Source organism: Quercus lobata, chromosome 3, assembly GCF_001633185.2.
Source record: "Quercus lobata isolate SW786 chromosome 3, ValleyOak3.0 Primary Assembly, whole genome shotgun sequence".
In the NCBI taxonomy this organism is placed as follows: Eukaryota; Viridiplantae; Streptophyta; class Magnoliopsida; order Fagales; family Fagaceae; genus Quercus; species Quercus lobata.
Window position 1 is genome coordinate 58,984,733 of NC_044906.1, and position 72,089 is coordinate 59,056,821.

At 34.3% G+C, this 72,089-nt stretch overlaps 4 protein-coding genes and 1 pseudogene across 6 annotated transcripts in view; all 5 read right to left on the bottom strand.

Moving 5' to 3' along the window:
- Positions 1-2,760, bottom strand: part of LOC115982512 (cysteine-rich receptor-like protein kinase 2) — a 3,638-nt gene extending 878 nt beyond the window's left edge. The window contains exons 1-6 of one of the 2 annotated variants that reach the window (XM_031105131.1): positions 1,802-2,760; positions 1,424-1,537; positions 1,013-1,152; positions 712-922; positions 362-596; positions 1-63 (exon numbers count right to left, since the gene is read on the bottom strand). The exon at positions 1-63 is cut by the window's left edge and continues 37 nt beyond it. In XM_031105131.1, the coding sequence (XP_030960991.1) occupies positions 1-63; positions 362-596; positions 712-922; positions 1,013-1,152; positions 1,424-1,537; positions 1,802-2,567 (1,529 nt within the window). In that variant the 5' untranslated portion in view covers positions 2,568-2,760. Of the gene's footprint in view, positions 127-361; positions 597-711; positions 923-1,012; positions 1,153-1,423; positions 1,538-1,801 lie in introns of both variants that reach the window. The other variant, XM_031105130.1, reaches the window with a different exon arrangement.
- A 3,455-nt stretch (positions 2,761-6,215) lies between these two features.
- Positions 6,216-10,332, bottom strand: LOC115981167 (homeobox protein knotted-1-like 6). Its single transcript, XM_031103339.1, has 3 exons — positions 10,110-10,332; positions 6,888-7,057; positions 6,216-6,542 (listed from the first exon to the last, which is right to left on the bottom strand). Exons 1-3 carry the CDS (start codon positions 10,330-10,332, stop codon positions 6,384-6,386), a joined length of 552 nt encoding a protein of 183 aa, XP_030959199.1. The 3' UTR covers positions 6,216-6,383.
- Positions 10,333-16,555: 6,223 nt separating this feature from the next.
- LOC115982514 (2-phytyl-1,4-beta-naphthoquinone methyltransferase, chloroplastic) lies at positions 16,556-18,937 on the bottom strand. The gene is given in 7 exon segments (XM_031105132.1): positions 16,556-16,613; positions 16,615-16,669; positions 17,111-17,210; positions 17,839-17,900; positions 17,993-18,126; positions 18,628-18,692; positions 18,780-18,937. Coding segments are annotated over 7 exon segments (567 nt in total). The 5' UTR covers positions 18,888-18,937; the 3' UTR covers positions 16,556-16,570.
- A 5,237-nt stretch (positions 18,938-24,174) lies between these two features.
- LOC115982513 lies at positions 24,175-30,413 on the bottom strand (annotated as a pseudogene).
- Positions 30,414-35,659: 5,246 nt separating this feature from the next.
- LOC115982516 (homeobox protein knotted-1-like 6) lies at positions 35,660-49,251 on the bottom strand. 2 transcript variants are annotated; one of them, XM_031105134.1, is made up of 5 exons: positions 48,764-49,251; positions 48,047-48,166; positions 47,819-47,930; positions 36,339-36,577; positions 35,660-35,991 (listed from the first exon to the last, which is right to left on the bottom strand). In XM_031105134.1, the coding sequence occupies exons 1-5, from the start codon at positions 49,091-49,093 to the stop codon at positions 35,833-35,835; spliced, it is 960 nt and encodes a 319-aa protein (XP_030960994.1). In that variant the 5' UTR covers positions 49,094-49,251; the 3' UTR covers positions 35,660-35,832. The 2 variants fall into 2 exon arrangements, with proteins under 2 accessions (XP_030960994.1, XP_030960993.1); XM_031105133.1 differs by having other exon boundaries at positions 47,795-47,930; positions 48,764-49,250.
- Positions 49,252-72,089: the final 22,838 nt, after the last annotated feature.

Consider the following 72,089-nt stretch of genomic DNA (forward strand, 5'->3'; position numbering starts at 1 on the left):
TCTATGGTTTTGGTCCTGTTGTTCTGCCTTCCTGTAACAATCTCTAACAGAAGCACTCCAAAGCTGTAGACATCGACTTTCTCGGTCAACTGGCCATGGACTAGATATTCTGGAGGCATATATCCTCTACAAATTCATTTAAAAAAAAATAAAAAATTTATTAGCAATTTAGTACAGTGCTGAACCCAAGCGAAAATAAACCTATAAAATTACAGTGTCTTATCACTGATACATGTTCTTATATTATTGGGCTCAAATATTAGCTAACTACAAAATTCTTAGGTGGATTTGTTGAAAGTTGATATTTGTTTAGAGCCAATTTCTATGATTCAATCAATCAACAGAGAAATGGAATACTTACAGCGTTCCTGCAATGGCAGTGCTTACGTGACTCTGATTTTCTTGCAATGACCGGGCTAACCCAAAATCAGCAATTTTAGCACGAAATTTTGAGTCCAACAAAATGTTACTGGCTTTTATATCTCTATGAATTATTTTAATTATGGAGTTATCGTGAAGATAGGCTAAACCTGCTGTTGTACCCACAATAATCTCATATCTTTTGTCCCAGTTCAGTGCTTTTCCTTTGTTTGGATCTGTTATTTTTATTGAAACAATTAAGAATATATAAATTGTTGATATATATCGTTTACAATCTAGCATAGTGAGACCAGACCAGAACTAGTACAAATGTAAAACTTTGATAATTACCAAAGATGAATCGGTCAAGACTTGTGTTAGGAAGGAATTCATAGACAAGTAGGCTTTCAGGCCCTGAACAACTGCATCCTAATAACCTGACCAGATTTTTGTGTTCCACACTGCTTATAATGTTTACTTCATTGTAGAAATCTTCTGCTCTATGTCTCTTGTTTGAGAAAAGCCTCTTGACAGCAATCTCTCTTCCATCAGGCAGAGTTCCCTGTAATGGACAAAACCCATAAATCTCTGACAAAATATGATGGAAGTGGTTTTGGACCTTTTGGTTAAGGGGAGGTTTGTGATAGACTACCTTATAAACTGTTCCAAATCCTCCTTGACCAAGTTTATTGGCAATGTCAAAACCTCCTGTGGCCTTCTCAAGTGTGGAATACTTGAAGTTCAGGCTAATATCATTAAGTATTTTCACCAGCTTTTCTGCATCATTTGAACCTAGGGAGCCAGAATAGAATAGAAATGAAAAGAACTTGGGTGGTAATTCACTAATTCGTAATCAAAAGGAGGCCATCAATAATGCATTATATAACAGATTGAACTGCCCAATTTTTTTATTATTTGTTTTTCATTTCAATAATATACTAAACATATTCGGAGGCTTTGTAAAGTCAAGCATCCAAAGTGCTTGAACTTGAAGTGATCAAAATATTGATAACATTACAGAATAAGTCAATCTCTGCTACTTTTTCCAACAAAAACTTTTTACCTCTTCGTTTCTTTGCTATACTTCTCTGCCTCCAGATATAAAGTCCAACTGCTATTCCAACTACCAGAAGAACCAGCGAACTTACAATTGAAACAATAATCACTGTTGTCCTACCTGCAAAACTCATCAATAGAAAGTGACCAAGTTTAATACAAAACATGCTCTTCCCTAAAGCTACAAGGCCAGCCCCCAAACATAATGGTTCATTTCTTTGGTAAGTGATTGTATGTACAGCACACAAAAACAATTTCAGTTATAACTGTGAATCATGTTTTCAAAACACAATTTTACCGTTTCACAATTATAACTAATAAACTAGAGTGTGTACAGCAATATTTAACTCAGCATGTACAACAATAATTAAGGATTTTTGGTTACCTTTAGAACTTTGAGTTCCAAGTTCCTTGTTGAGAAAATCTTTGTCTGAGTACCTCATGAAGCAACCAGTGTTCAGTACTCTACCCTCTGACCAAGGCAAGCATTCCAATATTGAAGCAGACGCATTTTCAAAACACACTTCACAAGAGCTTGCATTCAAAGTCCTCCAGCAATCAGCAAGTGCATAAGCTGACTCGTTGACTGCCCCAGGCACAGCCTCCTGAGTAATCGCATGGCTTTTTTGGTGTGGTGCAGCCACAACTGCACTGCTCAAAGCTTTCTTCACTGATTCTTCAAACGTTGAGTTCTTCCTAGTTGTATTCCCACATACAGAACTGTCACCAGGTCCTGTATACTCCTCAAAGAAGCTATAATTCTCGGACCTCAAGAAGCAACCATCGAAGTAAATGCGACCTGAAGTATGAGGAAAGCACTGGGGAAGAGCTGTGCGTGCCTCTGCATAGCATAATTCACAGTCAGGTAAAGAGAGATCCCCAAAGCACTGGCCAAGGCCATAGTTTGTATCTGGGCCTGAACCTGTGACTGCTACTCCAAAACCTGACCCTTGCATTTGTTGGCTGATGTTTTCCATTGTATAAACAAAATTTGAAGCAGAGACAGACCTATTCTGCACAAGTTGGTGGCCACATGTTATTTGGACCATTTGGGTTCGTGGATCTCCGGTTGCTGTTTGTAGTAGTAATGAAGTGTTGATAATTGCTAAGATAAAACATCTGGAAGGGACAGATGAGAAATCTTTCTTCATTTTTCGGAATTAATTGGTATTTCTTGTCACTGTCTTTGATATTGGTTTGATTGTAAGGCTGTTCAACAATGATTTTCAGTAATCCCTCTGGCTCAGTGGCAAGTACGAATATAAAGTCAGCCTGGAAGTATATGAGCATTAAAATGGAAGAAAAGAAAAAAAGGAAAGAAATTATTCAGAAAAAAAAAATGGTAAGAAAAATAGGAATAGGCAAAGCAAAGCGGACTTCCGTAAAGTCCACAAATAGTAAGAAAAATAAATAATAAGTTTATTTATAAGTACAAACGAATACTATGTACTGTTGGGAAATCTGATTCCCAAGCATAGATGTGTGTGAAATTTGACTTCAATTTAACATCAAATCATGTTATACCAAACTAAGTGTTAAATACAACTACAAAGGATAGACCATTTTATAGTTGTGCTTTGATTATGTAATATATTATAAACCCGATTTAAAACACTATTATTTATTAAAAAAGAAGTATTAAATACAAATTCATGATCATATTCATGTGTTATCACTAAACAAATGGATATAAATAATTATTATATTACATTCTTATTGTGGGAGGGACGAATCTCAACGCCATTTGTAGTGTGTAGTAGTGGTACACTCATTCTAAGGCCAAAACCTTATAAGGCATGAGTGAAAGGCGTCTCTCCCCAATGTGGGATTGAGCAAAACCTTAAGGACTAAGGCTCAACGCCATTTCCAAAGAAGACAATTCCTTCTTAGGGTCAAAGATTCATCCCTCCCACACTTATAATGCTTATTCTTTTTCTTTTTCTTTTTTCTTTTTTTTTATGAAGTATAATACTTATTATTATTCCCTAGTAATCATTAACATTATATTGTATCAAATGTGCTCTTAATTTCAATATGAATGAACTAAAATAAGGGTGAGGAATTTTGTGAATCTATAAATTTTTCATTTGTATTGCTTTTGATTAAAAAAAATGTCATTATCTTTTTTAAAAATTCAATAGTTCTAATGTGGGGAGGAGTGACATTTTGGTTAGAAACACCAAAAAGAGTATCGATTTTTTCTTCTTCTTCTTCCTTTTTTTTTTTCTTTTTTTTTTTTTTAGAAAAATGAGTATCAATTAAGCTATAAAGGTATTGTCTTAGAAAATGCCATTTGAGCTCTCTGAAATGGAAAAATATCCGCACACAATCTTTTGACAAGAAATTAACTACTACTTCAACATTAGTTTTCCCTCTCATTTTCTATTCCTATCAGTACTTACTCCATTTTTCTCTCTCTCAATGTTGTCTATAATCTTTTGTAGTTTTTTCTTTCTTGAAAATGAAATCTTTTTTTTTTTTTTTTGGTAGTTTTGTTGGTGTCATAGCATTTACTTAAGCTTAATCAAATTCCTTTCCTTTTTAGCCGGCCCCTTTCCTTATTTTAAATATTATCGAATCCACCAAATTTTTATTCCAATGCCGTGTGCAACTAGCAATTTTATTGAATTATTTTTTATCCTAAGGTTTGCCTCAATTTTAAAATGATCATTAACTTTTCAAATGTATTAATTTAGTCTCTAATTTTTTATTATTATATTAAAATAGTCTCTATCATTATTTGGTGGATGAAAAAAACTGGCATGGCCAACAGTTATATTAAAATATCATTTTTAATGTCACCAAAGATACCAATGACCTTAAAAAAAAAAAAAAAAAAAAAAAAAAAAAAAAAAAACCTTCAATCCATTTACACTAGCATATAAACAAGTAAGACGCTTGTTTGGGATTTGAAATCTCTAAATCATGACAGAGAGAAGAGAACCATGAAAGGAGTATAGGAACTATGAGAGATAAGATCCACATCTTTTTTTCTTTTCTTTTTTTCCTAACTAAAACCTTAGAATTAGAGCGTTCACTTTAACTTGTGCAAAATTTTCCTCTTTATTTTAGAGTAAGAACCTTTTTTTTCCTATTTTATTTAACCACTTTTCAAAACACTCACCACCAATTCTCTATTCTAAATTATATTTTATTTAAATATCATTTCTTCATTCATTTTTTTTTTCAACTTTTCAAAACACTCACACTCACTTTTCAAAACATAAATAAAATATTTATTTGGAGAAACTATAGTGTTTATTTTTAGGGAAACATTGTAGCCAAAAGGCATTTTGGCTAATGTGAAGGAAAGCCAATGTGGATGTTTTCATGGGTTCATTCCTCATATTGAGCTCGTATATTATTTTAAAAAACTAAATGTGTATGCTCTTATATCTTTTCTTGGGGAAAAAATGGTTCACTAAACAGTGCCACTCGCCCTTAGTCCCGACAAAGCCAATGCTAGGTAGGCAATAAAAGAGAGACCAATTTAGGAAATGACTACAATCTATTGACAACATGGGCCAGGGATTAAATTAGGAACCTTTTTCTTTTTTTCTTTTTTCTTTTTTTGAGAATAGATTAAATTAGGAACTAAATCTTAAAATAGAGTGAACCAAGTTCAAATACCATCAGAAAAGAAATTTAGACCCCTTTGTTGAATTTACAATAGAAGTAAATCAACTTTGTTAAATTAAACAATTATTTACCTAACAATTATGAAGTTCAATCGATTTCTTGCTAATCACCACAAATAACAAATCATCATGTGTATGTAATAAAGTATTAAGTAAATAACACAAGTGATTTGTTAACGAACTAGTGAAAAACCAATTGATGCGTCCCAAAGAAAAGAAAACACTCAAAGAGTTTACCTCAACTCCAAAAAAGTTTCACTAATAAAATTAAAGTTTATAGTAGAAATATACTCATATTTAGACGTGACCCCCACAATATGTTTCAAGCTACTTGGATATTAAAACTCTTCCACACTGCATGCATCTCTAACTTTAAGGATCACCTTTCTCCACGGGTCAAGCTTGGGTCTAGTATCCAATGACACTGAACCCATTGAGATGGTGACATGTGTCACCATCTAACCTGATCCAATGCACTGAATGCACTGGACCTAAACTGAGTCCTTTCTCCACAACTTGACCATGTTGGCTTTGTGGCTTCAACCTTCAATCATCAATCCAAAAGAACACCGTTTCAAATTCTTTGTTCGAACTCCGATATTGTGGGGATGTAGCGTTCTAGGTCTCTCTATGTTCTTAAGACAACTCTTATGTGCTCTTATATAATTTAGCATGTAGGGAACAAAACCATACTTAACAACCGATTTAAGGGATTGATGAAAGTTAAGATTCCCAATTCTCCATTGATCATGTCTCAGTCAAAAGTCAATTGACAGGAAATTTTTGATCGATTGAGAGTCAATCGAGAAAGAGACATTAGTTTCTTGACCTGAATCTTTGAACTTGACAAGGCTTTCATCATCATGGATGTGCTAACAATATACCTAACATACATTATAATTGATATAATACAAACTGATATAAACCTTTAAGTTATTTTGATCCATTAAAACTTTCTGCTGATTGGTCAAAATAATATCTCATACGGATAAAGCCTACCCCAGTTTCCCTTAGACATTAGACCTAATATTCTTCTCAAAGGGATCGACCCCATCCCTGTAAGATTGAGGGTGTCCCAGTGCGTAAATAGCAGCCCACGAAAGGTAATCTGGATAAAATTTCATGCCATGAGGCCTAAGACAACCAAGAAGGGACTAGTAGTCAACCAAAAATATGTAGGCATTTCCATTATCAGTGTTGGTCAACTTCCAAATTTACAATTATTTTTCCTTTCATCTAGGAAATTAAACAGTTTCCATTTTAGAATATACATTAAACCAACACAACCAGTAAATTATCAGGAGACACTCAAGTATGTACATATGCACCTCAGTCATCTGCAAAGAATGGTCCTGAAAGATTATCCCTAACAGCCAATTGCATATTCTCTGATGGTTTCCAATGCCGCTTTCGTTGGTTTATAAACCAGTTGTTAATTTGCTTCTGATCTAGGCCTGTTGATTCAGCCAGTGCAATCTTATCACCTTCCTGAATGTTCAAGTAAAGCAAATTATGGTCACCAGAATGGTCAGTGTAATCTTTAGAATGTTATGTAATTTTACTCATACAACATATGTGACAGAATGCTAAAATGCAAAATTTTCCTGCACTAGCTCCCTGCATAAGAATGAAGAACAATGCTACAAAAGCAACACCATCAAAATGACAGCTAAAGATCACCACCGCTCAATTATTTAGGTGGGGTTCCATTGAAAGGAAGTAATCAAGCAAAAATTTATAGCTGCAGCCAAATACCTGCTTGGTATCATACATGATTAAAATGGATATTAGGAGAGCATGGTTTATGGAAATGAATATTAAGGGAAAATTTACCGTTGGATATGGCCATTTATAGTGAACACTCCACCACTCAAGCAATGTTTGCCTAGCTTCTCTTGGTAACTTTCCTTTCTTCTTCTTCGAGAATTCCAGCTTCAATGTACCAATGTGACTGCCAAACCTACATAATAGCCTATCTATCTTTAAGATCTCGAACTTCACCCCTCATTTGAGCTTCCTGAACCTCCATCTCTCAACCACTAAAATCCTCATCTGATGATACAGGACTTTCATCTGTCCAAATGAATGCAAAAACATCTCAAGAAATGGTACTCATGCAGGTACACACATACGCACATGTTTACAAAAGAAATTAAAATATATGCAAAAAGTTTGAAACTCTTCCAAGAAAGCCACACAAATGCTGTGTAAATTGGTATGAAGATTACCTTATAGAAACATGTAAACACAAATTATATTTACTTTATCTATCTCAATTGAAAGCAAGGCATGACCCCAGCATATAATATCCAAAAGAGAATATATCGATGAGCAAGTTCAACTGAAAGTCCATTGTGCAGATATTAAGAATTATGTTACAAGCACTATTTTTTGGGAGGTTTTAAGGGAACAAAACCTCCAAATTGAATGAAATAGACTCCTTCGAAATTACTATCGGATTATATGACTCCGTGGACATTCAGAACAACCACAACAAACTACTATCTTTGAAGCCACATTAGCCTCACCAGACCTTTGGTCATCAAATCAACCTCGTTCAGCAAATGCTACATGTAAAATGCCCTTTTGTCGTTGTCTTTTGGCTTTTACAAACTACAATATTATATCTGTTTTAAAAATTACTTACTTGACATAGTAAGGTAGAAAATTATATCAATTCAATATCATCACTAATCTTACTAATGTTACCAGCTAAAACATAAGAATTATGGCAATGTTTTCATTTCTAATATTACAGTTAGCTTTCTCCAAGTTCTCAATAGTTTGTAACAAAATGTATTGTCTCATTTTTCCTGGTGGTATACAAGTAATTAATGAAGGGAGATTAACAATACTTGTGCGCACGCATATCGGGATTGAGTTTTCAACTTGAGTAAAACTTAGGTGCAATATATTAGGTATCCTAAATAAATTTAAATACCTAGTTGTATTTTTTTTTTTTTTTTGATAAGTAAGAGAAGAATATTATGAAGAAAAAAGAAAAGCAAGAAAAACAACAAAGAGTTCACGGTAGTGAACAAATGAAAAGGAGGAACAAAAATACAGAAGTAGCTCCTAATCTATTCTAATAGACGAAAGAAAATCCATAAGGGTAGAACAATCCGATAGACCCCAACATCAAGACCAATCAAAGAGGGCCCGCTGGCAAAACTGTACTAACTGAACCACAGTTTTCCCCTCATCCTCAAAAGACTGTCGATTCCGTTTGGTCCAAATAGTCCACACTAAACAACCTGGAACCAAATTCCAAATATCAGAACTATACTTCCCAAGCCAATGATACCAACAAAATAATAAGTCCACAACTGAACTTGGCATGACCCAATCGATCCCAAACAACCGAATCATATACATCCACAACGAATGAGCTATCGGGCAAGAAAATAACAGGTGATCCATAGATTCCGCATTACAATAACACATACAACAACAATTTGTTAAAGGGCGACCAAGAAGCATAAGGTTATCCAAAGTTAGAATCTGACCATGAGCTGCTGACCACATAAAAAAAGCCACCATTTTAGGAACCTTAACTTTCCAAATGCCTTTCCAAGGAAAAGTGGAAGGAGCTGCATTTCGAATCTTATGATAGAAAGACCGAGTCTCAAACTTCCCACTTCCATTAAGATCCCAACGAAGCTTATCACGCCCTCCACCCCTAGGAATTCGGGTTTGGATGAAAAGGAGGGAGTAGGAAGCCACTAACTTCCAATCATTAAATTCCCTATAAAAACGTAAACTGCACACTCTGACAATATCTCCCACTGAAGGGCTTAACACATAAGAAATGCAAGCCTACTTATTGGCTGAACCCAAAAATAACTGAGGATAAAAAATTTTAAGAGGAACATCCCCAGTCCACTTATCATGCCAAAAAAGAATACGAGAACCATCCCCCACCACAAAAGAGAAATGCTTAGCGAAATTTTCCCACCCTTCACTAATACTCCGCCATAACCCACAACCATGAGCCCTACTATAAGCTCTAGTGCACCAACCCCCTTTTCTCTCCCCATATTTCATGGCAATGACCTAGAATGCACGGATGCGGCTGGGAGGGTGGCGCACCCGAGTCCGACGCGGTGCAACGCGGGATGCGGCGTCCGACGCGGTTGACCGCGCGTCGATGCCACGCCTGAGTTTTTTTTTTTTTTTCCTCGGATTCGCACCGACTCGGCTCGATTCGCGCCGAACCGAGATGATTCGACTAGAATCAGGCCGTATTGGCCATATCGGGTCTATCGGCCAGAGACCGATACGGCCGAAACAGGCCGAAATCGGCCTTGAAACTCGCCGGAACAGCCGAAATTCTGACCTCAGATGTGTTTCTTGCCTTCTTCTTTCTTTGTTTTGTGAATCAAGTATATTAATGTGTTTTTTAAGAATATTTTAATAGTAAAAATATATAGAAAATATAAATATAAATATTTTTAATAATTTTTTAATCGCCGAATCCCGCAACACCTGCACCCTACTTTTTCAAAAATTGCCGAGTCCCGCACCCGCACCCGAGTCTCGAAACGCATCCATGCTTCATAGGCAATGACCCTTTGCCACAGATGAGCGGTTTCTTGGCCATACCTCCAAAGCCATTTCCCTAATAGGGCCTGATTAAAAGACACCAAATTCCGAATTCCCAAACCACCCAACTCACGCGGTAAGCAAACCTTTTCCCAAGCCACCAAAAGATATTTGAAACACTCAACTGATGAACCCCACAAGAAGTTCCTCTGAATGCGTTCCAATCTAGTCGCCACAGCTTTAGGAATAGTAAAAAGGGAAAGGTAATAAGTCGGAAGGCTTGAAAGGGTACTTTTCAACAAGGTGAGTCTACCACTCTTTGACAAATAAAGCCGCTTCCAGCCTGAAAACTTCTTTTCCATCATCTCAAGGATCGGATTCCAAATAGAGACTGTTTTATACAAAGTTCCCAAAGGCATACCCAAGAAAATCATAGGCAACTACCCACCCTACATTGGAGAATATTAGCCAAAGACTAAATGTTATACACCTCCACAATGGGAACAATTTTACTTTTCCCCACATTCACCTTCAAACCAGTAAAGGCTTGAAAACAAGTCAAAACCAGTCTGATAGAAAGAATCTGCTCTCTAGAGGCATCACAGAAAAGAATGGTATCATCAGTAAATAACAGATGAGAAACACGGATACCAGTAGAGTTAATAGGACCCGCTTGAAAACCCTGAATGAAACCACCTACCTCAATTTTCTTCAAAATACGACTTAAAACCTCCATGATCAAAAGAAAGAAAGGGAGATAAAGGATCACCTTGTCTAAGGTCTCTAGAGCTACCAAAGAAACCAATAGGAGATCCATTAATTAGGACTGAGAAGCGAACGATAGAGACACAAGTCTTTAGACAATCTCCTCCATCTATCCCCAAAGCCCATCCCCTCCAACAGATAAAACAAAAAGTCCCAATTCACATGATCATACGCTTTCTCAATATCTAACTTACACACCACCTCCAGAGTACAACACTTCAGTCTACTGTCTAAACATTCATTAGTAATAAGCACTGAATCCAAAATCTGTCTGCCACCAACAAAAGAATTCTATGACTCTGAAATAAGTTTATCCAGCACCCGCCTCAATCTATTAGCCAAAACCTTAGACAAAAGTTTATACACACTGCCCACTAAGCTGATGGGCCTAAAATCTTTGATATTCAATGCATTATTTTTCTTGGGGATCAAAGATAGAAAAGAAGCATTTAGAGACCGTTCAAACTCTGAGCTCCTATGGAAATGATCAAAAAAGGCCATGACATCTATTTCCACTATACTCTTGCATTTTTGAAAAAATGCCATAGTAAAACTGTCAGGACCTAGGGCTTTGTCACTCTCCATCTCTTGAAGAACCTTTACCACTTCCTCCTTAGAAAAATCCCTCTCTAATTCAAGCCGCTTATCCTCCTCAATTCTAGCAAACTCTAAACCATCCATAGAAGGGCGCCAAGTATCAGACTCAGAGTACAAATTTTGATAAAAATGGACCACCTTAGACCGCACCTCTTCCTCATCCTCATAGAGGACACCATCCACCTCTATATCCCGAATATGATTAGTTCTTCTATGGGAGTTTGCAATCCGATGAAAAAAGCGAGTATTATTGTCCCCCTCCTTCACAAATAACATCTAGGACTTTTGTCTCCAAGAAATCTCCTCCAAAGAGGCAAGATGTGCAATCTCACCTTTGATCTGAATATGACGAGTTTGATCCTCTTGAGAAAGACTTGACAAGTCCTCCTTAGCATCCAAACCCAACAATTCAGATAAGAAACATTTCTTCCTAAAGGCCAAATCCCCAAATTCCTCCTTATTCCACTTTTTCAAGTCTTTTTTAAGCGCTTTTAATTTACGTGCCAGAATAAAGTTAGGAGAGCCCAAAAAGCAATACCCATTCCACCATTGCCGAACCCTCTCTACAAAACCCTCTTCTTTCAATCACATATTCTCAAACTTAAAGGCACTCCGAAGTCCGACCTTTATTAACACTACCAGCCACCACCAAAAGAGGTACAAACAGTGTTATCTTTTTCAAGAAAAATTAAATATAATACAACTATATGTTTGAATTTAACTGAAAAAATAAACTATACCTATGATATTCTACCTAAGTTTTACTCTCTCAACATTATATTATCCCATATTGTTGAACTTATTCAAAAAATCCAACTATTTCAAGTAACATCTTGTATAAGTGCTAAAATGCACAAGCTTCCTTTTCATAAACATATATCAAGTACTGAATATCCTTTTCAATTAGTACATTTTGATGTATGGGGGCCTGCTCCTGCAACTTCTGTTCTTGAACACAAATATTATGTGATTTTTGTTGATGACTTTACTCATTTTACTTGGTTGTTTTTGTTAAAGAGTAAGTCTGATGTGTTCAAGGTCTTCTTGCATTTCAAGTCCTTAGTTGCAACTCAATTTAATGCTAAAATCAAGACCTTAAGGTCTGATGGTGGTGGTGAGTTTGTTAATAACAACTTCAAATCTTTTTGTTTGGAGCATGGGATTCAACATCAACTATCTTGTCCTTATTCCCCTCAGCAGAATGGTATTGCTGAGAGGAAACACAAGAAAGTGGATTATCTATGCTTCATCATTCTAATCTTTCTCTTTCCTATTGGTCATATGCTTTTTGTACTACAGTTTATCTTCTAAATAGAGTTCCCTCTTCTGTTTTGAACTTTATTTCACCCGGGGAAAAGTTGTATGATCACAAACCACCTCTTCATGCTTTGAAAACCTTTGGTTGTGCATGCTGCCCTTTCTTGAAGCCTTACAATTCTAATAAGTTTGATCCCAAGTCTAGAAAATGTATTTTTCTTGGTTATCCTCCTCAATCCAAGGGTTATATTTGCTTAGATATTCTTACATGTAGAATTTACATTTCCTGTCATTGTGTGTTTGATGAATCTGTTTTTCCTCTCTATCCTGTTCCTAATTCTGAGTCTACTTCCACAATTTCTGCTACTTCTTCTCCTTCCTTTGATGTCTGGTTTTCTTCCTTGCTTCCAAATTCTACTCTAGGCCTATCTCAATCTAGTTCTAGCACTCCCTCTGGTCCTGCTTTATTTGAATCTAATTCCCTTTCTATGCCTAGTAATTCTTTTGATCCTCTTCCTGTTCAAGCTAAGTTACCTGCTCCTAACTCTGTTAATTCTATAGAGTCTGATTCTGGTGCTGTTTCACATTCCACTAGTTCCCACCAAGCTCTTGTTCCTTTGCCCACCAATACACATCCTATGCTTACCAGGTCCAAGAATGGTATTTTCAAGCCAAAAGTCTTTGCTGTTCAGACTGATTATAGTTGTACTGAGCCTCCATCTTACTCTATAGCAGCTAAGTATTCTCATTGGGTTGAAGCAATGGATTCTGAGTTTACTAGTCTGCAACAGCAACATATTTGGACTCTGGTTCCCTTACCACCTAATAAGAATGTTGTGGGATGTAAATGGGTATACAAAGTTAAGAAAAATAGAGATGGTAGTATTGCTAGATTTAAAGCTAGGCTTGTTGCCAAGGGATACTTGCAGCAGTATGATTTAGATTATGCCGAAACTTTCAGTCCTGTGGTCAAGCCTACTACTGTGAGGATAATTCTAGCTTTAGCAGTTCATTTTGGTTGGTCCTTAAGGCAATTGGATGTTTCCAATTCCTTCCTTCATGGAGTGTTGCAAGAGGACATGAGTCAACTACCTGGGTATAATGATCATTCTAAGCCTCACCATGTCTGTCTGTTGCATAAAGCAATTTATGGCCTTAAACAGGCTCCTAGGGCTTGGTTTGATAGTTTTACCACTCAACTTTTTTACTTGGGATTCCATGCTTCTTGTGCAGACAGTAACTTGTTTATCCTCATCCATTCAGATCATGTTGTTTACTTACTTCTATATGTGGATGACATTATTATTACTGGCAACCATAGTGCTTTTGTTGCTGAGATTATCAGGAAGCTTGGTGTCTCTTTTGCTCTCAAAGATTTGGGTCCTTTAAGTTACTTCTTGGGTCTGCAAATTGAATATACTAGTGATGGTATCTTTGTGCATCAGTCTAAGTATGCCAAAGATTTATTGGCTAAGTTTCATATGTTGGATAGTAAGCCTTGTTCTAATCCTTGTGCTTCTACTCATTCTTATGTTCCTTCTACCAGTCCTCTTCTCCCTGATCCCACTACCTATAGAAGCCTTGTTGGGGCTTTAGAATACTTGACCTTTACTAGGCCAGATTTGTCATATGCAATTCAGCAGGCTTGTCAGTTCATGAGTAAGCCTTCTCAACATCATCTCATTGCTGCTAAGAGAATTCTGAGATATTTAAGGGGTACTCTTCACTTGGGCATCTATTTTAGGTCTGGTCCTCTCAATCTTTCTGCCTATTGTGATGCTGATTGGGCTGGGGATCCCATTGATAGAAGGCCTATTACTGGCATGGTTGTCTTTTTAGGGAATTCCCCCATCACCTGGTCTACTAAGAAACAATCAGTTGTGTTTAGATCTTCAACTAAAGCTGAGTACAGGTCCCTTGCTATAACCACTACAGAGCTGTATTGGTTGAGGATGCTTCTCAAAGACTTAGGGATTTATTTGTATCATCCTCCAATTTTGTGGTGTGACAATGTTTCACCTCTTGCTTTAGCTTCTAATCCTATTTTTCATGCTAGAACTAAACATATTGAACTTGATTATCATTTTGTTCGAGAGAAAGTTTTGAATAGGGATATGATCATCAAGTATATTTCAACTTTGGACCAATTGGCTGATCTGTTTACCAAGAGTTTGCCTTCCTCTCGGTTTCATGCTCTTTCCTTCAAACTCATGGGCCTTCCTCCCCTTCATTTGAGGGGATGTAAAGGATCATGGTTGCTCATGGTGCTGTATCAGTTAACAGACAAGTTCAGTGCTGCTTAAACGACTTGTAGTTGATTAATAGATTTGTAAAACTGTATGTAGCTTAGTATAAGGCTTTGAGTATTAGTTAGTTAGTTACTCTGTTAGTCCACGCGTTTCTATACTATTGGACACTAAAAAATTCTGTTAGGATAGAGTTTGGCGCCTAATCAGTTATGGTTAGTTAGCATATATAAGATGTATTACATTGTAATCTATTCAATACTATATACAGAATTTCTCATTTGATATTTTCTTCTAGAATATTCTCTCTAACAAACACAGTTTTCTTCACACTACAAGTGACCCTAGAAAACATCTTGATTTTGTTTGGTGTGTCCATCTGTCATTCTTTTCCAAAACCTTCTCCCCCTTTCCCCCTTTTAACACTCTGCTTCATAATTGTCTTGTCTGCTATCAAGAGAAATTTTGGTAAGCACTTTTGACAGTAAAACCTCCATTATGGTGCAAAGCTAGATTAGTCTATCAGCAGGTAGATCTGTGCTAAGCAGAATTTTTTTAATTTCTTTAGCTTTGAAAGGCAAGAAAACCAACTCCCATAGATCCACATTCCATTGCTAGGTTGTTTCATCTACAAGTTTGCTTATTGTTGATTCTTCCTCTAGGATTCTTCTTTGTGAGATCACCTTACGCCACCATTCTTGATTACTCTTCCTGCACATAGAATACATCTCCACACATAAGGTGTATGACCAATATGAGCTTCCATGAAAGAGCATGAAGGAAAGTATCTCTTTTTGAAAACCCTGTAAATCAGAGACTGATTATTAGTCCTCATCCTCCAAACTTGCTTAGCTACTAGAGCCAAGTTGAAAGCTTGTAGATCCCAAAAGCCCATGCCTCCTAATTCCTTAGGTTCACAAAGTCAAATTCAACTGACCCAATGGATTTTGCTTTCATCTTTTCTTTGACCCCCAAGATTTACAAATCATTGATATTAATTCTTCACATAGTAATGCCAATATTTTTAACTTGTAGTATACGTGGGATTGCTTAAGCAACTACCTTGATAAGCACCTCTCTTCCCACATTGAATAGAAATTTTTCTTTACATCCTTGAACTTTTTGCCAAACCCTTTCCTTGATCTTTACAAGGGTATATTTTTTGGATCTTCCTATGAACAAAGGCAATTCCAAATACTGTTTGGCTATCAAGTAGAATTGTCCTTTCATGTCACATCCTCAAGTTTACCTTCATCCCTACGCCTTCTTCTTCCTACTTAGTCAAAGAGAACTTCATTTACATCCACTCTAGAAAATCTTCCATTCGTTGAATAATTTACAAGCCAGACCTCAGAAATTTCCCACTCTGTTGGGGATAGAAACTTGTACATGACAAGACACAACTTCTACTAAACTCAAGAATTACAGAAGCCCTAGGCTCACAGAAGACATAACAGAGAGAGAACTTGAAAACAATTTGAGTTTGGAAGAAAAGTGTGACAGGACCGAGCATTAATTGGATGTGAAATGGAGCATGGATAATAGGAGGTTGGAGGACATTGTCCTAGTGTATGTAGAGTGTATCAGGCAGAGAGTTGGACTGATGCGTGATTGGCACATAGAGGCATGAGACAAGCATTCCTGTTGTTGAGTCTCCTGACGTTGTGTAGACTATCTACGAATAGACAAACCTGTGTGTTCTGTGACTCAAAAGAGTAGACAGAAGGAAGGAATCTAGAGATAGTAGAGTTGCATGACAATAAAATACATACATACCTATGTATGTGTTTGGAATATAAGCTTCACAGTTGACATTCAGCATTTTAATGTCTTCTCTATTTATAGCAAAAAACCTGATGAAGCAGCCAAAACTCCAAAGACGCTAAATATATGAGCAGAAAAGGAAACAAGAGCTCCTACAAATCCTTAAGTGGTAGTGTTTAATGTAATATCACAGTTTAGCAATCACAAGAAAACCCAGATATTTAAACAATTTAGAACTTCATGAGCTCAATGAGTACAAATCAAATAGTTACAATCAATGAATTGAATCTTTCTCTTAAATCAAAAATTGAAACTTGCCAGAAGAATACCAAGCATGGATTGCATTTAGCGTGTGGCTACCAAGTTCCCCATGAGGCCTCCACTAATCATAATGTCTAGCATTAGAAAATCCAACTTGTAAAGCAAGCCTCTCTAACTCTTTCCCTGTATCAAAAGACATAATTTCCAATCACCCAATTGGATTTTAAAATATTTAAAATAAAATAAAAAAAGCAACTATGGTGGCAATACACGGACCCTATGACTAACATAACTTCGGATTCAGCTCATTTATTCACTAATAGTTAGTTATTATCCTGAATCGACATGCTACCATTCATTGTCTTAAGAAATAACATAATTGCAGTAGTTTATTTTTTCAAAGCAAAGCACTTTTCCAGAGCTTCATATGATTTTAGCAGAATGAAAAAACATGGTAGTATTATTATAATAAGGCCCAAGGAATTCCTTGACATAGAGATACAAAGTACACCAATTAGATATGTAATATTAACATGATTAAGCCAAACGTTGATTTCTGGTTGTTTACTAACAACCAGATACACCTAAAATTGCATGATCCAAAGTTAGCCAGGGGAGATCAACCTGTTAAGAATTCCTTGATTGAGCTTTTCAAATATTCATACTCCTTTGCAAGCCCATAACCAGTTGCCACTGGGACAACTACATTGTCAATCATCCATAGCTTGCAAAACAGATACATTTAAGACAAATTGATTTATTTCTGCAACAGGTACCATAATAGCGTTGAACTCAATGTCCTATAGTCACAACATTGTCAAATCTAATAAGAAAGAGATACAACAACTGATATGAATGAAAAGTACAAATAGTGACTTAAAATGAAGCAGAAAGACATTATGATACTCACATGTAAGCAGTGAGGAGAGTGTATTAATAGTTAAATAAAACATTGTTGGGCCCAAATATCATCTTCTTTTTTAATAAGTAAAAAATCATTGAATAAGAAAAAAGAGCCTCCCATGTCTACAGGGGGTATACAATAGGAAACACTAAACTTAAACAAGGAAAGTTCAACTATCAAGAAACCTTCCAAGGTTTTGAAATTTTGTTTACCATGGTGTCACAGCATGTTGTATCAAGAAATTATGTGAAATCTTCCAAGATATTAACTTTACTTCTCACTCAACAAGTGATATCACAATTGATAATTCATCATGACAAGTGAATTCCAATATGTAAATATTCAATTCTGACAAACCCAATGTCACAATAGAATATCTAAACTTGAGCATTAGAAATAAAATAAAAAATTCCTATCATTTTTTATTGTAATATATATATGTGACTACCTGAATTAAATTAGTAAATGGCTGTGTGCTTTTATTGAAATCAAGAACAGATACTCTTGAGCCTGAAAAGCCCACAACAACGAAAAATATTAGGGTCTCACTATCACAATCATCCAATTTCATATTTTTTTAAGAGATATAGAGATTGTAAGACCTGGTTTCAGAACTTTAAACATCTCCTGCATGGCTCTTTCTTTATCAACCACATTTCGTAGCCCATAACCCATTGTAACGGCATCAAAGTAACCATCAGAAAATGGTAACTCAAGTGCATCGCCTTCAACCCACCTACGACGAAACACATGATATTAGTGCCTTTGCAGCATTGGCTATTAACACTACTGTTAGTGCACTTTAAATTCACTTATAGACAATATTTTCAGAATCAAAGCAGAAAATTCTACTACTAGAAATGGCTTCAAGAAACTTTTCCACTCTTTTAATTTGTTAACCGCTAGATTTACCAATGCTCACTCTATATTGTTATCGCAGGCATTGGGGGCCAAGCCTTGCCGACACGAAGCAATTGTTACTGCATAAACTAAACTGACAACAATGCTAGTGTTGGAACAATGGAAGAGCATACCTTGCCATTGGACCCAACTTTCTCGGACAAAAGAAATGCTAAATCCCCACTTCCACAACACAAATCCAACGCACAGTCTCCCATTTTCGCTCTAACACCCACAATTCCAACATTAAACAAACAAACAAACAAAATTTTCAAATTATAAAAATTTATAAAAAAAAAAAAAAAGACTAATAAGAATAATATTAAAAAAAAAATACCCAGTCCATGAAACAGTCATTCTTTTCCATAGACGATGCTGACCCAAACTCAGCAAGTCATTCAACTGCATTTTTAGTTAGAAAGACATAAAAGAGAGCTCAAAAAAAAAAAAGAATTGAAGGAAAAGGAGGAGATGAGAGTGGAGAGTTACATTATCGTAGACAGGAGCAATACGACCAAAGTGTTCTTGGCGTTCGAGAGAAGAACGAACCGGTCTGTGTCTGAACCGGCATGAAGGAAGAGGAATACACAGTACCATTTTTTCCGACACCAAGGTCCGTCACTTTATCCTTAGTTTTTTTTTAAACATATAAGTACAAGATTCGGATAAAAAAAATTTTTTTTTTTTTTTGGGAGAAACAAAACACAAACATGAAAGAGTATCACAAAAGTCACACTGCACGTCACACCTCCACTCAGAATACCTCTTAAAATAAAATATATTTTATCTATAGTGTTGTAAAATATTCTTTTTTAAAAGAAAAAAGTAAGGTCTTTAAAATTTTAATAAATAAAAATTATTTTTAAAATTTTATACTCTTTTCAAATGTTTAACATTTTTTTAATACATTTTACTAAAAATTCTTAATTTTTCAAAAACTTTACTCTTCTTTTCACTTTCTGTCCAAATTAAAATTAAAATTAATAGATTTTTGACAAATTCATTACTAAAAACCCATTGTTTAATAGCTGAGCTTCATCATTACATAGAGAGACATTGACCATTTAAAATATGGTATCATTCTAATACTAATTGTTTCGATATTTTTAGAATTAAAAGATTTAAAATAATTTTTTTAAATATATGAAAATAGTCTAATTAAGGTATTAAATTAGATTAATTGGAAGTCATCTTGCTTGCACCTCACACGCTCCACAGGCCTCATTTGTAACATCATCTGCTTACGACAGCCGCCATGTCAACCTTAGCTTACGTCAGCTACCACGTCATCACTAGTCTCTGCTTATGTCATCCTCTACGTCATCTTGTTGACATCATCGCTCCGCTAGTTGACTTTGACTGTTGACTTTTGAGGCAAGTTTGACCGTTGACTTTTCCAAAAATTGACTTTTTGCAATCCAGGTGTTCCTTACGTAGTTTTTCGCGTAAATTTCATTTTTGTAATCCATTTTTGCTTATTTTGCTTCTAATTGAAGAATAAGGACAAGTCTTCTTTTTATTGCAACAATCGTCGCCGACAATCCAACAAATGTTTTTGCAATTTTTGCAAATGTCTTGGCCATAATAATTAGACTTGTTATCAATGCAACAAATCAGCTGTTTCCATTTCTGTTGCTACTGTTGCTAAGACTGAGAGTATCCAACCAATGGCTCCCATCTCCGTAAAATCCAAGTCTTCTGGATCCACTATCACCATTTCCATAGTTGACCTTCAAAACATCATTGCTAATACCATTCGTATGGTTAGTAATGCATCTTATTCCTCTTCTCTCTCAGTTTTATCTTGTATGTCTTCTTCCTCTTGGCTTATGGATTCTACTTGTTGCAATCACATGACACCTCACTCGTCCTTATTTTCTCAACTTGAACCTACACAACACCCTCTTAATATTCACACAGCAAGTGATTCCGCAATATTTGGTCATAATATAGGTTTTATCTCAACCTCCAACCTCTCAGTTCCTAGGATCTTTAATGTTCCTAACATTTCTTACAATTTATTTTCTGTGGGACAATTAGCTGAGTTGGGTTATCGCATTACCTTTTATTATTCTGGGTGTACTATGCAGGATCCAAGGATGGGACAGAAGCTTAGGACTAGTCCCAAAGTTGGACGTATGTTTCCCGTGGACAACTTTCGTCTTCCACCTGTTGCACTTATTTCTGTTACTGCTACAGCTGTTGCAGTTTCTTCTATTCCTTCCCTTACACTTTGGCATGCCCAACTTGGTCACGCATCTTCCTCTCGGGTACAACACTTGGCTTCTAGAGGTTTGTTAGGTTCAGTATCTATAGAAAATTTTAATTGTGTTTCATGTCAGTTAAGAAAACAACCAGTTTTGCCTTTCAATACTAGTGAATTAATGTCCACTGATATCTTTAACCTAATTATTTTGATGTCTAATGGCCTTCCTCTGTCTCTAGTATTGGTGGATCTCAATATTTTGTTATCTTTGTTGATTATTATTCCCGCTATAACTGGAATTTTCATATAAAACATTGTTCTAAATTATTGCAAGTATATTATAATTTTGTAAAAATTGTTGAAACTCAATTTTCCAAACGAATCAAAATTTTTCAATCTAATAATGCTCTTGAATACACTCAATATGCTTTCCAAGAGATTTTGCATTCATATGGCATTATTCATCAGCTAACTTGTCTAGGTACCTCTCAGCAAAATGGTAGAGCCGAACGAAATCTCTCCGTCTCTCTACCAAAGTTCCTGCTCATTTTTGGGGCAAAGCTGCTTTTCATGCTATTAATTTCATTCTCAATCCTATCATCCAAAATCAAACTCCATATGAACGCCTTTATGAGTCACCTTCAGACTATCACCACATTCGCTCTTTCGGTTCTACCTGTTTCATTCTTCTTCAACCGCATGAGCATCACAAACTTAAGCATCAGTCTAGACTTTGTTGTTTTCTTGGCTATGGAGAAACTCAAAAGGGGTATCGGTGTTATGATCATGTCTCTCATCATCTTCGTATCTCCCGCAATGTTGTCTTTTGGGAACATCGCTCCTTTGTCGAGCTCTCTCATTTCCGTGCCTCCCTATCTACCTCCTCTGTCTTAGATTTTTTTTCCAAATGAGCCACATATTCCTTCTATAGTTACTTTTGATCCTTCTATAGACTTCTCTATCCAACCACCAAATATTTTTGATGCCTCTCCTAAATCACCCTCTAATGAACAGGTGGAAGACGTGCTACCGAACTCTGAGCTTAGGTCTCCTGCTCCTACTCTGCTTAAAGATCTTGCATAAAACATTCCACCATGTCACTCAAATCGGGTAAAATTCATTCCTGCACATTTACTTGACTATCATTGTTACACTGCCCTTCCTACACTGCACGAGCCTCACATCTATCGTAAGGCCTCCACTGACCCTTTATGGCAGATTACAATTAAAGAGGAACTTGATGTATTATCTAAAAACCATACATGGAATTTGGTGACTCTCCCCTCCTAGGAAATCTGTGGTTGGTTATAAGTGGATCTACAAGATCAAGACTCGCTCTGATGGGTCCATTGAGTATTATAAAGCTCGTCTTGTTGCAAAAGGTTGTACACAGGAGTAGAGTATAGGATTGATTGTGAAGAGACATTTGCTCTGTTTGCTTGAATCTCATCTATTCGTGCCCTTTTAGCTGTTGCCGCTGCCAATAAATGGGATATTTTTCAGATGGATGACAAAAATGCCTTCCTTAATGGGAATTTAAGTGAAAAAGTTTTTATGCAATCTCCTCCTGGTCTCTCTATTGAACCAAATAAGGTTTGTCACCTTCGACGTGCACTTTATGGCCTTAAACAAGCTCCATGAGATTGGTTTGTCAAGTTCAGCTCTACCATCTCTCGCTTAGGTTACATTGCTAGTCATTATGATTCTGTCTTATTTCTTTGTCGCACCAACAAAGGCATTATTTTGCTTCTCCTATATGTGGATGATATCATCATAATTGGTGATAACCTTAGTGGCATTCAAGAACTCAATGATTTTCTCAGTCAACAGTTTAAGATGAAAGATCTTGGACATCTCAGCTACTTCTTGGGTATTGAAATCACTCATTCTACAAATGGACTTTAATTACTCAAGCCAAGTATGCTTCTGAACTTTTGTCTCAAGCTAGACTCACTGATAGTAAGACTGTTGACACTCTAGTTGAACTTTATGTGCATCTGACTCCCTCAGGGGGGAAACCATTTTCTAATTCCTCTCTTTATTACAGATGATTGGTTGGCAGCCTAATTTATCTTACTATCACTTATTCAGATATTTCCTATGTTGTTTACCAGGTAAGTTAGTATCTATCTATTCCACGATCGACTCACTATGCTACTGTCCTACGCATTCTTCGATACCTAAAGAGCACTCTCTTTCATGGCCTTTTCTACTCTGTTTAATCTCCTTTTATTCTTCGTGCATTCTTTGATGCTGATTGGGCAGGAGATCCAACTAATCGAAGGTCAACCACTGGTTATTGCTTTCTACTTGGTTCTTCTCTGATTTCTTGGCGAAGCTAGAAATAAACCATTATGGCCCACTCCAGTACTGAAGCAGAATATCATGCCCTTACTGATACCACATCTGAGCTCCTTTGGCTTCGATGGCTTCTTAAGGATTTAGGTGTATCTAAATCCTCTGCTATTCCTCTTTATTGTGACAACCAAAGTGCCATTCATATTACTCACAATGATGTCTTTCCATGAACGAACTAAATACATCGAGATCGATTGTCATTTTATCCATTATCATCTTGTCTATAGTGCTCTCAAGTTGTTCTCGGTCTCCTTTAAAAATCAACTTGCAAATATCTTCACCAAGTCACATCTTAAGGGACGCTTTTGTACTTTGGTTGACAACTTCAAGTTGTTCTCACACCCACTTTGAGTTTGAGGGGGGCTGTTAACGTGTAACAGGCTGTGAGCCTTAGGCTCACCTTGTTTACTTATATAGCACACATACTTATACTACACACTCTGCCTCTTATATAAAGGCACTCATGTATATTTTATTACTTGAGAAATACAATACTTTCATTCAGGATTTCTAACACATTTTTTGTACTCACAAATTGGTGAAAATAGGTTTAGGGCTTTATCTTTTGCGACACGCGACACAAGCTCTTAAACCTCTTTTTGAGTCAACTATTATGTGCCTTTATACAATTATGTAGGTTGGGCACAAGTTCCATGTTAGCAACTGACTTGATTAAACAAATTAGAACTCATATCTCGATAGAACAAGCCTCAATTGAGAGAGTGTTGAAAGGCTTGTTTCGATCTACCGACATACAATCAAAGTGTAGTTGAAATTCTAAAGTCTACCTTCTATTGAACTGGATCTTGGACATTTGATCTTAATCTTATGAATGAACATTACAACTCAAACAAGATTACAAGTTATACAATTTACTGACAACAGTATATTTCAGTGGGTGTTTGTGTAGGGGACCTTCTTAATACACAAGTATAGTTGACCTAAGAGATTGATTATGCTAGAATTAATGATGATTTGATTTTCCATTGCTTCAAGCCATAATAGGAGTTGGACAAATACAATCAACATGTGTAAAATAAGTAGAAGGGCTAAATACAGATATGAGAATAATATAAGTTATATGCTCACACTATCACTGATTGAATATAGTTCCAAGATAAAATTATTGTGACTGTAAACCTAGTATTTATATAACCGAGAACTAAATCTATTATGCAACTGATTCCTCACAAATAAAAAAACCTCTAACTGATATAGTTACAGTAGCGATCACAAGGAGTTACATTTCACATTTACTGACACAGTTACTCTATTGTCTCTTGGGATAGAAAGAAAGTGCCATAGACAGTAGCAATCTGGTCACCTGGGACAAAAGGAACCGTTGGAGATGGTAGCAATCAAAGCAGAATCTCCTGCTTTGAGAGGGTAACTTGGGTCTTCACACTTGTCAGTCAGTTTCATCATACTTTCATCTATAAATGGTGGTTTTGTAGGTGCAGGGAGGTGATCATCCTTCTTTGTTAACATATGTAGTGCCTTGACATTGTTGGTCGTAATGACTAAATCTTTTGGGTGCATAGAAGTCCGATATGCACCATTCTTAAAATCTCATTCTTAACATTGCCATTAGGGTGATTATGCAAAAATAGATTTGGGTCATATAATTGCTCAACTGTCCCTGATCGAAAATGCTTCCATGCCTATTTTGTCCAAAGAAAAAAAAAACACATGAACAGGTGAGAAAAAAAAAATAGAAGAGCTTAGTTAATTCATCTTTCTTTTTAGAAAAATTGGTGCATACTGAAATCAAGATTGTACCGTGCACAAAGTTCCCACTTTTACAAGGTCCGAAAGGGGCCAATAATTTATAATAATAATAAGAAGAGGCTAGATGAAGTTTTAAGGCTTACTATTGTGATTAGATTGTCTAAGCACTCTGATGAGTATTCTATGGTTTTGGTCCTGTTGTTCTGCCTTCCTGTAACAATCTCTAACAAAAGCACTCCAAAGCTGTAGACATCGACTTTCTCAGTCAACTGGCCATGGACTAGGTATTCCAGAGGCATATATCCTCTACAAATTCATTTTAAAAAAAATTACTAATAATTTAGTATAGTGCTGAACCCAAGCGAAAACAAACCTGTAAAATTACAATCTCTTATCACTAATACATGTTCTTATATTATTGGGCTCAAATATTAGATAACTACAAAATTCTTAGGTGGATTTGCTGAAAGTTGATATTTGTTTAGAGCCAATTTCTATGATTCAATCAATCAACAGAGAAATGTGATAAGCCAAAAACGTATTGACCCTTTGTGATAAATTAACAAATTAATTTAGCCAAGTGAATTAATTAAGTTAATTACATGCAAAGCGTGTGCTAGCACAAACAAATCACCACATAACTAAATATGCAGCGGAAAATAAATTTGACACGGTGATTTGTTTACTAATGGGAAAAACTTACACGGCAAAAACCAAACCGAGTGATTTTAAGGTCATCACTCTCGAGAATCCACTATTATCAAAACAAACGGTTACAAGTAAAGGAAACCTTATACCAACCTACAATTGAACCCTTACCCCACTACCTAATTGGACTTGTTCTGTAGTGACAATTTCTCCTTATAATGCACAACTCCCAGTACGTGACTAACTGTGGACATGGCCACGTGACACCTCTTAGGATGGGTTTTTAAGAAAAGAAAGGTTTGATCTTGAGAATATTTTTTATTCAAAAAATTATGAGTCTGAAAAAAGTTGAGGAGTCGCCACTTATTTTATTATTTTTTTTAAGGGAAAATAAAACAAGAAATAAAAACCCTTTCTTTTTTATTTGATTGACTCAATGGATAAGGAAAATGGTCTACGTCCACCAAGGACAAGTTCGGGGGTCAAATTACGCCGTGGGAAGGTATGAGGCACCCATGCACGCCCGATATGTGTACCGGTCTCTACTAAACAAGTAAGGACTATTTGACATTCAATTAATCATTCAATGGGCACAATATTATTGATTGAATTCATTACACCAAATCGAGCAAGTAGTTAATTTTATGACATGGTGGCCTAAAGCTAAATCATAAGACGAGATAATGATAATAAAAAGAAGCAGCAAGTTAATAACGAAACAAAATGATGATAAAGAAACTAACAAGCATGTCAAGGAATTGATATAACAACTACTATATAAAAAAACATGCGTAAGCTTAAACTCTTCCAAGTCATGATCTGAGTAACATGAGAAGATTTCATTTTGAGGGAACCAGTGGGATTATACTTTTTCTAAGAAAAGAGTGAGGCTTAATCAAATTAGCTTATGACTTGGTTTTGATTTGAAGTAAAAAATAAAGTATATTTCTATTTCTATTTGTGGAAACCGAAAACATAGACTTTGTTGGAAGAAAAATGGGTCTAGGCAACTTGTAGATTAGCTATGGTGTAAAAAAAACTATGTCTTCATCAAAAGCTTTCAATGCATGGGTCCACCCTTTTAAGAAATCACATGTTGACATGATTTAACCCCACTTTTTACTTTTAACTTTCTTTTATCACAACCAAGCTTAGTTCTTTGGTCACAAGATAGCCCAAGCTTCGAGGTTTAACATTCAGACTAAAAAGAACATACCCAGCAAGACAACCAAGCTTCAATCGACTAAAACACGCAAGAATATAGAGTGGAAAGGTTGAAAACATACCCAGCAATTCCTTGGACGAGTTTGATGATGACTCCAATGAGATGAATGGCGACGACAACGGCGTTCTCTGAAGGATGGTCCTCCCACCATGCGACGCTCCACCGACGATGGTTGATGGAGAGGTGTTGAACTAGCTGTGTACAGCGTGGGCCTGGCTAATAGCAAGAACTTGGATATTGGACTTGTTAGCTTGGCTCCAAATTTGTCCCCCCTCAGGATTGGGTTTTCTCCCAAGAAATTTCAATCTCTCTCAATGTCTTTTTTTGTTTTTTCTAAAGGCTTTTTGAAAATTAGAATGCAAAGAGATGTGGTGAAAATGATTTTAGGAGATGAAAAATGACAGGTACATCTTAGTTCTGAAATCAAGCAAAAATGGAGTCAAGAATGCAAAGAGATGTGGTGAAAATGATTTTAGGAGATGAAAAACGACAGGTACATCTTAGTTCTGAAATCAAGTGAAAATGGAGTCTCCATGTTTATCCTCTGTTCTCTCTAGTTTTTTTCTTTCTTTTTTTCTCCCCCGCCCTTTATGTGGTCTCCACTCTCTATTTTTATATTTGTAAAATCCACACACCTACTATCCGTTTTTGTTTGCACACACTCTACTACTCAGCTAGAACAGTCGAATGACAACCAAGACAAAAATCATGCAGCTGAGGGCACGCTGGACTTGCTTAGTGTGGGAGGTGTTTGTCCACTGTACCCAAAACGTACACCTCACCATTCGATTTTGTTTTGTCCTTTTCTTCTGGACCACTAAAGCTGGGTTTGCCAGTATATTTGAAATAAAATGCAATAGTTTTTAAGTTAAATTAACAGAAGGAGCTTAAGGGACAAAACTTGACCTTTTTGGATACAACTTTCAAAAACTGAGGATTTTGTGGAAAAGGGGAAAAAGTCAAGCATGCATGGATTAAAAATGGTTGCTTCAAATGCACTTAAAATAAAGATTGACAGTAAAAACTATGAATGAATAAATAAAGGAATTGAAAAATAAAATAAAAACGTGTCAAATAAGAGAGAGATTAGAGAGTTATGCACATCATTCAATTAGTTCATTATTGGGAGGATGAATGCGCAAAAGGTATGCATTATAATTGAGGAACGAAATAGGGTGTCTACACTAACCAATTGCACGGATCCTAATATGCGACTTCAAGCACAACCTAAAGAAGGTTGTTGGCTACAAAGTTTTTCAGTTCATCACACAATGAAGATTGAGAAGATGCTTGGTCACAAAACCCTACAGTGTACAAACATAGCAGCTTCTTCACAAGAAAGATGAACTAGGGCAAATTCTGTCTCTAGTCACAATTTGCTTGAACAAACTTTGCTCAACACTTGTGCAACTTGTGTCACATTTGACGGCTCTTAAAATAATCCATTTATATGTTTAGGGTTGTGAGAAAAGAAAGCCCAAACATACAATCCCGAATTGAATGAAAAACAGTCCTAAAAAACTGAATTTCATAAACCTCGACAGATGTCCTATCTGTTGAGTTGTTGTCGAGCCACGGGCTTCAACAGCTCTACAGGTCTCGATAGATAGCTAGCTGTCAAGTTTTAATGAATAGCACTTTTCACACTTGAATCTTGGACAGACTTGCATGCCTTCAACACTTGAACTTGAAACATGGTTTCTTTAAGTATTAAACACATCCTAAATCTACCCAATTACAAGAAAAGTACGTTTTGTCAAAGGATTAGTCAATTACATAAAATAGTGACATGTGTTCTTAACAAGTGAATCACATATGTCCTAACAAAAAGGAATACTTACAGTGTTCCTGCAATGGCAGTGCTTACGTGACTATGATTTTCTTTCAATGACCTAGCTAACCCAAAATCAGCAATTTTAGCATGAAGTTTTGAGTCCAACAAGATGTTACTGGCTTTTATATCTCTATGAATTATTTTAATCGTGGAGTTCTCGTGAAGATAGGCTAAACCTACTACAATAATCTCATATCTTTTGTCCCAGTTCAGTGCTTTTCCTTTGTTTGGATCTGTTATTTTTATTGAAACAATTAAGAATATATAAATTGTTGATATATATCGTTTACAATCTAGCATAGTGAGACCAGACCAGAACTAGTACAAATGTAAAACTTTGATAATTACCAAAGATGAATCGGTCAAGGCTTGTGTTAGGAAGGAATTCATAGACAAGTAGGCTTTCAGGCCCTGAACAACTGCATCCTAATAACCTGACCAGATTTTTGTGTTCCACACTGCTTACAATGTTTACTTCATTGTAGAAATCTTCTGCTCTATGTCTCTTGTTTGAGAAAAGCCTCTTGACAGCAATCTCTCTTCCATCAGGCAGAGTTCCCTGTAATGGACAAAACCCATAAATCTCTGACAAAATATGATGGAAGTGGTTTTGGACCTTTTGGTTAAGGGGGGAGGTTTGTGATAGACTACCTTATAAACTGTTCCAAATCCTCCTTGACCAAGTTTGTTGGCAATGTCAAAACCTCTTGTGGCCTTCTCAAGTGTGGAATACTTGAAGTTCAGGCTAATATCATTAAGTATTTTTACCAGCTTTTCTGCATCATTTGAACCTAGGGAGCCAGAATAGAATAGAAATGAAAAGAACTTGGGTGGTAATTCGTAGTCAAAAGAAGGCCATCAATAATGCATTAGATAACAGATTGAACTGCCCAATTTGTTTATTATTTGTTTTTCATTTCAATAATATACTAAACATATTCGGAGGCTTTGTAAAGTCAAGCATCCAAAGTGCTTGAACTTGGAGTGATCAAAATATTGATAACATTACAGAATAAGTCAATGTCTGCTACTTTTTCCAACAAAAACTCTTTACCTCTTCGTTTCTTTGCTATACTTCTCTGCCTCCAGATATAAAGTCCTACTGCTATTCCAACTACCACAAGAACCAGCGAACTTACAATTGAAACAATAATCACTGTTGTCCTACCTGCAAAACTCATCAATAGAAAGTGATCAAATTTAATATAAAACATGCTCCTCCCTAAAGCTACAAGGCCAGCCCCCTATGTACAGGACACAAAAACAATTTCAGTTATAAATGTGAATCATGTTTTCAAAACACAATTTTACCATTTCACAATTATAACTAATAAACTAGTGCGTGTACAGCAATATTTAACTCATGTACAACAATAATTAAGGATTTTTGGTTACCTTAGAACTTTGAGTTCCAAGTTCCTTGTTGAGAAAATCTTTGCTTGAGTACGTCATGAAGCAACCAGTGTTCAGAACTCTACCCTCTGACCAAGGCAAGCATTCCAATATTGAAGCAGACGCATTTTCCAACACACTTCACAAGAGCTTGCATTCAAAGTCCTCCAACAATCAGCAAGTGCATAAGCTGACTCGTTGACTGCCCCAGGCACAGCCTCCTGAGCAATCGCATGGCCTTTTTGGTGTGGTGCAGCCACAACTGCACTGCTCAAAGCTTTTTTCACCGATTCTTCAAACGTTGAGTTCTTCCTAGTTGTATTCCGACATACGGAACTGTCACCAGGTCCTGTATACTCCTCAAAGAAGCTATAATTCTCGTACCTCATGAAGCAACCATCAAAGTAAATGCGACCTGAAGTGTGAGGAAAGCACTGGGAAAGAGCTGTGCGTGCCTCTGCATAGCATAATTCACAGTCAGGTAAAGAGAGATCCCCAAAGCACTGGCCAAGGCCATAGTTTGTATCTGGGCCTGAACCTGTGACTGCTACTCCAAAACCTGACCCTTGCATTTGTTGCCTGATGTTTTCCATTGTATAACCAAAATTTGAAGCAGAGACAGACCTATTCTGCACAAGTTGGTGGCCACATGTTATTTGGACCATTTGGGTTCGTGGATCTCCGGTTGCTGTTTGTAGTAGTAATGAAGTGTTGATAATTGCTAAGATAAAACATCTGGAAGTGACAGATGGGAAATCTTTCTTTATTTTTCGGAATTAACTAGTATTTCTTGTTATTGTCTTTGATGTTGGTTTGATTGTAAGAATAGGCAAAGCAAAGCTGACTTCCGTAAAGTCCGTAAATAGTAAGAAAAATAAATAATAAGTTTTTTAGCAGGGTCGTTGAAGTTTGAACGTATTGGTTGTCCTTTTCCTTCATTCCAAGTCAAGGCACGTCTTAAATCATTGTCCCCTTGTGGCAGTTGAATCACTAAGAAAAAAATCTAAGTCTCGAACCCAAATATTGTTGAATTGAGTGGTAAATAGTCCTTGTGTGGAATAGCTTAAGAAAATATTTAACATTTGCATGATCTTGTTATTGTTTACCCAATTATTGATTAAATTATTAAAACAATTTAGAGATAATATGGGACTGTATATTTGATTATGGTTGGTTTTGTAGGGTTTGAATTGGTGACATATATACCGTTGAAATGCTCCATCTTTGCACAGAAATAAAATTGAGTGAGAATACTGATTACTGAGGAGGGTATAGGTGCCGTAATATTTAGAATATATTTGGCATGCAAGAATAGATCGAGCTAGGAATGAAATGAGTAATCATTCAATTGTGTGATTATGTTATCATTACAGAAAATAAGTATTCCTATAAAATGAATATTTTTTAACTTGAAGAATAGTTATACTTACCAAAAATTTTGTTATCTTTATTCCTTAAGTTTTATAATAACTAAAAAAAAAAAAAAAACAGTTTTTCAAAAACCATGGTTGGCTACATATCTCTCTCTCTCTCTCTCTCTCTCTCTCTCTCTCTCTCTCTACATATATATATATATATATAAGATACAATAATAATGTAAGATTTTTTTTTTCCCATTAAAAGTGACATTTGTAATTATTGATTGTAATAATTTAGTTAAAAAAAAAAAGTTGACAAGTACTAATATAATCAATTTATATTATATGAAATTTATTAAAATAACAAACAAACGAAAAACTCTCTTTTTATCCTATTTTATTAATTTAAATTTCAAATATGTATTAGCCTTTTTATGAAACGTGTATTGTTTACTTAAAAAAGAGTTTGAGATTGTTTTATATATCATCATTTTTTTTGAAGCAAGTGAACTTGTCATTTATTATAATTTACTTAGGAATATATTGTCAGTTTTTTTATTATTTCTTTTTTAACATTTATGAAGAGAGAAAATTTGAGCGGAGAATAATGATATTATATAATTATTTAATTTATACATAATTTTAATTTTAAACAAGACTCACAGAGAGTACAAATATAATTATATAGAAGTATTATAATATGACTTCATTTTATCATCAAATCATGTTATACCAAACCAAGTTTTAAATACAACTACAAAGGTTAAGCCCTTTTGTAGTTGTACTCGGATTATGTAATGTATTATAAACCCGGTTTAAAATATTATTATTATTTTCGTGTGTGTTCTAATAAGTATTATTGTTTACTAAAAAAAAAGTGTTAAATACAAATTCATGATCATATTCTTCATGTGTTATCACTTATCACTAAACAAATGCATAAGAATAGTTATTGTATTACAGCTTCTTGTATTTCTTATAATGCTTATTCCTTTTTCTTTCTTTCTTTTTTATGAATTATAATACTTATTCTTATTCCCTAGTAATCGTTAATATTACATTGTATCAAATGTGCTCTTAGTTTCAATTTGAAGGAACTAAAATAAGGGTGAGGAATTTTGTGAATCTATAAAATTTTCATTTGTATTGCTTTTGATTAAAAAAAATGTCATTATCTTTTTTAAAAATTCAATAGTTATAATGTGGGGAGGAATGACATTTTGGTTAGAATACCAAAAAGAGTATCAATTTTTTTTTTTTTTTTTTTTTTTTTGGAGAAAAAAGAGTATCAATTAAGCTATAAAGGTATTGTCTTAGGAAATGCCATTTGAGCTCTCTGAAATGTAAAAATATCCGCACACAATCTTTTGACAAGAAATTAACTGCTACTTCAACATTAGTTTTTCCTCTCATTTTCTATTCCTATCAGTACCTATTCCATTTGTCTCACCCTCCTCAAATCTCAATGTCTGTCAATAATCTTTTGTAGTTTTTCTTTCTTGAAAATGAAATCTTTTTGTAGGTTTTTTTTTTCATGAATTTTGTAGTTTTGTTGGTATCATAGCATTTATTTAAGCTTAATCGAATTCCTTTTCTTTTCTGCCGGTCCCTTTATTTATTTTAAATATTACCGAGTCCACCAAATTTTTTTTCAATGCCGTGTGCAACTAGCAATTTTATTGAATTATTTTTTATCCTAAGGTTTGCCTCAATTTTAAAATGATCATTAACTTTTCAAATGTATCAATTTAGTCTCTATTTTTTTTTTTTTTTTTGGTATTGTATTAAAATAGTCTCTATCATTATCTGGTTGAAAAAAATCTGACATGACCAACAGTTATATTAAAAATATCATTTTTAATGTCACCAAAGATACCAACGACCTTAAAAAAAAACCTCAATCCATTTAAACTAGCATGTAAACAGGTGAGACACTTGTTTGGGATCTGAAATCCCTAAATCATGACAGAGAGAAGAGAACCATGAAAGGGGTGGAGGAACTATGAGAGATAAGATCCACATCTTAAATTTTTTTTTCTAACTAAAACCTTAGACTTAGAGAATTTGCATTAACTTGTGTAAAATTTTTCTCTTTCTTTTAGAATAAGTACCTTTTTTTTCCTATTTTAATTAACCACTTTTCAAAACACTCACCACCAATTTTCTATTCTAAATTATATTTTATTTAAATATCATTTCTTCATTCATTTTTTTTTTCTTCAACTTTTTAAAACACTCACACTCACTTTTCAAAAGATAAATAAAATATTTATTTGGAGAAACTATAGTGTTTATTATTAGGGAAACATTGTAGCCAAAAGGCATTTTGGCTAATGTGAAGGGAAGCCAATGTGGGTGTTTTCATGGGTTCATTCTTCATACTGAGCTATTCTATTATTTTAGAGAACTTAATGTATATACTCTTATATCTTTTCTTGGGAAAAAAATGGTTCACTAAGGAAAAGTCTTTCTACACTCTTCTAGACAGTGCCACTCGCCTTTAGTCTGATGCTTGCTAGGTAGGCAATAAAAGAGAGATTAATTGAGGAAATGACTCCGATCTATTGACACCAAGGACCGGGGATTAAATTAGGAACTTTTTTTTAAGAATAGATTAAATTAGGAACTAAATCTTAAAATGGACTTAACCAAGTTTTAATACCATCAGAAAAGATCACCGCACACCCTTGGTGCGATGGTTACTTCACAAGTATAAGTGATTGTGGAGTATGGGGGATAAGGGCCGGGGTTCAAGTAAGGTTTTCAGACCCGGACCGTTCATTGAACCGTAAAAGGGAGAGGTTCAAGGTTTTTAAGGTCGAACCGAGGTTGAACCAGGATCAAACCGTGATGACGTCATAATTAATTTAATAATTAATTAAAGCCTAAATATAGATATTAAATTTATAAAACTAGCGAAATTGACAATATATCTATATATGTGAGGGAAATTTAATGATTTTTAAGCATATATTTAATAATTAAATAAAAAATTTAATAAAATAAAATAATAACTATGAAATCATTAAATTTTATGATTAATTTTTGAAGTAAAGTTGAATATCTTTGAAGGATTTTAATTATAATTTTTTTTATTCCTTGTAAGAGATGGATAATTTAATTAAGTAGAATAAAATTGTGTTAAGTTGTTTTTTTTTTCTAAAAAAAAAAAAAATTGCTTAGGGGTTGGACTGCACGGTTCTCAACGGTTCGTGCGGTCCAACCCCGGTTTTAGCGGTTCATGGAATTAACAAAAAATCCGGTTCTTTATGCTTAAAAACCGATTTTCATCCCGGTTCCCGGTTTTCACGGTCCGACCTCCCGGTTAGGTCCGGTTTTGAAAACTATGGGTTCAAGTTTCCAAAAGAAAATTTCACACACACATACACTTAAATTAGGTTAAAGTAGAATTTTATCTTGTATCAAAATAATAATAATACCATCAGAAAAGAAATTTAGACCCCTTTGTTGAATTTACAATAGAAGTAAATCAACTTTGTTAAATTAAAAAATTATTTAACTAACAATTATGAAGTCCAATTGATTTCTTGTTAATCGCCATAAATAACAAATCATCATGCGTATGTAATAAAGTATTAAGTAAATAATACAAGTGATTTGTTAACAAAGTGAAAAACAAATTGATGCATCCTAAAGAAAAGAAAACACTCGAGGAGTTTACCTCAACTCCAAGAAAAGTTTCATTATTAAAATTAAAGTTCTTAGTAGAAATATACTCATATTTAGACGTGGCCCCACAACATGTTTTAAGCTACTTGGATTCTTTTTATTAAAACACTTCAAAAATGTATGCATCTCTAACTTTAAGGACCACATTTCTCCACGGGTCAAGCTTGGGCCTAATATCCAGTGGCACTAGACCCATTAAGATGGTGACTCGTATCACCATCTAATTTGATCCAATGCATTGAATGCGCTGAACCTAAACCAAGTCCTTTCACCACAACTTGGCCGTGTTAGCTTTGTTGCTTCAACCTTAAATCATCAGTCCAAAAGAACACCGTTTTCAAATTCTTTGTTTGAACTCCGATATCGTGGGTATTAAGCGTTCTAGGTCTCTCTATGTTCTTAAGACAACTTTTATGTGCTCTAATATAATTTAGCATGTAGGGAACAAAATCATACTTGACAACCGACTTAAGGGTTTGATGAAAGTTAAGATTCCCAATTGTCCATCGATCCTGTCTCAGTCAAAAGTCAATTGACAGGAAATTTTTGATCGATTGAGAGTCACTCGAGAAAGAGACATTAGTTTCTTGACCTGAATCTTTGAACTTGACAAGGCTTTCATCATGATGGATGTGCTAACACTATACCTAACATACATTATAATTGATATAATACAAACTGATATAAACCTTTAAGTTATTTTGATCCATTAAAACTTTCTGCTAACTGGTCAAAATAATATCTCATACGGATAAAGCCTACCCCAGTTGCCCTTACGCATTAGACCTAATATTCTTCTCAAAGGGATCGACCCCATCCCTGTGAGATTGTGTGTCCCAGTGCGGAAATAGCAGCCCACGAAAGGTAATCTGGATAAAATTTCATGCCATGAGGCCTCAGACAACCAAGAAGCGATTAGTCAACCAAAAATATGTAAGCATTTCCATTATCAGTGTTGGTCGACTTCCAAATTTACAATTATTTTTCCTTTCTTCTAGGAAATTAAACATTTTAATGTCACTCCAGTTTCCATTTTATAATATACATTAAACCAACACAACAGGTAAATTATCAGGAGAAACTTGAGTCTGTACATATGCACCTCAGTCATCGGCAAAGAATGGTCCTGAAAGATTATCCCTAACTGCCAATTGCATATTCTCTGATGGTTTCCAATGCCGCTTTCGTTGGTTTATAAACCAGTTGTTAATTTGCTTCTGATCTAGGCCTGTTGATTCAGCCAGCGCAATCTTATCACCTTCCTGAATGTTCAAGTAAAGCAAATTATGGTCACCAGACTGGTGAGTGTAATCTTTAGAATGTTATGTAATTTTACTCATACAAAGTATGTGACAGAATGCTAGAATGCAAAATTTTCCTGCACTAGCTCCCTGCATAAGAATGAAGAATAATACTACAAAAGCAACACCATCAAAATGACAGAGCTAAAGATCACCACCGCACAATTATTTAGGTGGGGTTCCATTGAAAGGAAGTAATTAAGCAAAAATTTATAGCTACAGCCAAATACCTGCTTGCTATCATACATGATTAAAAAGGATATTAGGAGAGCATGGTTTATGGAAATGGATATTACGAAAACATTTACCGTTGGATATGGCCATTTATAGTGAACGCTCCACCACTCAAGCAATGTTTGCCTTGCTTCTCTTGGTAACTTTCCTTTCTTCTTCTTCTTCGAGAATTCCAGCTTCAATGTACCAATGTGACTGCCAAACCTACGTAATAGCCTATCTTTAAGATCTCGATCTTCACCCCTCATTTGAGCTTCCTGAACCTCCATCTCTCCACCACTAAAATCCTCATCTGATGATACAGCACCTTCATCTGTCCAGATGAATGCAAAAACATCTCAAGAAATGGTACTCATGCAGGTACACACATACACGCATGTTTACAGAAGAAAGTAAAATATATGCAAAAATTTTGAAACTCTTCCAAGAAAGCCACACAAATGCTGTGTAAATTGGTATGAAGATTACCTTATAGAAACATGTAAACACAAATTATATTTACTTTATCTATCTCAATTGAAAGCAAGGCATGACCCCGGCGTATAATATCCAAAAGAGAATAAATCAATGAGCAAGTTCAACTGAAAGTCCATTGTGCAGATATTAAGAATTATGTTACAAGCACTATTTTTTGGGATGTTTTAAGGGAACAAAACCTCCAAATTTAATGAAATAGACTCCTTCAAAATTACTATCGGATTATATGACTCTGGACATTCAGAACAACCACAACAAACAACTCTCTTTGAAGCCACATTAGCCTCACCAGACCTTTGGTCATCAAATCAACCTCGTTCAGCAAATGCTACATGTAAAATGTCCTTTTATCGTTGTCTTTTGGTTTTTATAAACTACAATATTATATCTGTTTTAAAAATTACTTACTTGACATAGTAAGGTAGAAAATTATATTAATTCAATATCATCACTAATGTTACCAGCTAAAACATAAGAATTATGGCAATGTTTTCATTTTCTAATATTACAGTTAGCATTCTCCAAGTTCTCAATAGTTTGTAACAAAATGCATTGTCTCATTTTTCCCGGTGGTATACAAGTAATTAATGAAGGGAGATTAACAATACCTGTGCGCACGCACATCAGGTTTGAGTTTTCAACTTGAGTAAAACTTAGGTGCAATATATTAGGTATCTTAAATAAATTTAAATACCTAGTTGTATTGATTAATTAAATACAAAAAGTGTTATCTTTTTCAAGAAAAATTAAATATAATACAACTATGTGTTTGAATTTGATTGAAAAAATAAACTATACCTATGATATTCTACCTAAGTTTTACTCTCTCAGCATTATATTATCCCATATTGTTGAACTTATTCAGAAAACCCAACTATTTCAAGTAACGTTATTTACTACATTGTCTTTAAAATTAAAATAAAAGTGTACAACATTTCAAAAATTCCCTTCTTAATCTGTTGTAAAATCATTTAAATAAATACCAAAATGGTAAGTAATTCACTCATTTCAAATTAAATGGATAAAATTATAAGAACTCTATAGTGGAATTACCCTAACAGCTCTAGAAGATCTTATTTGTTTTAACAAGTGAAATGAGGTAAATGGACTATTAGGAAAGTTATCAATATTGTGCCCATTGAATTTTTAAAGAATATTATATTTAGGGATATCCTAAAATGGAACACAGAACTAACAATACAAGGTGAACGGATTTACACATACCACAAATGAGTAGTGATTATAAATTTAATATGTGATAATTTGCACATAGAAAAGAATCAAAAGATAGACCTCCACCTGGTCTTGTGCCGATGTTAAGAAGCAAAAGGGATAAGTCATCACCACAGCTCTAATTTAAGATATACAATATTCTAATTTAAGCTCCAATTTAACTTGTTTCGCTTAGTTTATTACTAGGATAAACGAATACCCCAATTTTCTCACGTATTTGTATTCAATATGTATCATACCCGTATCGTATCGAATACCTCTAAGATACTTAACCAATCTTCTTCTCTTTTTTTTTTTTCTTTTTTTTTTTTTTAAGTGCAAATACGTCCAGAAGACACCCATGATACAGCTTGGATACCATTGTAACCCAACCCCAGATAGCGAGAGATAGCCCAAAACTTTTAAGAATTTTTATTTATATTTTGGTTTCAATTTTGAACACTCATACAGTTATCATTTATTTACTCTTTTGGATATCAGTTTGTATTCTAAACATCATTTAATGGCCATGAATTCACTTTATTATCTATCATTGTACTTAAATTGATATATTCTTAACAATATATAATAATAAAAAATAAATGCTTAACAATATATTAAAAATATAAATAAAATATATTGTTTTTAATAAGTGATTAAACACATATCCCCAACGTTTCGTACCCTAGGCTTTTCAGGAAATTTTGCATCCTTGTACAGTCGTACCTGTATCATTTACCATAAATCTTAGGTTTATTGTGTAAAATTTTTTAAAGCTTCAAGTTTTTCTTGATATACAAATTTAGCAAAATAAACCACTAAAAATAAGTTTTCAGTATAAATATCTATATACTAGTAAGACAGTACAAATATTTGTTAGGTTTTGTATTCGTTGGCATATTTCGTGTCAAAATTTTCTTGTAATTATCATGCAAATACTTTGTACCTAGTGGGTCAATTGTAACTTGGTTGAGTTTTCAAGAGCTAGAAGTGAAGTTCTGCAAATTAGAGGTTCGGTCGAGCAAAATGTAAGTGGTGTTCGGCAAAGACGGACGTAGCAGGAATTTGAAGAGTAGGTGAGGCAAGGATCTCTCATGACACTCGATCGACCGAAATGGTCAGAACTTGAGAGAATTTAGTTACGAACTCTCCTACTGTTCTAGTCTTTGCCCAACCTTTATAGACCTCATTTCCCACGAAATTAAACACTAATTCTCATTTGAAGGTTCAGAGAAACACAAAAACTATAGAGTCAAACAACATTGTTTTCCTTTACCATCTGCCTCTCACCATTGCCAAATCCTTGAGAGGAGGTCATCCCATCACACCCATTACTACCTTTGAGTTGTGAGTGTTGATTGGAGTTTTGTGAAGCATTGGAGCCCGCAGAATCAACTATAGAGGCTTGAAGATGCAATTGGAGCTCGATTGTGGATTTGGTTGCTAGAGTAGAGAAAGGACTTGTCAGTTGCGAGTAATGGCTTAGAAGGCTTAAGTACATCTTTGCTACATGGCTTCAAGGTTTTTGTGAGTAAATTGTACGGCAACTATCTATTATAGTGGTTCGTTTTCAGTGATGAGGCCATGAAGAGGTTTTTTTCCACCTAATTCTTAGATTTTCCTCTTCAATAACGCATTTATGTGTCATAAATTGTATTATTGTCTCTTTACTTACTGCAGTTCTTCTTCTAATTTTATTGTTCATCCATGCTTACTAATGTTAATTAGCTAATCAGGTACACAATTAGGCGTTAGATTGGTAAATTAGCTTAAAATTTGGATAATATTAATTGAATTTAATTGTGCTTTCTCAATATTAATATTAATATAAATTTGAATTAATTAGGTACCTCGGCCAATAAATTTGTTGATTCCACCAAAACAACTAAAATAGTAAACGAAATTCAAAGAATTGAGCATAAATATATTAAGACAATATTGGGTTAAAAAAAAAAGGGAGTTAACGGTAAGATGAGCAAGTTCTTGGATTGTTTTGGTTCACATTAAGATTCGGTGTAGTACCCTAGGTATTATGTCGAGTGCAATTTACCAACTGGCTTATAAAGATTTTTCACTTTTTACCTTTTTTTTTTTTTTTTTTACTTTTACTTTTTACTTCTCATAAATTTTTTCTAATCAATAATTACAACTATCGATCTCAATCAGAGTACCCTAAGCATTAGGTCGAGTGCAATAAAAGGTTTTTCACTTTTTTTTTTTAATTTTTTTTTTTACTTTTACTTTTTACTTCTCATAAATTTTTTCTTTTTAACTTTTTTTTCTAATCAGTGGTTACAACTATTGATCTCAATCATTCTTAATAATTTAATCAGAGGTGCAGTACCCACCCAATCTCAAATCCCACATAAATCTAGAGAAATGAAGCGTAGTAAGAGCCAAGGGGGGCCCTTTCTGACGGCCCCTCAATCAGACAAGGATTTGACCACCGAATGGGGTACACTGCACACACACTACACGCCTAGGTGGCATAGGAAAAGTAATAAAAGGCCAGTCTCAGTCTCAGTGTCTGGTTGCGTCGTTTGTCAGTCCCAGTTAAAGACTCAAAAAGTGTGTGTCGACATGACTGTACCAGCCACCAAAAGTGTTATTACCAATCACAATGCCCACCCTCACAGTTAATTTTTCAATAAAGCTGTATTTATGAGGCAAAAAGAGAATGTTTTACAAATTTGTTTCAGTAGTTTTTTAACCAAGTGTGCAATGAAAAATTTAAGATTCAACATTCGTTATATTAAAAATTATTTGGTATTTTGATATAACTATAAAGAGTGACTATTAAGAGCAGATATTATAGATTAAAATGTTCAGAAAAAGCACACACACATTATTACAATTTGTACATGTATAAATAATGTAATTCAATCATTTGACATTTGTGCCCGAAAATGTGTCCTAAAATAACTATTATTATTTAGATTTCTTACTTTCATTCTCAAAAAAAGAGAAAAGGATATCTTACTTACGTAGTAGACAGTAGACAGTAACCCCGCAACCCACGCCTCCCACCCAAAAAAAAAGGCACAGTGAGTCCCACCATCTCAACAATACCCAGAAATGCAATGCGCATGGGCCCAATTAATGTGACCCACGATTTCCTCTTTTTTCCCTTTTTATATATAATCTAAATGCAAACGATTGTACTTGTACTAGCGATGAAATCTAAGCATTACTATGAGGTTAATATATATAGAATATAGTATTAAGAATCATTCGTATTCGTTTCTTTTTGCTACTGTCAGTACCATGTTTTCAATATTTCCTCCAAACGAAAAGATGTACCATGTTTTTAATAATACTATCAGACTCTTTCTTTTATTAAAATTTATCACTGAATTTTTAATGAAGTGGTTAAAAACCTTAACAACCATCAAGTACTTTGTAGTTTAATGACATTGTGCAGTCTCCTCTATGAATAAAACCAAAGTTAAAATCCTCCTCACACTCGTTGTAACAATAAAATTTTATAAACATATATATAAACTTACATTTGACCTAGCAAACAATGATATGGGAGCTAGAACTTGTACCTAATAAACACAGAAAAGAAAAAAAGGATAAAGTGATTTTGTCACACAAAATAAATGATGAGTGTGGGCAAGCCCACAAAAAATGAAAGCTACACTGATCGGACCAAAGGATAAAACAATGTGGGTTTCTTTTTTTTCAAGAGAAACAGTGAATCGTACAAGGAAAAAGAACAAGAATGCATGGCTGGGAACCACTGCAACCAATCTAACTAGTGAAAACATGACACGTGTAAGAATCATCAGGCACAAAGATCCACAACAGAACAAATGTCCATGGAAATGACAAAACACTGAGCACAGAGAGAGAGAGAGAGAGAGAGAGAGACAGAGAGGCAGAAGAAGAAAAGCTCACTGCGTGAGGCGTGAGATATGATCAGATATAGCGTTGAACACTCACTCTCTCTCTCTAAAGCTGTGTCTTACAGCGAAAACAGCGGGAGTCCATGTGAGTTACACTGCAACTCTCCTATATACACCACCCGCTCTACCCGGGCTTTTGCATTAATAATAAAGTTCACTTTCACTTATCTATCTACTTCTCCATAATGCCCCTCACGACCACACTGCTCGCTGTCTCTCTCTCAATAAATCTCACTTAAGGATTCTTGTCGAAAACTTTGGGAGATCTACAAAGAGCTGCGGAAGTCAGACCCAAAAGGAACTAATAAAGGGGGGAAAAACACATTTGCTGTGTAGGGAATTGACTCTTATTCCAAACATGTAAGAAGCAAAAATAGAGAAGAACATGCGAACAATCACAGGACACAAAGATTTACGCGGTTCACCACTAGGGCTACATCTACATAGTTGCAACAATTTTCCTTATGTCAAACAGCATAATACAGAGGCAGCTTACAATGTATCAAACCCTAATTATGAAGCAACAATAAATATAACTCCCAAAGGAGCATCAGCTCAAGCCGATAACTCCATGAACTTAGCCTCACCAAAAAAAAAAAAAAAAAAAAAAAACATTTAAAATCGTAAAGCTTCCAAGTCAGGTTGGCTCCAAACTAGAAGCTTGTTCGGCATTAGCGTTAATTTTTAGTTTTTATGCACAACTTTTTAAAACCTCATTTTTTTTCCACCTTTTCTTATTTTTTTCAAAATTTTTCAAAATACTTTAACACCCTTTCAACAAAAAGTTTTCAGCAAAAAATTAGATAAGTTTTTCTCCAACGGACACTAGATCAAACACAATATAAGATCCCTTTTAAACTAAAAGTGAACCCAACTCCCTATAAAAAGCTAATCAACTATAACTAAACTCATATTTAATATATCATCAACTCTAATTACACATATTTTTAGGATTGTAATCTTGAATTATTATGATTTGTAAATAATAAAATAATGTTAGCAGTGAACGAATGTGAAACTACCGATATTCTAATAACGAGAAATTATATCAGCTGTTATGAAAAAAAATAGGGAAAACTATTGCCTGTAGCAATTCTCTTGATGCATAGACTGCCAAAAAAAAAAAAAAAACCTGAATCAGTTGAGGCCTAAATTTTTAATCAAAAGGTGTAGACAAGGGTTTGTTAAGAAATTATGAGAATGAGGGCTCTCAAGTCTCAACCCCACTATAACAATTAAGGAGAACACTAAGTACACTACCGTACGTCTTAGTTAAATCTAAATTATGTCACTTTATACTTTGTTGGCTACAGGCGGTAGCTACTTATAGTACAACATCCTAATGGAATCCTAGGGGAAAAGAAAAGAGTTGCAAGTGCCTAAAATCCAGAGGTGCTTTTTCTATAGTCTATTACCACCCCAGCTTTGTTTGGCTTTTGATTCATAAGTAACCACAAGAACAAGCATCAACCAAAGACACTGAAAATAACAGCATACAAAAGATGGATGGTTCTACCATAAAGAAAGAAAGAAGGATACAGGGAAAGATCAAAACAAACATTTAGGCTGTTATCGTTTTGAATGTCTTTTAAATCTCAAAGCAATGCCATAGCTTAACATCATATAGAAACTACATGATAAGTCCAAAATTTCCAAATCACAATTTAAAAGGACGAAAGTTTCTTGCCTATTCGAAGTATATGTAAAAAGACATTTCAATTCACATTACTACATGAAGATTATATAACAATTCAATATAATGTTGATTACTCAATGACTTCCTATACAGAAACAACACAGTAAGGTAACAACATTTTCACAACAAGTTAAGGTGTCCGCCTATTATAGTTCAAAATAATATAATATAATATTATACCTATATGCACCACAACTGGAAACAAGAATTTTGTGAAAATTTTATGATATTTTGTTGTATCCCTAGATTTCCTCCTACTCTATTACCATTACGGGAAATGTTAACCAATGCCCTTAAGGCATTAGTTTAGGAGCTATTTTTAGAAATATTTTATTGGGAGAATAATAAAACAGTAAATGTTGTTGATTGCTTTTTATATTTCCCATGAATGTGGTGTCAAAAGTTTCCAATTATGGTTTATTAACAATTGCCCTAAGACATCCGTTAACATGACCCTACTATTATATTTGTTTTGCAATAAGACTGATAATCATTAACACAGCCAAATTGTCTTAGTTCCTCTCTCTCCATGATAAGTAGTAATTTTAAGATTTGAATATAAATGCATAAGGTCACAAGATAATATTGCCTGAGATGCAAATGCAACAGCTTATCACACTCACATGTCAGGAAATTAACAAGAATTTCTGAAATCCGAAATATGGACGTGGTAAATTTCGGGTTCGAAAAGAATTTTTCTTTCTTTTGTAGTATTGTGGAGGAGAATGCATCAACACAAAAGCATTTTCTATGATTTAAAAGTGAAGGAAAAGCATAGGCCAAAGAAACTATTATCCAATAAACAAAATAATTCATTCATGAAAAGAAGGTCCAAGAATGCATTAACTTGATAGTAAGCAACACTAAATATGCTCCGCAAATGGTAAAAGTGCTTAAAGAGAAGCAAAGGTCTCCTGAAAACAGCCTTGCCAGATAGGTACCTTAACAATCCAAGCACATGAATATGTGCCAATATAATGTCCAACTGGACATATGCAATGGTTGGATATCTGAAAAATGTTCTCCTTTTTTTAATTTTTTAAGTAAGTTAAGGAATCCTAGTTTGGCAAAAGAGGAATACCCACTGAAGCACAATAGAAAACAACGGCAGAGAAGGACGAATATTAAAACGATAGGAAGGCATCACCAAAAAGTTAAATTGTACTTTCAAATAAAAACAATAATAGCTGCCAACCATAACTAACAAGGTTAATCTACAAATCTTTAGCAAAGAATCATAAAGTATTATAATCATCATCCTCAGAAGTTCTAAAGGCTGCTATACCCATGCCAATGGCACGACTTTCACTCTGGTACAAATGAAAATAGCAGCAGCCTTTTTTGCCAAAGACACTTAACATAAGCATAAATCTATGCTAAACAAGTAAAGCATCACTAAAGAACTGTACTTCTTGTTTTCAGCTATTATACAACTGAATAGATAACCACACAGCCTTGCAAGAATGTGTAACTAGGAATAAATAAATTTAAAATAAAAAAATAAAAATAAAAAACTCAAAATAAATTGGATGTCAAAGAGGAAAAGGCAGCAGCAAATTAGCATGCCCTAACATGAGTCCTTTCAGAAAACCACAGTGGAATATATATGCTCACGTGATTAGTAAGATTTGTATGAGAGTCTCTTGATGTTTTTATTTTATTTTATGAAGAGAATCTCTTGATGATGTTGATAATGAGGATGAGTATGCTTAGAATGAACTCCATTTAGCTTGGTTCAATATTATATTTCAAATTACTCAATACAATTTACAAGAACATATAACTGTCACTTTAGCTGCCAGTCCTTAGACAATTTCCAATGCTCATGCTGTATTGGAACTTGAAACTCTAAGAAAGTAACCAGAGTAGACATCATTGCATGCCATTAACTATCACATTAAAACTTAGGGCCCCATGTAATGTAAAACAGACAAAGATTGAAAGGATGCATTAAAATACGAGGCACCACCATGCATGTTTTCTTTTAGACTTTTAAGTTTTAACCATTTGCACAAGAAGAGAGAGAGAAAAGAAAATGCTCCATCTAATCAAATTAAAGAATAAGTACCCAAAAACTACATGCTGCGAATATGGGAAGAGCATATGTAAGTAATTATATCGTATATCTAGGTGCTTATCTTACTTTAGAAGTAAAATTAAAGCAGCAAATAAACAAAAATAATGCCTATTAGGGATCTCATATTTTATAAAAGGTTCCTGTTAACAGATGCCCTGATCAGGGCAATTGTTAATCAACCATTTTTAAAAAGTTTTGATATCATTTTCATAAGAAATATAAAAATCCGTCAAAACAATTAGTTACTTTTTTTCCCATTAAAAGTTTTTAAAAATATTTCCTAAACAAATGTCCTCAAGAGTTTCCATTAACTTTTCCCTTCATAAAATGTTTATTATGATAGGGAAAAACTCTCTCTCTCTCTTCTTTGTGATTTAACATTTGAAGAAAGTGGAAATTTTGAAACTTATATCAAGTACTTGAATGGTACTACAAATTTTAGGGGCAAGCTACATAAATGATTTCAATTCTCCCATTCTACAGTTAACACCAATTATGACCGCATCTATATACTCCTAGTCATACCATAGAAAGCTCTAATCTTTCCAAACATGGCACTTTCCATTGGTGTAAAAAATTAACCCTTTCATGTTAAAAATTCACTTGTAACCTTTTATAAAAAAAATTCATTGAGTTTAAGACAAAAAACTTGAACTCTTTTTTTTTTCCCTCAAAAAAAAAAAAAAAAAAAAACCTCTTAAACTCTTTTTAACATGAGCATCCATTTGCCTGAGCTATTTTTTCATCTTTTAAAGCACAACTTCTTTTCAATGTATAATTGTACTTTTTACACGATAATCAAAATAAGAAAATAAAACTCATCTAAACACACAATTCAACAATCACTACAAGAAAACCATAATATTGAATGACTTAACATCCATAAAATATTTGCTGAATTGGCATGAATGAACTTCACAGACACAGAAAGTCCAAGCTGACAACTAAAGAAGGGGATACACAAGAGATAACCAATCTTTACCCATTTATTAACTCGAAATGTATAGAAAATTTCAATAAAATAGACAGCATTCTTCTGAGTTTATATGACTTAACCACCATATTAGCATAAATTGAGTCATATTGAAACATTTGGAGTATGATTAGTAGATTACATCATGGAAGCTTTTTTTGAGATGGTTACCCAACGAGCCTGAAATGTACTCATATATAACAATGATTGCATGGATGTCATATTAAAGCAACATATGCTTAATGCTTTAAGTTGAATACGCCAAGAAATGAGGGGAAAATCAGTCTCCATCTATCATTGGAAACCATAAAGAGAGAAAGGCCATTTGAAGAGCACAAAGGAAGAACCTATATGTAAGAAGCTGAAGCTAGCTAGGATTCCCATTCAATGGTAGTTGTTATACGGAAAGAAAATATTAAATGACTGTATTCAAACGATCAGACTACTATTGAAGATGTGAACACTCATTACTAATCCCTGAAACGTCAAAATCAGAATCTCTAGTTCAAAAAAGTTAATACTTTCAAACTTCATATTTTCCTGGCACGGAAAAGAGAGAGAGAAAGAAAGAGATAAAAGAGAGTACAAAAGTAAACAAACACACAACAAGCATGGTAGCTGGGAAATGCCATTAGACCAAGCCTCAATGTAAACAATAAACTGAAAAAAGAAAAGGTGCTAACACTGTTACAAGTTTCCTTGAATAACAATTAATAAAGAACCACACTGCAACCATGTTCCAGGAAAGAATTTTCCATGTAATAATCCCAGAAATAACCAGTGGAGCTACCATTACAAATAGTCAGCTAATCTAAGAAGTGGGTCTCTATTATTATCCCTAGGGTTTTTGTTGGTTTGCGTGAAAATTGTCATATTTGAATATTCTACGAGTATAATCTTTTTTTCTCAGCCAGTGGGTTCTTTGAGGAAACAGAAAAAAGGAGATAAGGATAGTACTAGTAGTACTAGGACTAGGAAAGCAATGGTTTTGTTTACCATGTGCGCTTGCTATATGTGCTAACTTTAGCCAAAATCCACGCTATCATGCGCCATGAAAACCATCAGAAATGTCTTGCTGGTCTAGTATTAGCGAAGATAATGAAAGATTTTGACAGTGCTAGCTAGCTTGCGTTTTTTAACAAGCATAATTGACACATATCAATCAAATTTCAGAGAGAGAGACTAACCGGAAAGGGTTCTAATGGAGGCACCTGTGGAGAGATTGCTGAGCTGCATTTGGATCTTGTTCAAGAACGTGGTTGCCTCGTCAAAAGGCCTGGAAAGATCAGATTTGTACTTGACCAACATGTCACAGTAGGTTTCCTTCATACAAAGAAACAAAGGAAGAAAGAAACTTAGGAAGCAAAATCTTATGACAAAAGCTTATAGTGCTTTGTTTACTGCTTAGGAGAGAGAAAGAGAGAGAGAAGAGGGGGGACCATGAACTCGTCGAGCTCGGGATCGGCTCCTAAACACGTGGAAACAGTGTCTCTCTTACAAAGGTCGTTTTCTTGACGGATTTCATCTAATAAACTCGCTATCTCCGGGGGCGCCCCTACCTGCAACAAAAACCACAAAGAACATTCCTTTCTGTCAGTTTTAGCTGTCTTAATTTCATGGCCAACAGATTAAGAGCTCGAATTTTCATTATGGGTTCTCCAAGTATTGAACAAAACGAAATTCTCTTGGCTCTCTTTTCTCTTATTTTCCCACTCTTCTTGGAATTATGTCTCTGATCTTCAAAACCAAAACCAGAAGCCAAAATACATATAATTTTGGAAAATTAAGCTGTTCAAAAAGGAAAGAAAGAAGAAAAGAGAGCAAATTGGAAAAGGAAAACACAGTGTTAACGCTCTCTCACTACAAGGGTGGTTGGAATGAAAAGCCACAAGCATTAAAATTCCATCACTTCAAATTCCACAGCTGTAGTGTGTACTTGACCACAGACCGACACAAAACACTGCTAATTACCATCACACCCCAAAGCCCCAATAAGAAAAACAGCATGTAATAACTTAGAAAAACATGGTCAAATAACCACAACCATAGAAAAGAACGAATACATATAGAGTAGCTAGGACTAGTATTGCAGCCTTGGTTTTGCACCTAGAAAGACCAAAAAAGAAAAGCAGTAACGTATTTTCACACACACAAACCTTTTGGCAATCGATGTAAGCTTGAAGCAAACGAGGGTAGCAAGGATGGGAAGCGATTTTGGCTTTGATGATGGTGGACATGTCGAGCTCTTCGCGTTGAATTTCTGAGGCTTCGGAGATAGCTGAAGCTGCCGCTGAGAGAAGCTCCTCGGATCCGAATATTGGAATCCGATGATGATGATGATCGCGGAAAGAGGCAAAAGCACCTGAAGAAGAAGAAGAAGACAACAAGGTCTGATAATCCGAGGGTAAGATCAGATTGTCTGGGGACATCAAAGCCTTGTCTGAGTACTCCGCCGCGGAGTTTAGACCGTACATTCCATCCATCATCAAAGGCTAAGCTATCCTCCTTATCTTCTTTTTGTACACTATTAGGAGAGCAAGTAGTATAGATTATTAGGAGTATTATTACTGAGTGAGTGTTCTAAATATATATATATATACAGAGAGAGAGAGAGAGAAAGAAGAAGAAGAAGAGGAGGGTGTTTGAAATTTTGTAAAGAAAAAAATATAAAATATAGTGCAGTTGAAAAAAAATTGATATATAATCTGAATATATTTTTTGACAGAAAGAATGGGACTTTGCTGGAATTGGAGTAGCAGAAGAGAACTGCGAGTGATCTTGGGGAGTGTGATATTTTTGGCGAAAGATGCGTATTTTTATCAGAGCCAGAGGATTAATCCTTTCGTTTTCTTTGTTTTTTTTTTTTTTTTGTATGGCTATTTTATTCTTATTATGACTATTTACAGCACTAAAGGAAATATAAAAGTAATAAAATTGAGAGGAAGCTTAAGCTATGTCTACGCAAAGTCATATTATACCACAAGTAAGCTTTGTTTAATTGCCAATAGTGACAGTCTCAATTCCTTAAATAGCAATGTTTTGGAAGTTACAGTTTAGCAGTTTGCACTTCCTTTTTATAGGGTGGAGCATGGCAGAAAATTTGAACTTTAATATTAATGGAAGGGTTTTTTTTTTTTTTTTTAATCAAATACACACAAAAGAAAGATAAATGAATTCTAATGAGAGGGTTTCTTTTGGTTTAAAAGTGCAGAAAAGAAATAAATTAATTTTCCTTTGAGAAAAAAAGAATAAGAAAAAAAAGGTACTACATGTCAAGGGAGGTCGTATTTTACTATTTTAACAGTAGAAACCAACAAATCTATTGCTCTATTATTATTACTTTCTTTCCTTTTTTTCATATTAATTATTATTACTTTTTCTATGTATAGAAGTACTACAAAATTATAATCATGAATATTTTTTGAAGTTGTTGAACAAAAAAATAATATATTTTTTTTGAAGTTATCATTTGTAATAATTATATCCTTGATTTTTTTTAAGGGATTAAATTACTTGTTGTAAACCTTTTACTTTACTCTCACCAATAAAAATATAACACATCATCATCTTACTAAAACATAAATACATTTTATTATAAAAAATAATATTTCAATAAATACCATATTTCAAGTTTGATAAAATTTAGATACAGTACCATAAGTACTTTTTAAGTTCCTCTCTTAAAATTCGATCATGTAATTTTTTTAGAGAAATGATATGTCCACAACACTTTTACAACATTTTTAGAACAAATCCTAAGTGGCAGGTTGTTGCTTGTTGTTATTATTGGGGCAAAAATGTAATCTTAGTGTTAGATTCAAATTTGAACTAATAATAACTAACCACCTATGATTTGTTGTAAAAATATTGTAAAAATGTTGTGGATGTAACATTTCTCTTTTTTTTATTATGAGATGGAAATACATTTTTAATTAAGTGGTCATATGGCTGAATTTTAATATTGGAATATATGAAACAACACCTAAATACTATATTTAAGTTTTACACTTACAGATTTTAAATAAAAGATTAATATGATGTTATTAGAGGTCCGTTTGGGTAGTGCGACTGCGTCCGCGTTTTGCAAGTTTTGGGCATTTTTTTTTAAGTCCAGTGCGTTATGCACTGTTCATTGGCCATGAACAGTGATTTTAGGCCAATGAACAGTGCTGAACAGTAATAAACAGTAAAAAAAATTATTTTTTATTGTTTTATGTTTTCTGTTTTCAATTTTTAGCCAAATAAACTATATCCAAACGCACACTAGGTGTGGTAGCTTATTTTAAGTTTTAAATAAAAACTAATGTGGCAATCTCTATTAAATAATGTAAAGTATGAGTTATATATCTCATCCTTATTAAATTTAGGCTTTTTTTAATATATATATTTACCAAACATTTCCTCCTAATAGTAATGATCATCTAAGTTTTGATATGCTAAGGTTTAATGGGTTTGTGCATGTTTAGTATAGTAATCATCTATTTATATACAAATGAATGGTGACTAAGCAAAGAAATAAAATAAAAAATTTATAGTGACACAAATAATGAAGAGATGTTTGACTGGTAAACTCTTATGAGGATCCTCCTTAACAATCTTTGATCAAGCATGGATACAACTGCTTGCGTATCAAAATATGATATGGATTCCAGTATGCTTATTTTATAGAATTAAGCACAAGAATATTTTGGTTTAGATGACATGTTCTTAATTCTTACTATTCAAATCTTAATTTTATTATATATGGTAGGTTTGCATCATATTCACTAATTTATTTTAAAAATCAACTTTTGAAATAAAGTTAATAGTATATTGCACAATAAAACCAACCAGGATACGGAACTATTTCAATCTTTTCTTTCCAATAGGTTATTAGCTTTATTAACATGCATGGTGCTTACTAAAGAGAAACCAAATTGGAAAAGAATTGCAAACCGAGCGAATATATATAATGCAAAGTAGTGGCATATCAAGCTAATATGTACAGAAGAACAACAAAAAGGACATATAAGCATAAAGAATAGTTGCAGGATATACTAAAATAAGTGAATAAATAAGTTATCAACTTGAACAACAAAATAAAAATGTAAGAACATGCCAAGAGTCTTGTAATTCAATCGACACCTCTTAGTATTTATAGGAGAGATATCTAGGGTTTAAATTATTTTACCCTGAACTATCAATGTATCAAAAAAAAATAGAAACACATATTGCCTTGAATTTAATTGTTTTGGGTATAGTATGCATTTAAGAATTTATCCTTGAGAGGACCAATTAATAATGGTAATTAGATTTTGTAAAAAAATTGACTAAAAAATATTTTAAATATGACAACAAAGTGATATTAGGTATAACTGTGATATGTAACATTTCTTTTACATATAGTGGGTTTCACATTATGAGGTCCACCACATGTAAGATGTGTTACGTATCACAATTCTAACAAGAAGAAGTTTTGATCCCAAATTCTTGGGTAATGTACTAATATAATATATTTGCACCAAGTAAAAACTTCATGACAATAGATGATATCAACAACGTTGATTTATTTATGAAAAAAAATTTCTTCTACGATTCTAGTACATCTTGCAACAAAAGATATTTTGATTTTTTTATGATTAAAGACCCATTTGGATCACGTTCTCATCTGCACGTTTTTGTGTTTTTGTTTTGTTTTTTTTTTTCTTTTTTTGTCCAACACCTTATGCACGGTTCATGGGACATGAACAGTACATTAAAGCAATTAAGCAAAGTTACAATAACCCAGCAATGAATAGTAATTCAAAAATGATTTTTTTTTATTATTTTCAATTTTCAACAAAATAAGTAATATCCAAACGCACACTAACATACGGTAGCAAAACAAGTGAAACATATATGGCTAAGGTCATGGAGTTTAACTAATTTTATTTCACATATATAGGAAATTTCAATATTTTTTATGTTAAGAATGTAAGATAAATCCCTATTTTTAAGTATTACATTGAGCATAAATTCTAGCGCTTTTTCCCCTTGGTGTCGGAAAATATAGCAAAAAATAATAGAAAGAAAACAACAATGAAGACTCAGACGTGTGAATGTAATACTCTTTAAAGATAATATTAATTTACTCCTAATCAAAGTATTTGCTAAAAAGTGGCAAGAAAACTTGTCTCCAGAATACAACTATGTCAAAATTCTTTAAGAAAGAAACTTAGAGAGTCCTATGAATTTCTCTAAATAGTATGTAAAAAAAAAATTGGAAATGAAAGTCTATTATAAACAATGAAGAGTTGCCTTTTTCAAAATTCACACTTGGAATGTCACTTGGTTGCTAGTTGCTACGTACAAGCATTCTATTTTTCTTTTTTTGAGAAACTAGACAAAATTACTTGAAAGTTGAATTCAAATATCTATATATATATATATATATATATATATTAAGTATTATCAAAAAATTTAATCATTTGATATATATATATATATATATAATTTGGTTGGCATCTAGTTCACTATTTAGTTTTTGATTTGAGTAAAATAGAACGAATACATATGCCAAGTGCTAAGGAATAGATTAGTTTTATGTTCAAAGGATTTGAATAAACAATTTGGAACAGAAAAGCTATAATTAATTAGTGAATCGTAATTTGTTTACATCGCGTTGAATGTTATGATTTGGGAACCTATCAATTATCAAAGAGATGTGAAAGCATTTTGTCATATTAATAATCTTTCTATTATTGTTCATCTTTTTAAATATACCTAAATGATTTTAGGAGCATCAATAGGCACTTTAAAGTTTAAATACTTAAAAAAAAATGCACTTTAATATCAATAGTCTTTTAGACAAATGATATTTTCATTCTTCCTTAGCATAGGATGGTGGATGAGATTATGATTCAAATCTTTCTAAGTATTCGCTTAACGAAGATCTAGGAGTAAAAAAAAAATCCTTATAAAATACTAGAAATATTCTATCAACAAAAGAAAATAAAATACTATAAATTATTTCCTCACATAGAAAATCATTGGCTTCTTTGTTTTTCTCCTCAACAACAACAACAACAAAAAAACCAATAATTCTTTGTGTTTTGGGTAAATTGCAAATAACACCCCTAAAGTTTGGGTGTATTTGGATTTTACACCCTAAAATTTTAGAATTGTAAAATTCAAACACTCAAAACTTTGGAGGGTAAACTCTAAATTTTGAAATGACAAGCTGCAAATTTCAAACACTCCCAAACTTTAATGGTAATTTCTAAATTCTGAAATTTTAAGGTGTAAAATCCAAATACTTCCAAACTTTAGGAATGTAATTTGCAATTTACCCTTATATTTTTAACACAAACATCTAAAATTTAAATGGTCTGTCTCAACTATTGTATACATATTTCACTTGCCAAAAATTAAAATCAAAGAGGCAAGATGTCACGTACTATGGTCACGCCGAATTGGAAGATGCTTACTCAAATCACCCTTACCCTATTTTTTTTTTCATCTAAAAAGGTTAAAATCAAAAAGAAAAATGCAATTGCAAAAAAGAAAAAGAGTAGAAAAACGAGAATGATGTGATTTAACTTACATGTAATTCTTTAACTTTTTTTTCTTTTTTTTGAGAAGAATTCTTTAACTATTTATTATTATTAAATGATGAAGTGCAAATTACAATAACCCTAATATGATATATATATATATATATATATATATATATAGAAACCCTAGAATCTAGAGTTTAGCCCTAGACGGAAATGCAAAGGGTGAGAGGAAAGATTACAAAACCCTATATGCCATTATGCCTTTTAACGGTGGCCGACACGATTCTAGTTGTCCGATATGTCCGACACAAGTTGATGAATTAATAGATTCATTAATTTAAAAACTCCCTAGTGCCTGATTTGCTGCTCTACAGCCCATGGAGTTAATTGTAGTCTAAACAAGCTTTGATTCTCAATCTGAGAAGTGGGTGTGGGACCCAAATCCTTTGACTATCCAAAAGACCACTGATTGGTCGCATTCCAAACCATGCGAGTACACTTGTCTGTGATAAACGTGTCGGGGGCTTAGTGCATTAAATTTGTGCATTATTAGCCGTTAATCTTGTTCCATGGTTTTTAACATCATAGGGCTGTAAAAAAAAGGCTAGGAAAACTCTAAATGGTTTAACATTTTCAGAACAAATTTTAAATAACAATTTGTTATTTACTGTTGTTGATAAACAAAAATATAATTTTAATAATAACTTCATACTAAGCGTGCGTTTGGATTGGACATTTTGTTGTATTTGGCGTTTTGGATACTGCGTCCCACGCACTGTTCATAGACCAGCCACCCACAGAAAAACGCAGCAAGTGTTATACACAGTATTTTCAACTTTAAAAAATATTTTACTATAGTATTGTCAGCAATAAATTTTCAATTTTCAGCAAAATAAGAGGTATCCAAACAATCCTTAAAAATCTGTAATAAACTATTACCTAAAATCTATTATATATTTATTGTGAAAATATAACGAATGCTTTCTCAAAAGCTAATTAGAGTGTTGGACCATTCTAGTTGTTTAGTGCAAAGATTGGTGGACAATTTCATGTGTGGGATGGGCAATTGCCGTTGAGGCACAGTGGGAATTTGGAAGATGCCAAAAGCAGAGGCCACAAAGAATTTAAGAAGACCCTAGTGTATGATTTCCATGTCGTATGTTAATTGATGATGATAAAGCAAAAACTATTCTAATTGATTGACTTGTAGCAATAATATAGGAACATCTGTCTGTTTGTTATTGCACTGAGGCTCACATCCAAATTTTCAACGGATTAGATTCGTATCATTAATAAAAATGAAAGCTGAGGGTTTTTTTTTTTTTTTTTGGGTACTTTGCATGGTAATTACTTGTGAAATTTGACTCAATTTGAATTAATGATAGACTGATAAACATGTGCATCAGTGCATGACGTATGCTTGTAAGAATTCATATCAAATCCACATAAGAAAAAGGTATTCTAACCATAAGCAGGTGAGATTTTTGGAGGAGTTGTAACAAGGACTTCAACAGAGACCAAATAATTGTGGTTTCTTGCCAATTGACAAGTATTCTGCTTAAAAAGAGAAATCTTAGTTCAGTCTTGACCAATCTGATGTTTGTATAAGGAAGTTCTGATGGCTAAGTTAATAAATTGGTGGACAGAGAAAGAAATGAGAATGGCAAAGTAATAGTGAAGAGGTTGATTACCTTTATTTAGTGGAACCAAAGGGTATTTATTGTGTGTGGATTTTTTTTTTTTTTTTTTTTTCGGGTTTGTGAGAAATTAACCTAAAACTAGCTATCAATTAATGGTCCCCTTAAGTCGATTAATTGGTTGTCCTTTTAGATCAATTAAGGGGATGTCTTTCTTAAAATATTTATTAAAAAAAAAATAGAAGAGACATGTGTCAGGGTAATGACTTTAAACTAAACTGTAACCTTTCAGCTAATTGAGTCCTTAGGTTAACTATAAAGATGTGTCACGATAGAAACCCTAACCACCCTAAAATTAAGTAGTAGTCTTCCAAGCAAATTGTCTCCTCAAGTTGACTGAGAAGACATGTGTTAAGGTAGCACCTCTATATGAAAAGCAAACGGCATAAGTTTAATAGAATTGAATACAATGGTTGATTATTAAATCCCAATAAATATTTTTGTGAGGGAGGTCAATGGACACCTTTTTTAAAGATAATTGTATGGGCTAACCAACTAGAGGGAAGGAATCCATTAGCAAATGCCCATGTCATCCCAAGGCACGTAATTGTTGCATTCCTCTGTCCTTGGATGTTCGTCCATTATGCTTGACCATTGTCCTTGGAGCTTGGACAGTTTGTATCATTCTAAGCTAACCACTAAGATCGTTTAGATTTATAAATAGATATATATATATATTTTAACGTGAAATGGATGGTATTAAGACAAAAGAGGCAAAATAGCATAGGAACCTATCCCATCTACTTCACAAGAGCCCAAGATAGTAAGGGGAATAGATATCCTTGCTCACTCTTTCCTTTCATGAAACTATGCTAATTGACAACGCTTTTGATTAATTTCCGTTTGGATATAATTTTTTGAAATATAAAAGATTAAAATATAATTATATGAAAATGAAACTTTAACAAGCTACTATAAATTAACAAGTATACAAAAAAACATTAACTACAAAAAGAATGTTGACAAACAGTTCGGATGGAGGAAAATACCATCACTATTAAGGTATCTAAAGGTGCCATTAGAACATTTTAATTCGAAATTTTTAGTAATAATGTAAAATAGATAAAAGTAACTTTTAACTTACGCAAAATTTATTTATATTTTGGTATTTTGGAGGGGTATGCTCTATAGATCTAGGCCTCTTATCTTGTGAAGACAAGGCTATGAGGCTATGTCGTGCTAGACTAGTACCTAATAATAATTCGTTTATAGGTGGTGTACATCAAAGATGGGACTGGTATGGTAAACCTTACCTCTTCAGTTACTGCAAATATATAAAGTGTTGTAGCAGGTGATTGGCTGGTCTGTGACTTTGTGCTATCAATAATGGTTTGTGCCTTTTATATTAATCAACGAGGAATGCAACACTCAAAATATTACTGAGTTGTCAATATCTTATTCATTCTGGTATGGCTCCACAATTTTTAACAATTTATTTTATTTTATTTTATAAGAAAGTAAAAGAAGCTTTTAACAATTTCTCACTTCAACAACAGTGGTGAAATGTGTAATAACCTTAGACTTTTTTTTACTTACTGGTAAATTAGACCGCCAAAATTTTTCAAATTTTCAGTATATTTAATCTTAAATTTCCATATACTTACTAACCTAATCACAGAGCAAATAAAAATAAAAACCATGTGACATGCGATATTATGATAATCGATGAGCTAATTTTTTTTTTTTTTTTCATTCCAAATATATTTGGATAGGATTTATAGATAATCGTCTCCAAAGGGTATGGATAAAAAAATGTTAGAATGTTACATTTTCATTCTTTTTTTCTTTTTTTCTTTTTTTTCATTCAGTGTGAGAAAATGCAATTTATATGCATAAAAGACTATTAGAATTGGGTATGGATCAAAAGTTTCTCAAAATTTATGATCTAAATAAAGGTGATGATTTGATAATATTTTTTCTATATCTTTCACACCAAAACAAATTTTTGTGTGAAACTTTTTTCCTTTTTTTTTTTTGGGAAGTAAACATATGAAGCGTCAACATGAACATAAATTTGACCCTTTTGAATTTGAACAGAAAGATATAATTAATTGAAACTGGCACAATTCTATCGTTCCTAATAATTTGCTCGATCTTCGCTAGACGCTTACTTGACCAAAAAATGACTAACAATAAATTAACTTTGAAGAACCAATGAAACAATCCAATGATTTCCTACATAAAGCTAACATTTTTCTTTTACACAAATTGAGAGGAAAGAGGTTGTCGTATCTAGATTACTTCAAGAGCAAACCTTGTCGAGCTTATAGACCAAACCCTCCCATGTTATCCTTGTGAGCTCATTCTAGAGTTGCTCTTAGCGAGTTTCTTATGTGAACCACAAAAGTTGTCAACCATCGCCAGTGAGTTCACATATGTATCCTTACAAAGAGTTCTTTAAAGTGCTGAATTTCTATAGGAGAATTCCAAGATTTTGGGCAACTGCGTTGGGAGGTGAATGGGTTGCTTACTAAGGTTGTATAGCGGGCATATTTTACAAAGTTTTGATAAGATTGGACTATTCTAAGTTTCTAACTGTTTGTTTTTTGGTAAATTTCCCACGGGATTTAAGGTCTGTTTGTATTGCGCGTACGCGTTTGTGTGTCCGCGTTTCAGGCCTTTTTTTTTTTTATTTTTTTTTTTAACCAGCGTGTTATGCACTGTTCATTGGCAATGAATAGTGTATTTAGGCCAATGAACAGTGCTAAATAGTAAAAAAATTTATTTTCAGTTTTTAATTTTCAGCAAAATAAGCTGTATCTAAACGCATACTTAATACCCTCTTAACAGTTTTTCCTTAAGGAGTTTCACAAAGGGTTTTCACTTGATTTCAAAACATGTGTATGCCTTTAATTGCTTTAATTCATTATTATTATTGGACTGTAGCGATATTGTGGGTTCGGGAAGTTTACAATCTGGCCCAAACTCTATCTGGGCCCATGGCCCGTGCCGAGGAGGTCTCTTGCCGAGGACGAGTGATCGATGGCCAAGGCAAGGGGGAGCGGCTGAGAAGCTACCCTGTCCTCGGCACTCTTGAACTTCGATGGGAAGATCAACGTCCTAATGAAGGTAATCCCTAAACAGCCCCCTGAAGGGGATGTGAGTGGAATGGGGCCCACGGGGAAGCAAAGTGTAAAATTGGATCAGAGAAAATGCGTCTCTCCTTCAGTAAATGCGACTGCCAATACCCAGAGTTGATTAATGGGAAAAGACGTTTGAACGGTGTAAATTTCGATCCCCGCAACTAATAGAAAGTAAGAGGGGACGAGAGATGGGATGGATACAGAAATAAGCACCTGCCTGACCGACAAGTGGAGGGCTAGGATCAATCAAGACAGATATATAATAAAAAGGTAGGTGCACAAATTGGGAGGCTGGAAAAAATGGCCAAAAACCAGAGCCTCCCAGCCCACCTCCAGGAGAAAGACTCTAGGGGTGAAGATAACTTAATCTTGTATGAACACCATGAAAAACCCGCCACCTGGTGACCAAGGCCTAGCCTTTCAAACCCACGCTCTACAAATGACATTGTTTGGGCCTTTTCCCGTGCGAACCCAACACTGTTAGGTTCGTCACGAATCGTGGCCTTACAATTGGCGCCGTCTGTGGGAAAGGCTTGTGTGTTGGCATAGGTGGTGGGTCGATAGAGTTTCTTTGTTATTTCTAACCGTTTGTTATAGAGTTCTAGTATAAAGTTCTGCTAGGAGCTACGTTTCTTGACTAGGGACTTGGCTGAGGAGCTAACTCCCTTAAAGCCAAGGTCCCCCGTAAAGAGCAAATTAGGTACTTGGTAGCGTTAATAGTATGGATAAACTCTAGGGGCTTGGCTGAGGAGCTAACTCCCCTAAAGCCAAGATCCCACATAAAGAGAAAACTAGGTTTTGGACAGAACCAAGGCATTGCATAGTCCTCGGACTCAAGCCTATGGGGAAACCAACTACCTGGATGAGGAAAACTAGGTTTTGGACAGAACCAAGGCATTGCATAGTCCTCGGACTCAAGCCTATGGGGAAACCAACTACCTGGATGAGGAAAACTAGGTTTTGGACAAAACCAAGGCATTGCATAGTCCTCGGACTCAAGCCTATGGGGAAACCAACTACCTGGATGAGGAAAACTAGGTTTTGGACAGAACCAAGGCATTGCATAGTCCTCGGACTCAAGCCTATGGGGAAACCAACTACCTGGATGAGGAAAACTAGGTTTTGGACAGAACCAAGGCATTGCATAGTCCTCGGACTCAAGCCTATGGGGAAACCAACTACCTGGATGAGGAAAACTAGGTTTTGGACAGAACCAAGGCATTGCATAGTCCTCGAACTCAAGCCTATGTACCTGCTACATATGTCCTCGGACTCAAGCCTGGGGAAACCAACTACCTGGATGGGAAAACTAGGTTTTGGACAGAACCAAGGCATTGCATGGTCCTCGGACTCAAGCCTATGGGAAAACCAACTACCTGGATGAGGAAAACTAGGTTTTGGACAGAACCAAGGCATTGCATGGTCCTCGGACTCAAGCCTATGGGAAACCAACTACCTGGATGAGGAAAACTAGGTTTTGGACAGAACCAAGGCATTGCATAGTCCTCGGACTCAAGCCTATGGGGAAACCAACTACCTGGATGAGGAAAACTAGGTTTTGGACAGAACCAAGGCATTGCATAGTCCTCGGACTCAAGCCTATGGGGAAACAACTACTGGATGAGGAAAACTAGGTTTTGGACAGAACCAAGGCATTGCATAGTCCTCGGACTCAAGCCTATGGGGAAACCAACTACCTGGATGAGAAAAACTAGGTTTTGGACAGAACCAAGGCATTGCATAGTCCTCGGACTCAAGCCTATGGGGAAACCAACTACCTGGATGAGGAAAACTAGGTTTTGGACAGAACCAAGGCATTGCATAGTCCTCGGACTCAAGCCTATGGGGAAACCAACTACCTGGATGAGGAAAACTAGGCTTTGGACAGAACCAAGGCATTGCATAGTCCTCGGACTCAAGCCTATGGGGAAACCAACTACCTGGATGAGGAAAACTAGGTTTTGGACAGAATCAAGGCATTGCATAGTCCTCGGACTCCAGCCTATGGGGAAACCAACTACCTGGATGAGGAAAACTAGGTTTTAGATAGAACCAAGGCATTGCATAGTCCTCGGACTCAAGCCTATGGGGAAACCAACTACCTAGATGAGGAAAAACTAGGTTTTGGACAGAACCAAGGCATTGCATAGTCCTCGGACTCAAGCCTATGGGAAAACCAACTACCTGGATGAGGAAAACTAGGCTTTGGACAGAATCAAGGCATTGCATAGTCCTCGGACTCGAGCCTATGGGGAAACCAACTACTTGGATGAGAAAATTGGGCACTAAACAAGACCTAGCTACTATACGCGACGTCGAAAATGGTTCCTATATCTCCGTTAAACGATGGTTAAAATGATTCTAAAGCCTCTATGGGTGCAAATAAACTAAAGTGTGGGAAACATGATGATAAATGTATTGCATACATAGATATTCGTACGTGTTAAAAATGAATCAGCACAGAATTTATAAACAAAAGTGCGTATCAACGATGAACTTATTCATCGCCTCTTCGGTATCAACTAATTTCCTCAATCTCAGTTTAGTCATCCTTGTAATTTACTAAAACAAACTCGACCCGTGACAAGAAAGACAGGGAGTCAAAGAGAAATAAACTCGGAAAAGAAAAAGTACAAGTTAATGGAGGTAGGGAACTTACATAAGAGAAGAATTACGCTTCGGATAGACTTTATGTGCTTGAGATAGACTCGAATTTGGGCGGAAGTTCAGATGAACCCAGGATACACGCACTAAAACTCTTAAGTGCAGAACTGAAGAGACGGATCCATCTCCAAAAAAATCTTTTATACTTTCTAGGGTAACTGCGCACCATTTCCCGCCCAAAGAGGCCAAGAGATCAACACCGTTCGATTTCCATCACACCGTTGAACGTGGGAAGCACAAAGCCGCCCGTATTTAATGAGGCCACGTTTCGCCTTCCAGGAGCTCTAGGAACGTGCTTTGGGCAGGTGAAAGGCCTCGGGAACCGATAGGTGATAATGACTGACAGGTGTTGGCGGATCTCTGATGTCATCAAAACCCTCCTATCCGTCCGAGGAGACGAATAGCAGGATTTTGAGGGGCTATTGTGGGTCCGGGAAGTTTACAATCTGGCCCAAACTCTATCTGGGCCCATGGCCCGTGCCGAGGAGGTCTCTTGCCGAGGACGAGTGATCGATGGCCAAGGCAAGGGGGAGCGGCTGAGAAGCTACCCTGTCCTCGGCACTCTTGAACTACGATGGGAAGATCAACGTCCTAATGAAGGTAATCCCTAAGCAGCCCCCTGAAGGGGATGTGAGTGGAATGGGGCCCACGGGGAAGCAAAGTGTAAAATTGGATCAGAGAAAATGCGTCCCTCCTTCAGTAAATGCGACTGCCAATACCCAGAGTTGATTAATGGGAAAAGACGTTTGGACGGTGTAAACTTCGATCCCCGCAACTAATAGAAAGTAAAAGGGGACGAGTGATGGGATGGATATAGAAATAAGCACCTGCCTGACCGACAAGTGGAGGGCTAGGATCAATCAAGACAGACTATATAATAAAAAGGTAGGTGCACAAATTGGGAGGCTGGGAAAAATGGCCAAAAACCAGAGCCTCCCAGCCCACCTCCAGGAGAAAGACTCCAGGGGTGAAGATAACTTAACCTTGTATGAACACCATGAAAAACCCGCCACCTGGTGACCAAGGCCTAGCTTTTCAAACCCACGCTCTACAAATGACATTGTTTGGACCTTTTCCCGTGCGAACCCAACACTGTTAGGTTTGTCACGAATCGTGGCCTTACAGATATATTACTGTGGTATATTAATTGATGAATTGTTAACTCTAGACTTAAAAACATAGTGTTCTAAATCAAAGTTTTCATAATTTACATCTTAGGAGAATGTTATTCTTGACAAAGATTGTACAAGCCAAAAATAGCGGTTGACAAAGCTAGCAGAAATTGACACATAAACAGTTCTAAAATTTGTATGAACTATGCATAAGATTCTTACAAAATGATGTGAAGCGCTAGAATTTAGGAAGAAAGGTACTAAACAAACAGATTGAGATCCAATTTTAAACTCTTAATTACCGAAACTTCACATATGAATTTCTTCAATCTTATCAATCTATTTTAAAACAAGTTAATTGAATTACATCATTAACAATTCAAATAACTATAAAAAAAAAATGACGACAAAACAAAAATATATGAAAATTATAGATATAATTCGTCAAAAATTCATGTACTAGAAAGTCTAGAATATGATGAAAAAAAGAAGAAGTTATGTAACTTATGTTTGCTGTTATAAAAGCAAAAACAGAACATTTTTTTTTCTCATATATATTAAATTAAGTGAGCGTTTGGATACGCCAGCGTCTACGTTTTCGTTGGCGTTTGGCGTTTTGTGTAGGTCTCGTGCGTTTTGTGTGGGTCCTGTGCGCTGTTCACGGGACTCGCAAACTTTTTTTTCAGCAAAAACTTTTATTAAAAATGAGTTCCACGACATTATTTATATATTTAAAAATTATTTAATTACAGTATTTTTAGTTTTCAGCAATAAGCTGTATTCAAACAGACGCTAAATCAAAGAACAACCAATGAACTAATAACACGAGTAAAAATGGGATAAGCTAAAAGACTTTTTCTTTTCTTTTTTTACTTCTTCAAAAGTAAACATCAAGGTTCAACGTATTGTAACTGCATTTACACTTTCAGCTATTTCTAATAAGCACGTTTAAAAGCTTCAGAATCCCACATATTTATCGAAGAAAAAATGAAATTTCTAACATTTTACGGAATTTATGAGAAAAAAAAAGGTTTATTATCATATCATCTGAAAGTTTCTCAGTTCTCTCCTATGTCATGTGTGTCTGTTGGGTGAAACGGTGTAACGTAAAAGCAATTGTTTCGGTTCTTGTTGATGGCTGATTGATTGATAGATATATCGGTCGAAATTTTTTCGTCAATTTGGACTTGAAGGTGAAACCGACAAAACAAAGCCTACAGCAGAGTACACGTTACAAAGTAAAAAACCTTCGTTTTTTTAAAGGTAAAACTTTTTCTTGGTAAACAAGAATTCTCTCAAAAAAAAAAGAAAGAAAGTGAAAACTATAATTCTAGGCCGTAGAGACAGAGTAATATACAGTGTTAAATCGTGCTCGGAGATTACAAAGCACACTCTTCGAGTATTGTTGGACAGTGGTCGGTGGAAATATTTGGCAGCAGGAACATATCAGTACAAACTACAGTAACTTTTATTTACCAGATGACATTAATTTTTCTTGTAATTAGTAACGTTTTTCTTTTATTTATTGTATTCATTCTTGTAAAAAACTAAAAATAACGTATACTTCGAAAGTGACAGTGAAACTCGTTATAATTTATAAACTCCTATCAACGTCTAAGCCCTGTTTCTACCTAGTGTCCTGGTTACCATGTTGGGGCAAAAAAATCACCAGTGCAATTTCAAAAAGTTATTTTTTTTTATTTAATTTCAAAAAGTTATTTAGTGTGATTGGTAAAATTTATAAATGGTGCTTCCTTGGATTATGGGTTCTTTCAATTGCAATTCGGGAGTTTAAAAGTGCATTTTTAAAAACCTAAATTCTGTTTCGTCACGCCTTCTTATATCTTTTTTACAAAGACTTGTTATAAACAACAACAACAACAACAACAAAAAAAAAAAAAAAAAAAAAAAAGAAGTCCCATATAACATGATTTTACTACCTTTTCCCCATTTCAATAAACTTAAACACATTCTTAAGATAAATAAAATCTATGCAAGCTCAAACACACATTTAATAAGTGACAAATATTTAATTACTGAATGGAAGAAACTATGGACGTACCTGTAAAGCCTGAATGGCTCCAAAGAAATGCTTCTCTTTGAAACTTGCAAGTTGAAATTTTGGGCCCTCTAGTTTAGCTGATGTCGAACCAGAGTCACATGATCTATAGTCAGATCATATATCATCTGGGAATTGATATATCAAATCAGATAAGAGAGTAGGTAGATATGGTACTAGAGAAGAAAGTGTGTAGTTGTAACAACAACTTTGGGACATGGCCAGTTTAGGCCTTTATTTTGATTCTATTTTGTATATGGATTTGCATCTGGAGAAAGTCAAAGAAATTTTAATGCGAAAGGAAGAGTTTGAAAGAGTCTAGTGAGAAAATTAATGAAGCATGGCCATTTGGTACCTCAGGATTGAATGGGGTGGTGCTCTATTTATATATTTCAACTTTACTGCTAACACAATTTCTTTTATGACTTTTTCTTATATTAAGAATGACAAATTATGGATAGTGAACAATTACATTCGTATAAACCTATATTATTATTATTACTTTTATTTTAATCACTCAAGTATTCACATCAATTTTTGCATTTTTTATTTATTTATATATTTTAATATAAGAATTTACTTTTTTTTTTTTTATATACTTACTTTTCAAAACCCACTACATTGATCATCTATTTATCAATTTTTCTTATTTTTAAAATTATTTTTCTTTTTTCACATATAACAACTACCATCTACTTTCTTTCTTCGTCCTTAAAATACGTAAAGAAATAATTTTAAAAAAAATGCAAAATCAATGGGGCCAATGTATATTTACTAATATAATAACCATATATTCTTACACAATTTTACATGCACTAGTATGAATAAATTAAAGGCTTGATTGATTAAAATGTGATACTTTTCTATCACACAAGAGCACCTATGCAAATTATGAAAAAGGTTGTAGAACAAATTATGTCCCTAGACTTTCTATATATTTTCTTACTTAGAACTCACGGACCCATGTAAGCCGTCGCTTACTAAATGTTTCCATGAATAGCTGGGGACGATGGGGTATATTACTATATCCTATGCTTTTATGGTCAAATACCAACATTTGATGCATGAATATAGCACTAAAGTGGCCTATTGTTTATGTTATCATGGTGGGGAATCAAAGATTAGGAATGTCTAGTAATTAAAACTGGTCGAAACAAAAGCATCATTGTGTGCTTAAAATAAATGTCAAAGCTTATCTTTTTTGCTCAATTATGTCAAAAGCTTATCGCTTCACGAATTCTGATGTAATTTATATATATATATATATATTTATCTCTTTCCTGACTCTTTTGTACGTAGCTCTCTTTGATTTGGTGTGCACGTGTGTGTTTTTGCCAGACAACTTATTTTTATCGTATAAGATTTATTAAGTTGTTAATAAATTTGGGTCTGGTTAATGTGTGTCCTTAGGGTACACATTAAACTTTCTATTTTTAAAAATATTTTTTTAAAAATTGAAAAAAATATTATTATTTTTTTAATTTTTAATTTTTTTTTCAAAAATAAAAATTAATATGTGTCTTTAGAGTACATGAGTAAAATCCAATAAATTTATCACCTACGTACCTTATAAAAAAAATCACCTACGTACCTTCATGGATGAGAAAAAGAGGCAAAAGGATACTAGGTGCCAAATTTAAGAAAGGTGTCTCTGACTCTGTACCCTCATGTAAAATTTATATTCAGCAATCAGCAGCATTATTTGTATGTGGTCCAAGATCTTTGTTTATTTTATGCTTTTCTTGATTATGAAAAAATCCAAGCCACAGCTTTCAATGACTTACTTTCCTTTTCCCGAATCATCTTTCCCAATTCATACAATGAAAAACAATTCCTTTTTGGTTTCCCACTCTTGATTTCTCCACCACCTCTTCTCTTTCATATTATTAGAAGTGGTAAAAACATTTACCTTATTAGCGTTTTCTCAAGGATTTGATTTTCCATCAACACGTATCTAGATTTATTTTATGCTTTACTTGATTATGAAAAAAATTCAAGCTACAATTTTTGATGTAGAACAAACAGTACAGGTCTTTTCTGGAGTAGCAAGGACGCGAAAGTCACAGTACAAGATTAAGTGAGGTGTTAATAGAGGCCATCAGGGCGACAATGTCAAAATTGCATAAAATTTAGCAAGTTAAAGGGAAATAGCATTCTAATCCAGACTCAAGTTTTCTCAAGCGTTGCTTAAATTTAGGCAAATTCCTTCTTTAAGGCCCCGAAAATAATGTTTTTGTTATTTATAGTAATATTTATTTTTCCTTAATAGCTTTTAGTTTAAAAGTCAGGGTAAGGTTCCGTCTGTTTTGGGACATCTCTTAGAGACAGTATTTTCAATTTTTGCAATTATTTCAATTTTGCTATTTTTGGCAAAAATCACTATTTTGCCACCTAATTTTGTGATTAGTGCGAATTAGGGTTTCTGGGCGTTGCCCTAGCTATCCTAGGATTTCTTTTATTATTTAAACATATTATAACTTCCAGGACAATTCAATTGTCAAATTTATAAAAATATAGACTTTGTCTATTTCTTTTTGGTAGATTTCAAAACTTTATCACCTTGTGAATTCAAGAAATCTCTCATGGATTCGAGGTTTTTATTTAGAAGCTAATGTGTTTAGTTTCTTTTTCCATTTAGAAAACAACGTGTTTGTTTTCTTGTAACTTCTGCGACATCAACTTTCAAGGACTTCCTTTTCTTTTCCCAAATTTTCTTTCCCAATTCATATAATGAACAACAATTCCTTTTTGGTTTCCCACTCTTTAATTTCTCCACCACCCTCTTCTCTTTGAAAACATTAGAAGTGGCAGTAAAACATTTACCTTATTAGTGATTCCTTAAGGAGTTGATTTTCCATCAACACGTATCTTATGCTGTTCCAAATGAGAAGGAACCTTGTATATTCAAGTCATCAAGTAGTCAAACAACATTAACTATAAGATAGACAAAAGAAAAGATATGTTTTTAAAGCTTTTAAATTAAAAATTCGACACGTGTTTATAAAGACAACCCTAATTAGTGAAAGAACTTCTCCAAAGTTTCGGCATAATAATCTTTTTATCATGATTTGTCGAAACCAAGTCATCAAAGTTCCAAATGGTCTGCTGATAAAGGTCTCTTAGACGACAACCTTAAATGGTGCATTTTTTTACAAAGTTAAGTGTTTTGTTTTTGGTGTTCATCTTTGAATACGTGGTGTTTAATCATACGTTCAAATAGAGACCCAAGTCATTATCATATAAGATACCCATGTGACAAATGAATGTAATCTAAAACTTTGATTAGTTGCTTAATTAGTAATTTTTTTACTAATTGACTTAATTAGCACCAAAGACGATTAATCTTAAGCCACGTTTCCAAAAGAGCAATATGTTTAAAATAAAGTTTAAGAATTAATCCCACTGGGGACAGCTTATCAGGCTTAATGATGCTTAAACCAACAGCATGTTTATGCTTGTACTTTCTAAGTCGAAAATTTCACATGTTAAGAAGTGATTGGCTAGTTAGAACAAGTAAAAAAATGACACTCAGCACTAACCACCACCTCCATAATGATCATAAGGTGAACTTTTGCTTCTTATTATATGCAAATTCCAGACACAGATATGTGCTTGATTTTGGAGAAATGATTTTGTGTGAAGTCTTTAAAGCTTTCTGCTTTAGAGAATTTGAATTTGTCTAAATAAAGCACAGCATTAGAGAATGGTAATTATAATATATTATGCATATCAGCTGCATTCAGCAAATTTTTCCTTTTAATTTTAGTTAGTCAAAAAGGATTATTGGTTGTTGATGAGTTGACATGGACCTCGATTAGTCAAAGGGACAAGATTTTTTATATATGATCTGTGTTCGAATATTTTAATTCTTTAACATAAAGTTTGGCTCTTTGCTACTTTGATCTATTTGATTTTGTTTTTTGCATTATTGTCCATTATTTAATTAAGAAAAAAACTTTCGGTTGTACTTCTATCACATCAATAATTCTATTTTAACCTATCTAAATAATCTTTTTCAATAACTTTAAAAAACAAATGGGAAAAAAGTAAAGAGTGCTAGTTGGCTTGAAGGTGGAGTCAAGGTATAGAGTTCAACCAACTCTAGTTGGAAATTTGGAATTTATTCCAAGAAATGAAGGGATTATGTAAACTTAATAACTTCCTTGCTTATTTACAAATCGAGTAAAATCTAGAATTGGGGACTTATTGAATCTTTTACCACATCCGGGAGAGTGCTACAAATTTAGGGACTCTTGGTCATGAAAATTCACAATAAGTGATTATATTTATCATGACCCGATGAGAGCAACAATTATATTTACACTTTACTTCAAAAAGATTAATCAAATTACAATTATAATTCCTTATAATTACTTAAATACAATACAAAACATAATAATAATACATATTCGCACAACACACACTTATCTAATCCAATCCTCATATAATACAATGTATATATATATATCACACTATTCGATATTACATGGTATTTAGAATCGGGTCCCTCATCCTAAATGGTAGTATTGTTAAGAAAAAAAAAAATCTTTTGTTTATTGTGTAAACATGTTTGGGTGGAAGTCCCATTTACATGAAAGAAAATTAGGAACTTGAAGAATTTTTTTTTTTTTGATAAGAAGTACTGAAACTTTTATTAATAACTAGGAAAAGTCCTTACATCATGGGCAAGAGCTAGCTCAAGGAAGCTAGGATTCTCCTCAATCCAAGTGATAAAATCACTAACACCCAAAGCATACTTAGCTAGAAGGAACTTGAAGAATTAATATAATATAAATGGGCCAAAACCTTTACACTTAATCTAATAGTAATAAAAACCAATTAATTGCACACAAAAATTTGATGATAAAGTAGAAATTTTTTGAAGAACTCTTTAAAAGGAAAATCACTTCAGGGTAACGTACCCATATGAAATTTCACCATAAAAAAAGAAAAAAAAAATCCAAAATGTCCTATACTCAAAACACCTTTTTAGTGGTAGAATTTATTTGTAACCTCAGAAAATGACTTGTTCCCCATCCATCGCATTGGCCCCAAAATTCTAGAATTCTTCAACAGAAATTTCCTCCACAAACAAACTCGCTTGTAACCACTACAACTCTGGTATTCTAAATAACTCTTTTAAGGGATCCACCAATGAACACACTGGTAAGGGGCAACAACTTCTTTGATTTGAATGAGAAACTTACTCAGAGAAATTCTAGAGGGAACTGAAAAGGAGAAATTCAAGGGAGAGGGTTTTATAACTGTTTATGCTCAAGAAGTTGCTTTTAAAGTAATCTTGATATGGTTGCCTTTATCCTCTCACTGTGTGCAATAAGGGTTGGTTTAACATTGGAAATCATTAGGTTAAGCCGTCAGACCTTCAAAGTCCATTTGTTGTTTGCAACATTTCAGTCGAGCCAACGTTGAATGAGTGTTAACGCGAATTCTTTGAAACGTTACAATTGTGCCAACTTCAAATGACCATATCTCACTCATTTCCAATCAAATTGGGTCAATTTGTCTCCTTTTTGAAACCTCAAATTCCTACTATCCTATGAAATAAGTTCCATTCACAAATTCATTATGGTGTAAAAGCTATGGGGAAAAAATCATCAATTCATGATTTTTGAGCATATAATAACCACATCATCTCTAAGCGGCTGTGATCTAGACTCAGTCCTACAACAATTCTATTAATACAACTCTACTTTATTTTATTTGTTTGACATTAGGAGTTGCTACGTGCCCTAATAAATTCAGGATATGTTGAGGAAATTAATCACTATGTTCTAAAGTGACTATACTGATCCTGAGTTTATTACTACACAAAAACTCTCTCACACTTGTTTACTTTTTTTTCCTTTTTGGTTTGATTTAAATAAGCAGAAAGGTATATTTCATTGGACCAGTCAAGGAAGTAATTAACTTGAAACAAAAGGCAACTAAAAAGAAACAATCAAACACCAAAGCAGTGGAGGAAATATTTTTCAATAATTGCATAACTGTTTTTAAAGATCTTAACACAGACGTGTGGCCTCGTTGCCAACGCTGATTTTTGTTTATAAAATTCCATAAACTATATATTTATAACACTCCTGCAAATAGTTATATATCATTAAACATATAAAATATATATGACCTTGACTACTCCTACAGAGTTGCTATTTCTATAACCATTGCAATCGTTTATACCTGTCACCAATTAAGAAATGCAATGCCCCCAAAAGCAGTGGAGGAAATATTTTTCAATAATTGCATAACTGTTTTTAAAGATCTTATTAACACAGACGTGTGGCCTCGTTGCCAACGCTGATTTTTGTTTAAAAAATTCCATAAACTATATATTTATAATACTCCTGCAAATAGTTATATACCATTAAACATATAAAATATATATGACCTTGAATACTACTCCTATAGAGTTGCTATTTCTATAACCTTTGCAATCGTTTATACCTGTCACCAATTAAGAAATGCAATGCCCTATGGACAATATCTTGAAAAATGGTAAGCTAGAGTGTACATCAGTAGACAATGTAAACTGTAGACATAGGAAATGCAGAGAGTGAAATCCAGCCAAGTGTATATTTTATACATTTCCAGTACTATACAAGTCCAAGGTCAGCTTAGAAAGAACTGTTTCCAGTCAAAAGGAGCCAGGATTCCATAGCCATTCTGGGAAAAAGTAATGTTTTTCTAAAGAATTTCTTGGTGACAAAAATGGGAAGTGCCTAGAATATGGAAGTGCTATGATCAACTATGAGGGTGTTCCATATTAGATGCTAGCTTAATCATGTAGGTGAGGAACATAAATTCCAATTGTCTTTTTGACCTATCCCCAATATATATTTTTATATAGTTAGGTGAGACTACAGTCACCTTTCCAATGGGAACATAGTGATTTGGTTGATAAGAATTCGAGTTAGAATAACATATACAGATGTCTCAATTATCTCATAGTGCAAGAGAGATATGATTTTTGTGGATTGTCACAATGGCACTCATACAATGTATGGGATTTGTGGGGTAAAAGATTCTTGGATTTGTTTGGAAAAAGGCAATTAGACTAGCATCTAATCAAAGATCTCAATTACATTCCAAGTTTTGAGAATTTGATGACTCAAAATTAGCCCAAATTTTGGACCTCATATAGTTGAAAATTTTATCTAATTTGGGAGGATATTAGAGAATAGAATATATGCCCCCAATTTCTTGGCTGGCTATAAAGAATAGTCATATGTTACAAGAGTAAGATTAGTTAAATAAGTTCGAAAGGGTGATTTGATGTGTGTTTTTTTACTTTTTATGCATGAATCATTTGGAAATATGGGCAATTTTATTTTTTGAACA

Bases quoted from the DNA above. Each gene is read 5' to 3' on its own strand.
- LOC115981167 (XM_031103339.1), bottom strand. From the start codon at position 10,332: ATGGAGGTTTTAAGTCGTATTTTGAAGAAAATTGAGGTAGGTGGTTTC. The intron at 7,058-10,109 runs GTAAAATTGTTC...AGCTCAAATGAG, and splicing joins GAAGGTGAATGTGGGGAAAA to GGGTGAAGTTCGAGATCTTA. The intron at 6,543-6,887 runs GTAAATTTTCCC...TTGAACATTCAG, and splicing joins ATAAATGGCCATATCCAACG to GAAGGTGATAAGATTGCACT.
- LOC115982516 (XM_031105133.1), bottom strand. From the start codon at position 49,093: ATGATGGATGGAATGTACGGTCTAAACTCCGCGGCGGAGTACTCAGAC. The intron at 48,167-48,763 runs GTTTGTGTGTGT...TTTTTGTTGCAG, and splicing joins CTTACATCGATTGCCAAAAG to GTAGGGGCGCCCCCGGAGAT. The intron at 36,578-47,794 runs GTTAGTCTCTCT...TCATCTGGACAG, and splicing joins CTCCATTAGAACCCTTTCCG to ATGAAGGTGCTGTATCATCA.